General features: G+C 47.1%; 1 pseudogene; it reads right to left on the bottom strand.

Annotated features, from left to right (window-relative positions):
* Positions 1-43,448: 43,448 nt before the first annotated feature.
* LOC132578338 (ferritin, middle subunit-like) lies at positions 43,449-43,982 on the bottom strand (annotated as a pseudogene).
* Between the last annotated feature and the right edge of the window lie 28,107 nt (positions 43,983-72,089).

Raw genomic sequence — 72,089 nt, 5'->3', positions numbered from 1 at the left:
AGTGGTATCCATTTAGTCTACATTTGCAATTTCCAGGAAAGAAGGGAGGGGGGGGCGGAAATCACCACATAGATGTACAGCAAATTGACAGTGTTCTTCTGTTAATGCTTCTCAAGTGTAAGTGGGGAGGACTGGCTGAACATACAGCCAATTTCGGGGAAATTGACCATTTAGCTTAGAAGCTCCTCTTTCACAAGGCGGTTTCTTTGGCTCCCAATTAGACTGTGAGTTGTAGCGATTCTGTCACAATGGCTTATTACCATTTGAACTCCTGACTGGCTTTGTTTGGGGAGGGGATGCTTTTTGAGAAATCGCTCGGTTATTATTTTAATCCTTCATCCTTGAACTGTTTCCCCATCACTTCGAGCCTGGAAGGGAAGCTTGCGTACAATTCCACGACGGCGCTATTAATTTTTTTTTAAAACCCTTTTCAAAAATTCGTACGGGCATTAAAATTGATTTTGGTGGACGGAGTCGGAGAGCTGTTTCCAATCTGTCGAAATAGAAGGAAGGCCTTTTTTGTGACTCTCGCATTACAGATTGGAAGTAGGAAATTGTGTATTGTATATTGAAATTGAACCCAGGCAGGGCAGTAGGGTAGCCTGGAGAGAGTTCATCTGGTTCAGAGATCAAGAGGGTTTTTACGCTCCCATCGGAACTGATGAAGAATCCATTCGGCTATTTGGTTAATATAGCAGAGTTTTGCCCAGTCACAGAAGCGTGATACTGAGTGCAGTAAATAAATATCCCAGGAAGTGTATTGGAAAAATGGGCAAACTTACATATATATATTTTTTAATCCCATTACATTCAGGTTGCATTTCAAAGAAGGGAGAGAAGCTTAATCTAAAAGAGTTCTTTCCATATCACAAATGGCCAACTTGTCTAGCATCATGTGTGTTGAAATAAGGCACTGGCTTATTACGCTTAGACTCATAGAATCATAGAGTTAAAAGGGACCTCCAGGGTCATCTAGTCCAACCCCCGGCACAATGCAGGAAACTCACAAACACCTCCCCCTAAATTCACAGGATCTTCATTGCTGTCAGATGGCCATCTAGTCTGTTTAAAAACCTCCAAGGAAGGAGAGCCCACCACTTTCTGAGGAAGCCTGTTCCACTGAAGAACTGCTCCAACGGTCAGGAAGTTCTTCCTAATGTTGAGCCAGAAACTCTTTTGATTTAATTTCAACCCATTGGTTCTGGTCCTACCTTCTGGGGCCACAGAAAACAATTCCACACTATCCTCTATATGGCAGCTCTTCAAGTACTTGAAGCTGGTGATCATATCACCTCTCAGCCGCCTCGTCTCCAGGCTAAACATGCCCAGTTCCTTCAATCTTTCTTCATAGGACTTGGTCTCCAGACATTTTCCATTCCTGTGATTGCTTCATTATACCAGGAGCGGACTGGAAAGTCAAAACGGCCCTGGGGTAAGCCAGACTTTAAGCTTGACTTTGGATTCTGCTTCTGCTATACACACTATTCCCCCCCCCCCCGTGCATTTATTCTGCAGTACAACAACAAGCACAAGTTTTTTTTTTTAATTGGAAGAAAGACTTGTGACATCTGGGGGGGGGAGGGTAGCATCCAAAGGTTTGGTTTTTTTTTTAATTACACAATTGCTGTATTGCAGATGCTCAGTAGAGTCAAGTAAGAACCATCCACTTAAATCATCATGGTTCAGTTACTTGACTGAAAGTGAACGCAAAGGAACCAGGCAAAGTTTTTTTTAAAAAAATCCTGAAATTGACCAAACTAATTGTGTGTGTGCATGTGTGAGTGAGTGTATGTGCACCTGGAAGCCATGGCAACCTCTGGTGACTTCCCCTGCTGGGGACCTGGAGGATATTCAGAAGATGACTGAATGAAGCCTGCTTTGGCCTCCTGACCTGGTATTCCAATGAGGCCTCCCATCCAAGTACTTGCCAGAGTCAACCCTGCATAGCTTGCAATATCTGACCAGATCAGGCTTGTCTGGACATGGGGTGGAATTCTAGCAGGAGCTCCTTTGCATATTAGGCCACACAGCCCTGATGTAGCCAATCCTCCAAGAGCTTACAAAAAAGAGCCTTGTAAGCTTCAGGAGGATTGGCTACATCAGGGGCGTGTGGCCTAATATGCAAAGGAGCTCCTGCTAGAAGTCTACCCCTGGTCTGGACTATCCAAGTCAGGGTCATGAAATTGACCAAACCATTTTTTTGAAACTGACCAAAGCAGCTGTGAAGTTCCCTGTTCTTACTGCCAAGCCGTAGTGGATTCTCTGATGCCACGGTGAAAAATGGAAAAGAGCTACCACCATCCCACTTTTTCATTGCTACAGAATGAAAGCACCATTTTGAGTTTTTTAAAATTATTTTCCTTGTATTTTGATTATTTTTTTTAAGCAGAATGAGACTAGTGATAAAATGTTAATTTAAGTCCATCAAAGGCAAAAGAGTGCACAGTCGTGACCAGGAGTGGAATTCTAGCAGGAGCTCCTTTGCATATTAGGCCACACCCCCTTGATGTCCTCCAAGAGTTTACAAGGCTCTTTTTCGTAAGCTCCTGGAGGATTGGCTACATCAGGGGTGTGTGGCCTAATATGCAGAAGAGCTCCTGCTAGAATTCCACCCCTGCTCATGACAGATCTACATGCAGTCATGGGTAGGAGGCTGGAGAAAGAGAGGGAAGAAAATAGGAGATGGCTGGGAGGAGGAGAAGGAGAGAGAAACCCTCCAGCATGACATTCCAGTTGATTTCCAAAAAGCAACTCGGAGGCATTTCCCCCACTTGCTGGATCCAAATTCTGTAAATCTAGTTTGCTGTGAGAATGACAAGAGTGAGCTCACGGCCAAAGCTTGCTGGGTATTTTGAGATGCTCAGCCGGCTGGGTTAAAGCTTTCTTTCTGAGTTCACTTGTGAGTTGTGCAGCGGTGGCAAGGTTTGCAAAAACCTTTTGAAGGGATTTCTTTAGATGGTTTTTGCAAGCCATGTCGCTGCTTCCGCGGCGCAACTCACAAGTGAACTCAGAAGGCGAATGCCGGATTATTAAACCGGTTCGACCCAGGTCGTTAAACAAAAAGACTCCTAACCATTGTCAAGCATGCAGGTTTAATGACGAGTCGAAGCTGATACAAAGACTACGTTTATTGATAGACCGATACTTTGGCTCAAGCCATTGCTTGAGAAGAATGAAACCGATACATTGATACACAACTTTTAAGACACACTTCAAAGGGATTCCTATGGGAGGGGAAGCAGGGGAGTGTTCACACATAGAATATCAAAACTGCATACATTCCCAGGGCGTTATCAGGCATTCGGCCTTGCAATGCCCAGATGGCTCATCCTCCCGGAGGAGAATTCATGGGAAGGTGCTGATTGCTTTGTTCCCTCTAATTAACAGTCATAAAGCAAGAGAAAAGTCAGGAAAGAATAATAAACTAACAACATTTGGTTCTCTGCTTTTAGTCAGGCCCTAAAACCATTAGTTATTGATCAGAATTAGCCATGCTTGACAACCATGGCTAGTTTCTTTGTTTTATTTGGCTCCATTTCTATCCTGTCCTTCCCGCAAACAGGCGCAGGGCAGGTTACATCATTCACTTAAAACAATAAATCAAGCATTAAAAAACTATGCAACTTTAACCTTTAACAAGATGGCGTTCAAACTATGGAAGCTACTTCCGTGGTGTCTCGATGATATTCAATTAAAAGAAAAGATGGTAAGTGCTTCACTCTCGGTGGTAATAATAAGAAATAATAACAGATGGCAATAGATGGTAACAGATGGTGACAGCAGGGGCCGGATGGTATTTGACATCCGCTGCCTCACCCAAAAGCCTGGCGGAATAGCTCCGTCTTACATTTAAACCGAGTTTTTGCATTATGTTGGAGCTGAACCCTGGAAATATAGTGATAGGAGTGTGGAGGGGCGAATTGTAACAATGGCCAGGAAATGGCAAAGAGTGTGATTCATCTTGCACCTACAACGTGCCCGTTCCTTTTAAATGAAAGTATACACTTTTGAGCCCTGAACTGAATGGTCCATGCTAGTCTGAACTTACTAAATCAGGGGTGTCAAACACGCTGTTCAGGGGCCAAATCAGGCCCCTGGAGGGCTCCTATCAGGCCCCCGGACAACTGGCTGCTTCCTTCTCCCTATATTTTGCTTCTTTCTGCATAACAGCTTACTTTGCAAGGCTTGATCAGTTAACAGGAGTTACAGAACGAAACCTCTATTTTCTCCATTGGCTGAGGCTCCTCACTTGGGGAGGAATAGCTTGCTTTGCCAGGCTCTCTCAATCACACATCAGAGCTACTGAGCCAAGCCTTTCTTCCTTCTATTGACTGAGGCTCCCCCACCAAGTCCCTGGGGAAGGAAGGAAAGAGCCAGAGCTTCCTTTGCCCAGTTCCCTGGATCCCATGGGAGAAATACAAAGAAAGCACCTCTAAGACCAATGAGTGCTAATGTTTTAAGCATGTTTTTTTAAGATAATATAGTTGTGTGTTCTTTGTGAAATTTATTTCTCTGCTACCTAATCTTGAATAGGAACCAACATGGCTCGTCCCAACCAGACATGGCCTGGCCCAGCAAGGGCTCTTTTATGTCAGGTCCAGCCCTCATAACAAATGAGTTCAACACCCCTGTATTAAATCCTGGAAGTTAAGCAGGGTTGGTCCTGGTTAGTACTTGGTTGGGAGGCCACGGAGGAAATCCAGAGTTGCTACACAGACACAGGTGGTAGAGCTCATTTGCATGACTCGTTTGTATCTGCCACACACTCCTGACATCACCAGTTGTTGTTCAGTCGCACAGACAGGTCCGACTCTTTGCGACCCCATGCACCAAGTCACGCCAGACCTTCCTGTCTTCCACCATCCTTCGAAGTCTGTTCAAATTCGTGTTTGTCACATCAGTAACGCTGTCCAGCCATCTCCTCTTTTGCCATCCCCTTCTTCTTTTGCCTTCCATCTTTCCCAGCATCAGGGTCTTCTCCAGGGAGTGCTCCCTTCTCATTTGGTGGCCAAAGTATTTGAGCTTCAGCTTCAGCATCTGACCTTCCAGGGAACAGTCAGGGTTGATTTCCCTTAGGACTGACTGATCTGGTCTTCTTGCAGTCCAAGGGACTCTCAAGAGTCTTGTCCAGCACCACAGCTCAAAAGCATCTATAAGAACATAAGAGAAGCCATGTTAGATCAGGCCAATGGCCCATCCATTCCAACACTCTGTGTCACACAGTGGCCGAAAAAAAATTATATATATATATATATATATATATATATATATATATATATATATATATATATATATATATATATATATATATATATGTGTGTGTGTGTGTGTGTGTCTGTGTGTGTCTGTGTGTGTCTGTGTGTGTCTGTGTGTGTCTGTGTGTGTCTGTGTGTGTGTATACACATATATATGTATACACACACTGTGGCTAATAGCCACTGATGGACCTCTGCTCCATATTTTTATCTAAACCCCTCTTGAAGGTGGCTATGCTTGTGGCCACCACCACCTCCTGTGGCAGTGAATTCCACATGTTAATCACCCTTTGGGTGAAGTACTTCCTTTTATCCGTTTTAACCTGTCTGCTCAGCAATTTCATCGAATGCCCACGAGTTCTTGTATTGTGAGAAAGGGAGAAAAGTACTTCTTTCTCTACTTTCTCCGTCCCATGCATTATCTTGTAAACCTCTATCATGTCACCCCACAGTCGACGTTTCTCCAAGCTAAAGAGCCCCAAGTGTTTCAACCTTTCTTCATAGGGAAAGTGTTCCAGCCCATTAATCATTCTAGTTGCTCTTTTCTGGACTTTCTCCAATGCTATAATATCCTTTTTGAGGTGCTGCGACCAGAACTGCACACAGTACTCCAAATGAGACCACACCATCGATTTATACAGGGGCATTATGATACTGGCTGATTTGTTTTCAATTCCCTTCCTAATAATTCCCAGCATGGCGTTGGCCTTTTTTATTGCAAACGCACACTGTCTTGACATTTTCAGTGAGTTATCTACCACAACCCCAAGATCTCTCTCTTGGTCAGTCTCTGCCAGTTCACACCCCATCTATGCTTCTATGCTCGGCCTTCCTTATGGTCCAGCTCTCACAGCCATATATTACTATACCATCACTTTGACTACACGGACTTTTGTTGGCAGGATGATGTCTCAACTTTTTATTATACTGCCCAGTTTCACCATAGCTGTCCTCCCAAGGAGCAAATATCTTTTAATTCCATGGCTACAGTCACCATCTGCCATGATCTTGGATCCCAGAAATGTGAAGTCTGTCCCTACTTCCATGTCTTCCCCTTCTATTTGCCAAGGTGTGATGGGGCCGGATGCCATGATCTTAGTTTTTTTGATGTTGAGTTTCAAGCCTACTTTTGCACTCTCCTCTTTCACCCTCAACAAGAGGTTCTTTAGGTCCTCCTCACTTTCTGCCATTAAAGTGGTATCATCTGCATATCTGAGGTTGTTGATTATTTTTCCAGCAATCTTAATTCCGGCTTCTGCTTCATCCAGACCAGCATTCCGCATTGACATCACTAGAAGGCGTACTAAATTATATCAGCTCAGCATCTACCTTAAAATGCTACTTGAATTATAATTATCATAAGAAAACCTTAGTCCCATCATACTTTTTTAATTACTTTCTCCTATGTGGCCACATAGAGAGCCCCCGTGATGCAGAGTGGTAAAGCTGCAGTACTGCAGTTGAGCTCTCTGCTCATGATCTGAGTTTGATCCCGGCAGAAGCTGGGTTCAGGTAGCCGGCTCAAGGTTGACTCAGCCTTCCATCCTTCCAAGGTCGGTCAAATGAGTACCCAGCTTGCTGGAGGGAAAGTGTGGATGACTGGGGAAGGCAATGGAAAAATACCCCGTTAAAAAGTCTGCCATGAAAACGTGTAAGCAATGTCACCCCAAAGTCGGAAATGACTGGTTCTTGCACAGGGGACTACCTTTACTTTTACATAGCCGCAGTGGCACGATGAAGATTTACGTCTGTCTGCTTTATATGTTTTGGTTTTGTGGGGGGAAATATTAGAAAGTTTGTTAAGTGTTAGAGTTCAGCAAAATGCTCACATGGGGTTTGAACTATGGAGCCCAGAAGCACATATGGGGGGGCGGGGTTTAAGAAAGAAAGAGCACAATAAAATTTAGACGTTCCAGAGCTCTGCTCCTGTGAGCTCCTGCCCAAAACGAGGCCTGGCGATAGTGAATCTCTTCTGTACATCTCTTGCCTTTCAAACTATAATATAGTGAGTTCAAGGCAACAAAGAGGCGAGGTGGTAGTGATCATAGCTCTGCAGTATAGTATAGTATAGTATAGTATAGTATAGTATAGTATAGTATAGTATAGTATAGTATAGTATAGTATAGTATAGTATAGTATAGTATAGTATAGTATAGTATAGTATAGTATAGGGCTGCACTCTAAGACTGAAGACTGGGCCAACGGAGCCAACTTAGAAAAGGTAAAGATAGTCCCCTGTGCAAGCACCAGTGGTTTCCGACTCTGGGGTGACGACACATCACGACGTTTTCACGGCAGACTTTTTACGGGGTGATTCGCCATTGCCTTCCCCAGTCATCTACACTTTCCTCCCAGCAAGCTGGGTCCTCATTTTACCGACCTCAGAAGGATGGAAGGCTGAGTCGACCTCGAGCCGGCTACCTGAACCCAGCTTCCGCTGGGATCGAATTCAGGTTGTGAGCAGAGAGTTCGGACTGCAGTACTGCAGCTTTACCACTCTGCACCACGGGGCTCTTTTGGGCGAACTTATATACACTCAAAGTTCCTGCGCTAGCATGCCATTGGACCATCTAAGCCAGCAGGGGGCCCGTGATTGGAGCAGGACAGCAGGGATTTGGATCCTCCTGCCCATTGTTCCCGAGTCCCCAAGCTCAGTCTTGCAGGCTCCAATGAGCCAGGCAAGAACGCCATTTAATATGCACATTTCTGATCACACATACAACACAAACCCTATGGGGGGTCACCATAAGTCAGCTGGGACTGGATGGCACTTTACTCACTTGCAGGGGTGGAATTCTAGCAGGAGCTCCTTTGCATATTAGGCCACACACCCCTGATGGAGCCCATCTTCCCAGAGCTTACCAAAAAGAGCCTTGTAATCACTTGGAAGATTGAAGAAGAAGAAGAAGAAGAAGATATTGGATTTATATCCCGCTCTCCACTCCGAAGAGTCTCAGAGCGGCTCACAATCTCCTTTCCCTTCCTCCCCCACAACAGACACCCTGTGAGGTAGATGAAGATATTGGATTTATATCCCGCCCTCCACTCCGAAGAGTCTCAGAGCGGCTCACAATCTCCTTTCCCTTCCTCCCCCACAACAGACACCCTGTGAGGTAGATGAAGATATTGGATTTATATCCCGCTCTCCACTCCGAAGAGTCTCAGAGCGGCTCACAATCTCCTTTCCCTTCCTCCCCCACAACAGACACCCTGTGAGGTACATGAAGATACTGGATTTATATCCCACCCTCCACTCTGAAGAATCTCAGAGCGGCTCACAATCTCCTTTCCCTTCCTCCCCCACAACAGACACCCTGTGAGGTGGGTGGGGCTGGAGAGGGCTCTCACAGCAGCTGCCCTTTCAGGGACAACCTCTGCCAGAGCTGTGGCTGACCCAAGGCCATGCTAGCGGGTGCAAATGGAGGAGTGGGGAATCAAACCCGTTTCTCCCAGATAAGAGTCCGCACACTTAACCACTACACCAAACTGGCTACATCAGGGGTGTGTGGCCTAATATGCAAAGGAGCTCCTGCTAGAATGGCACCCGTGCTTACGGGCATATTGTTTTGAACAGGGCTGCGCCAGCTATCCTCATTAATTTCCTTAAAGGTCAAGCCATAGTCAGAGTTAAAGGTTTCGGAACAGTACAATTCCCGGTGGCCGTAATGAGCAAGGCCTTGAGTCACCCTTTCCAGCAATCTGTGTGGGCGAAAACAGCTCTCCTGGCTCTTCGAGAGATGGTTTTCTTAACACCCGATCATTATTTTTTTTTTTTAAAGAAAGAAAGCAAAATGAAGATCTGCAATATTGTCCTTGGAATTATGGGCGGCAGTGCTTAATAATGTCACCGGCAATAGACCTCCCTTGATATGTTCCAGCTGTAACTTTTCAGCAGCAGTGCAAACTTTTCAGCAAAGAAGAAAGAACAAATGGTGTTCATTTCTTCAGTGGTTAAAAACGCTCGCTTTCCCAAGGGTTCAGGAAGAACGAGCACAAATTGTTGATTATGGAAAACGATATCTTCGGAGCTGTGCGGCCAAAATGATACTGGAAAGGGTGTGTGTGTGTGTGGGTGGGGGGGAGATAATTTATTAATAGAGCGGTGCTGTTCTATTTTTCAAGCCGAAAATAGCCATCTCCGTGAGACAGAAATACCTTCTCAAAAGCACATTGATCCGACAAAGATTTGCCTGGTCTCTGTCCTGTTCAATGCCATCGCTTTTCCTGTCAGAAGGTGCCGCGGCACCATTTTGAACATATGAAGCTGCCTTCTACTGAGTCAGACCCTCGGTCCATCAAAGTCAGTATTGTCTACTCAGACTGGCAGCGGCTCTCCAGTGTCTCCAGCTGAGGTTTTTCACACCTACTTGCCTGGACCCTTTTTAGGTGGAGAGGCCGAGGATTGAACCTGGGACCTTCTGCTTCCCAAGCAGATGCTCTACCACTGAGCCACAGCCCCATTCATGGCTCTCCAGGGTCTCCAGCTGAGGTTTTTCACACCTATTTGCCTGGACTCTTTTTAGTTGGAGATGCTGGGGATTGAACCTGGGACCTTCTGCTTCCCAAGCAGATGCTCTACCGCTGAGCCACCGTCCCTCCCTGGGTTATCTTGAGGTTGTGGCTTCTTCTCAGTGGTTCCTCCATGAGCTGGAGGTTGTGTCATGATCAAGACCAGGGGTGGCCCCGCTTGCTTATTGTAAGAGCCACATAGAATGAACATCAGATGTCTGAGAGCCACGAGACGCGAACATCAGATGTTGGAGAGCTGCAACAGAGCGAGGGAGGGAAGAGAGCAGGAAAGAAGGAAAGAAGGCAAATAGATGGGGGAGAGGGAGAAGTGGAAATGAAGCAGCTTTAACTTTAAATGCCTTCTTCAAGCTGTCAGCTAGTTTGGCTTGGAAGTGATTTAAAGAGGGAAGTGCCTTCTCCAAGCTGGCAGTGTGTTTTATTTATTTATTTATTTATTTATTTATTTATTTGTAATTTATATCCCGCCCTTCCCACTAGGTGGCTCAGGGTGGCTTACAACATATAAAAACTAACATAAAATATAAAATTAAGCATAAAAAGTTAACATTTCATAATTTATATAGTTAAAATCTAGACATTTGTTATATACGTAAACATTAAAATCATACAGCGGTCTTACAGCTACACTCAATTCAAGTTCAGTGCCAGTTAGTTGTGGGCCAGCCGGAAGAGGGCTGTCTTCAGGCCCTGCGGAATTGGGCAAGGTCCCGCAGGGCCCTTACCTCTTCCGGCAGCTGGTTCCACCAGGATGGAGCCATTACGGAGAAGGCCCTGTCCCTTGTAGCTTTCAAACGGGCTTCCTTTGGCCCGGGGACAACCAGGAGGTTTTGAGTTCCCGATCTCAGTGCTCTCTGGGGAACGTGTGGGAAGAGACGGTCCCTCAGGTAGGCAGGTCCTAGGCCATATAGGGCTTTAAAGGTAATAACCAGCACCTTGTACCGAACTCGGTAAAGTATTGGCAGCCAGTGCAGAACCCAGAGTCCTGGCTGAATGTGCTCCCATCTTGGGAGCACCAATAACAACCGGGTGGCGGCATTCTGCACCAGCTGCAATTTCCGGGTTCGGCACAGGGGCAGCCCCATGTAGAGGGCATTGCAGTAGTCCAACCTCGAGGTGACCGTTGCATGGATCACCGTTGCTAGTTCGTCGCGCTCCAGGAAGGGAGCCAGGTGCCTTGCCCGCCTAAGATGGAATAATGCGGACTTGGCAGTGGCTGGTATCTGGGCTTCAAGAGCCACACAATATGTGTGAGGCTTCAAGAGCCACACAATATGTGTGAAAGAGCCACATGTGGCTCCCAAGCCACAGTTTGGCCACCCCTGATCAAGACTGTGTCTCCCATTCCATGCAGTCAATCAAATTTGTTTCAGTGGCGACATCTCAGATTGCTGTCGTATGTGAACCTGTGCTCAATAGCCGTGACTAGTCTTGTCTTAATTGGGGGGTGGGGGGGGGGAGAGCTCAAACACCAGTTGGTACAGTTCACATTGTTTATTTTTGTTAATTTCTAGTCCGCCCTATCCTGCGAGCGGGCTCAGGGCAGATCTCAACAAACAACAATAGATAATAAAATTAGAAGTAAATAAGTAAATAAAATGAAGTAAATAAAATTAAAGGTAAAGGTAATCCCCTGTGCAAGCACCAGTTGTTTCCGCCTCTGGGGTGACGTTGCTTTCACAACGTTTTCACGGCAGACTTTTTGCAGGGTGGTTTGCCTTTGCCTTCCCCAGTCATCTACGCTTTCCTCCCAGCAAGCTGGGTCCTCATTTTACCGACCTTGGAAGGTTGGAAGGCTGAGTCAACCTGGAGCCGGCTATCTGAACCCAGCTTCCACTGGGATTGAACTCAGGTTGTGAGCAGAGCTTCAGACTGCAGTACTGCAGCTTTAACACTCTGAGCCACGGGGCTCTTTTCCTTACAAAGGAAAGGAAAGGTACCCTTTGCAAGCACCAGTCGTTTCTAACTCTGGGGTGACGCTGCTTTCACAACGTTTTCACAGCAGACTTTTTACGGGGTGGTTTGCCATTGCCTTCCCCAGTCATCTACGCTTTCCCCCCAGCAAGCTGGGTCCTCATTTTACCGACCTCGGAAGGATGGAAGGCTGAGTCAGCCTGGAGCCGGCTACCTGAACCAGCTTCCGCTGGAATCGAACTCAGGTCGTGAGCAGAAGGCTCCGACTGCAGTACTGCAGCTTTACCACTCTGCAGTAAATAAACAATTAAAACAATAAAATTACTCAATTTCAGGTGGAAAACAACAAATCTCCCTCCTTGGAGGTTTTTAAACAGAGGTTAGATGGCCATCTGACAGCAATGAAGATCCTGTAAATGTAGGGGTAGGTATTTGTGAGTTTCCTGCATTGTGCAGGGGGTTGGACTAGATGACCCTGGAGGTCCCTTCCAACTCTATAATTCTATGATTCCTTTTCTGAATCCAACTTGAATATCTGGCATTTCTTGTTCCATATAAAGTAACAGTCTTTGTTGTAAGATTTTGAGCAAGTGTGTGTTTCATGTCAAAAGTTGGTCTTCCTAGGTTTGAACAGATATCAAAATCCCATGAAAGTGCTATACTAAACAGCCCCCCCATCTCTGTTACCTCTAATGATCATGCCTCCTATTTATTTTGCTTAGGGACAAAGCAAATGCACGCACTATGTAACCCCCCTCTGCTCTTTTTAAAGTTACAGGCACTTGAAAGTGAAACTGTAGTTGCAGAAATGGCTCTGTGATACTGATTCAATGTGGCGGCACTGTCCTGTTAGCATTTTATGATATATTAGTAGAGTCAATAATGTAAGACGTTTCAAATTAGATTGTAGACATTTCTCAGTTTTTCAAATATCAACTGACTGTCGCATGCAGAGCGAGACATTTGAGTGAATTGAGAGAGTTCCACATATTCTTCCCGTTGTGTTTTGATGGGCGTTTACTCTCCCTGTAAGACACATTGCATTCCTCACTGAACTTACATTCACGATAAAAAGAATCACAAACGTTCGGTAACTGCTAGTCTGCTAATGGCTATGACCAGGGAGGGAATTCTAGCAGGAGCTCCTTTGCATATTAGGCCACATATCCCCTGATGTAGCCAATCCTCCAAGAGATTACAAGGCTGTTTTTTGCAAGCTCTTGGGGGATTGGCTACATCAGGGATGTTTGGCCTAACATTCAAAGGAGCTTCTGCTACAGCAATAACAATATAATACCACTTCCAATGTGACTCAAAAGTGATGTCATCGCATCAGCAATGTTAGGGCAATGGTCTGGTATTTGGGCAAAATTGAGGGAGGGACGGTGGCTCAGTGGCAGAGCATCTGCTTGGTAAGCAGAAGGTCCCAGGTTCAATCCCCGGCATCTCCAACTAAAAGGGTCCAGGCAAATAGGTGTGAAAAACCTCAGCTTGAGACCCTGGAGAGCCATGAATGGGGCTGTGGCTCAGTGGCAGAGCATCTGCTTGGTAAGCAGAAGGTCCCAGGTTCAAACCTCGGCATCTCCAACTAAAAGGGTCCAGGCAAATAGGTGTGAAAAACCTCAGCTTGAGACCCTGGAGAGCCGCTGCCAGTCTGAGTAGACAATACTGACTTGATGGACCAAGGGTCTGATTCAGTATAAGGCAGCTTCACATGTTCATAAAATGTTTATGGTATGCTAGAAGCCAAATCTGCCATAGAGTTTTTGCCTAAATAACAAAGTGTCGCCCTAACAGCACTGTGTGATGTTCCAGGTCACGTTGGAAGTGATGTGGACACATGGCTGCAAGGTCACCCCCCCCCCCCCCCACCGACTGCCCTGAGGGCCTGGCAACCCTACCGGGAACTCTTATAGGAAGAGAATATTCGAAACATGAATTGTAGGAAAAGCAACAACCAGCTTCAAATAGAGTTGCCAAGTCCCCCACGGCCCATAGAGTTTTCCCTCCCAAATTGCTCGAGCGTCTGGGGAAATCATAGTGTTTCCCCAGAAACGGCTAGAGCGACCAGCGCATGATGTCACCGGGTGACGTCATCACGCCGGTGATGTTGGGGGAGGTTCCCCCCACTGGCCCAATGTGGGCTGGCGGATCGGGAACCTCCAGGGCGGGAGAAGTCCCGCCCAGCCCAGGGGTTTGACAGCCCTGGCTTCAAAACCCAGCCGACGACTAAGCTTGAAATAACTACTTTTAAAAAAAATTGTTTACAGTGGAGTAATTGAAGTCTCCAGAGTGCCATTATTTTAATAATTGTTTTAATAACCCTTTCCCTGGAGTAATTTCCCCAAAGGAAGATGCATTCTTTGCAGTTGGCTCGGTGGCTCAGACTTGATTCACCTATAATTAACTAGAGTACCTGCATTTAGCATTAGGGCCTCCATAGCACATTTATTGGAGCAATTCTATAGCTTTATATTTTCCGATGGATGCTCGGGGTACATTTTCAATATGTGTAAGAATGTGGTAAATGATATAGTTACATGAAGGGCCTCAAATCAACCTGCGTCAAATCCCAATAACGCTCGCCAAAAAGTGGTAGGTTGCACATGCCGGCTAATGACTTTCCCTATTTTTTCTTGTATGTCAAAGGGGGGGAAAACGTAATTTGTAGAGACAGCCTCAATCTCCTGTTTGGATTTCTGCATCGGGCTCTAATTCTCTTGTAAATTTTTCTCTCTGCCTGTCAGCCTTCAGGAAACGGTAATTCTTTCTGTATTACCAAGGTAACACTGTCTTAGGTCCGCCGGTGACCTTCAAGTATTCTTCTTGTGATATCCCGCAACGTAATGTTCTCTGACAAGGGAAGCTCGGTTTGAATATGTGCTACCAGAATGATAAGGTGACATCGGGCTTTTCTAATGGTTAGCATATGAAAGGCGACATTACTTCAGTGATAATACACACGTTGGAGTGACACAATGGAACTGCTCACATCTTCGTGACAACGGCAGGCATTTAAAACATAATTTGGGGGGTCTGAGACATGGAGAGAGAAGAAAGCTGATAGAAAACAGCAGATTTTTTCTTCATGGTTAGGGTTGTCAGGTCCAGCTTGGGAAATACCTGGAGATGATGATGAAGAAGACGACATTGGATTTACATCCCGCCCTCCACTCAGAGTCTCAGAGTGGCTCACAATCTCCTTTATCTTCCTCCCCCACAACAGACACCCTGTGAAGTGGGTGGGGCTGAGAGCCTTTCAAGGACAACCTCTGCGAGAGCTATGGCTGACCCAAGGCCATTCCAGCAGGTGCAATGGAGGAGTGGGGAATCAAACCCGGTTCTCCCAGATAAGAGTCCACCCACTTAACCACTACACCAAATTGGCTCTTGTGGGGGGGAAATAAAATCTGAGGAGGGTGGGGTTTGAGTAGGGGAGGGACTTCTGTGAGGTAGAATGCCATAGAATTCACCTTCCAAAGCAGCCATTTTCTCCAGATGAACTGATCACTGTTGCCTGGAAATGAGTTGTAATTCTAGGAGTTTTTCAGCCACTAATTGGAAGCTGACAACCCTACCCATGATAAAGAACACAGAGGTCTCTGTACCACACAGAACTCCACCGTCTCAAATACGCTATCTGAGGAGGGGAGTCAGGGGGAAGGCAGGCAAGCAGCTAGTCCTCTAAGGGTGCCCAAGGCATTCCATCCCTGCAGTGACCAGATGATGGGCAGTGGGAGACACTGAGACAAGGCCTCTGGATGTGGAGGGGAACATAAGAGAAACCATGTTGGATCAGGCCAATGGCCCCTCCAGCCCAACACTCTGTGTCACACAGTGGCCAAAAATACCCAGGTGCCATCAAAAGGTCCATAAGTGGGGCCAGGACACCAGAAGTCCTCACACTGCTGTCCCTCCCAAGCACCAAGAATACAGAGCCTCACTTGCCCCAGATGGAGAGTTCCAACAATACACTGTGGCTAATAGCCACTGATGGACCTCTGCTCCATATGCTTATCCAATCCCCTCTTGAAGCTGGCTGTGAGTCCTGTCCCTCCCAGCAGGCAATTTCTCACAAAAGGTTGTTGTTGTTGATGGGCTACTCAAGAGTGGAAGGAATAGGGTTGCCAAGTCCAATTCAAGAAATATCTGGGGACGTTGGGGGTGGAGCCAGGAGATTTTGGGGGTGGAGCCAGGAGACATTGGGGGCGGAGCCAGGAGCAAGGGTGTGACAAGCATAATTGAACTCCAAGGGAGCTCTGGCCATCACATTTAAAGGGACAGCACACCTTTTAAAATGCCTTCCTTCCATAGAAAATAATGAAGGATCGGGACACCTTCTTTTGAAGCTCATAGAATTGGACCCCCTGGTCCAATCCTTTTAAAACTTGGGAGGTATTTTGGGGAGAGGCACTAGATGCTATACTGAAAATTTGGCACCTCTACCTCAAAAAACAGCCCCCCCAGAACCCCCGGTACCCACGGATCAATTCCCCATCATTCCCTATGGGAATCGTTCATGGAGGTGCATAATGGCTGTGGGGGCAGGGCTTCCCCCGCCGGCCAGCTGGCTGGGGGAGGGGGAAAGTCTGTAAAACCAGGGGATCCCCCACTAGGACCTGGGGATTGGGAAGCCTAGGAAGGAAAGACCTTCCAGGCAGTTGGGAACCCCTAGGCCCCATATTGAGGCCTGCAGGTCAGAGCAGGCACGTTCTGCCACACCACCCATGGAACCAAGGGATATGGGGATTATTGGTGTGGCAGAATTCCAAATGAGACTGGGCCAATTCCTGTCTGGGAGCCATTTCTGTTTGGTTCTTTTTCCCATAAGGCTTTGCATGTCTCTCTCAAGCCTGGCCTGTTCTGTCAGTCCACTCTGCTCTAGAAGAATTGTTGACATCTTTTAGTTTCAGCCTCAAAGTCATAATATCTGTGCATCTCCATGGTTCCTCCATGACACAGAGAGATTACCCAGAATACCAGTGATAATATACAGATTGTTATTTGAAGAGATGGCAGGAAGGTTGGGGCTTCTTGCCCTCAGAACGAGGCAAAGTTCATGCCTTACTGTATGAAAGAGGTTGGCTTTTGTCAAAAGGTTCATCAGATGTACACCACAGATCTGACTGACAGACCAATTTCCCACTAGCTTTATACCACTCTCATAGAATCATAGAATTGGAAGGGACCTCCAGAGTCATCTCGTCCAACCCCCTGCACAATGCAGAAAACTCACAAGTACCTACCCCAAATTCACAGGATCTTCATCGCTGTCAGATGGCCATCTAGCCTCTGTTTAAAAACCTCCAAGGAAGGAGGACCGCCTCTCCCCATATGTGCCCCAGAGAGCACTGAGGTCTAGTTCTCAGAACTTACTAACAATCCCTGGGCCAAGAGAAGTTAGGTTGAAGGCTACTAGGGAGCAGGCCTTCTCGGTGATAGCCCCTCGTTGGTGGAACGACCTTCCAGAGATGGTGCGAGCCCTGCGGGACCTGAACCAATTCCGCAGGGCTTGCAAAACATTTCTTTTCCAGCTGGCTTTTGAGATAGAACCTGATTAACCCAACGAGTGGACATCTAGCCATCTTGTGTACATTATGATTACAGCATTTTAGCACCTATTTTATATATTTTACCTATTTTAAATAACTTATTTGTAATTGATATATTTAAATTGTTCATGTTGTTTTATGTGAATCATGGGACTCCCATGTCTGTTAGCCGCCCTGAGCCCGCCTGGCGGGGAGGGCGGGATATAAAAATAAAATATTATTATTATTATTATTATTATTATTATTATTATTATTATTATTATTATTATTATTATTATTATTATTATCACCTCCCGAGGAAGCCTGTTCCACTGAGGAATCGCTTTAACCGTCAGGAAGTTCTTCCTAATGTTGAGCCGAAAACTCTTTTGATTTAATTTCAACCCACTGGTTCTGGTCCAACCTTATGGGGCCACAGGAAACAATTCTACCCCATCCTCTATGTGACAGCGCTTCAAGAACTCGAAGATGGTGATCCTATCACCTCTCAGCCGCCTCCTCTCCAGACCAAACATCATGCTCCTCTTCTCTGCGGGGCTTCCGTAGATTTCACCCTACCTGCCCCGGGGCTGCAACTAGCTTCGCCTTTTTGCGCAACAAAGAGAAACCTCTAAACGCCAGTTTCTGCTTGCCATGCAAAAAAGGCAAAGCTGGTTGCAGCCCCGGGGCAGGTAGGGTGAAATCCAACGGAAGCCCCGCAGAGAAGAGGAGCGTGAGAGTGGCGTAACGCTAGTGGGAAATCGGTCACAATTACATTAGTTCATATGGATGGAAAAATGTCTGGGTTTATTCTTGTTCCTTGTTGTGCTGGGCAAACACCCTCCTTATGGGCCTTTGCAGAGCAACCAGAATATATATCTTCTATAGAATTACAGTGCACTCTAATTGGGTATTCGATTAATTGGATAGACTCTGTATGCAGCGTACTAGAATACAGGGCTTTTTTTTTGTAGCAGGAACTACTTTGCATATTAGCCTAAAATTTAGCACACCATCCACCAGGCTGTCTCTTCCTTTGAGAACGCACGCATAGCTGGTCTTGAGGACAAAAGGAGATTGAGGAAGAATCGCACTGCTACAGCACCAACCCCAAATCAGACTTTCCCCTGCAGCCGCTGTGGCCGGACCTGCCTGTCCCACATTGGTCTTGTCAGCCACCAGCGAGCCTGCAGCAAACGTGGGCTATTGCACCCTTCTTAAATCTTCGTTCGCGAAGCCAAGCCGAGAGAGAGAGAGAGATTAGCCTAAAACCCCCTGATGTAGTCAATCCTCCAAGAACTTACAGTAGACCCTGTAAGAAGAGCCCTGTAAGCTCTTGGAGGATTGGCTGCATCACAGGTGCGTGGCCTAGTATGCAAAGGAGTTCCTGCTATTAAAAAAGCCCTGCTAGAATGTCATGTTTGAGAATTTCTGCATTAAAACGACAGCTTCTAATTCTAATAAAAGTCAGTCCATTCTAATAAATAGTTTCTAAGGTGAAGTCATTGACTGGTGGTTTCTGAAAACTCTTTCCAGTCTTAAGTTGTGCAGCCAGCTTGTTGTAGTGGTTAATTGCGCGGACTCTTATCAAGGAGAACCGGGTTTGATTCCCCACTCCTCCGCTTGCACCTGCTGGAATGGCCTTGGGTCAGCCATAGCTCTCGCAGGAGCTGTCCTTGAAAGGGCAGCTTCTGAGAGAGCTCTCTCAGTCCCACCTACCTCACCAGGTGTCTGTTGTTGGGGGGGAGGAGGTAAAGGAGATTGTGACTGCTCTGAGACTCTGAGATTCAGAGTATACGGCGGGATATAAATCCAATATCATCTTCTTCTTGATCAAGGCAATTGAACATTAGTGGGGGTCCCAGAAGGTCCCCAACAACTGGCCTAACAGGGTCATCCCGAAGGCTGGGTTCATACCCTCTGAGAGCATCCCCCCCCCCACCCAGCATCTGTTAGTGGCTATGATATCTAATATTGAGGGCTTTTTATGTAGCAGGAACTCCTTTGCATATTAGGCCACACACTCCTGTAAGCTCTTGGAGGACTTTCTACATCAGGGGTGTGTGGCCTAGTATGCAAAGAAGCTCCAGGTTGACTCCGCCTTCCATCCTTCCGAGGTCGGTAAAATGAATACCCAGCTTGCTGGGGGGAAAGTGTAGATGGCTGAAGAAGGCAAACCACCTCATAAAAAGTCTGCCAAGAAAATGTCATGATGTGACATCACCCCATAGGTCGGTAACAACTCGGTGCTTGCACAAGGGACTACCTTTTCCTTTTTAATAATAATAATATATCAGGAACATGGTGGGATGTTTGGCTTCTTCTCTCAAATAATTATTAAGAAGGCAAATACCATGTGTGAGCAAGACACCCAAAGGAGAGTCAATAGAAAAGATTTGCAGTGAGCCAGAGCAGATAAAATGAGATGGAGAAGCTGCTTTTAAAAATCCGGCTACAGCTGAAGGCCAATGAGTAAATCCTAGGGGCAATTAAAAAAAAAAATAGGCCTTGCTCTCTCCAAGATCGTAATGGCAGAATTTAACACAGGTTAAGTATGAGGGGATTACATTGGTTAGAATCAACACCATCTCTATTTTCAGGTGTATCAATAGTTCTGAGAAGCAGGGGTAGAATTCTAGCAGGAGCTCCTTTGCATATTAGGCCACACACCCTGATGTAGCCAATCCTCCAAGATCTTTTTTGTAAGCTCCAGGAGCATTGGCTATATCAGGGGTGCATGGCCTAATATGCAAAAGAGCTCCTGCTAGAATTCCACCCCTGCTGGGAAGTCTAAAGAACAGCGGTGTGAGTGAGATGCAAAATTAATTTTTCTTACACTTAAAGAAAGGACTAGACGGGGCCAAGTATGTACCGGTTGCTTTTTTCTCATTACAGAAAATAAATATTTGCTTTATTCAGAAGAGTAAAGTGTTTAGGAGATGGCAACGGGGGTGGTTTGATTTGCTCCATTTATTATATCTAAAATATTCGAGGCGGTGGAAGCATTCACCTTGAGGTGTAGCCTGAAAATAAAACAACATTTACGGGGCTATTAAGAGCTTCCGCAAAGCCAAAGAAGCTGAAATATGAGCTCAAGCAAACAGTCCGTACATACTTAAAGACAGCGGCACAATGGCCAGTGATAAAAGAATAAATGGGTTTTCAAGGAGCTTGGCAAACCAAAAAGGTCATTTGTCTCTCGAAGTATAGTGGCAGAATTAAGGAAGGGATGGCTTTTATCGCTCTCCCCCTGTTGTCCCCTGCCGTGGATGAAGGAGCGAGGTGTCCCCGCGTCACTTCGACAGACGAGGGCTTCATCAACAACACAGAACAAGAATGAGGCGTAAAAAAGTGATTTTGATCAGCCTTGCCAAGCTGAATCCAAACATGCTCCTAATGGAACTGGTCTTCAGAGAGGATCATAGTTGCGTGGGAGTTCAAGATCTTTAGGCTGCAAACATATGCAACGAGGGGCCGTGTGTGGAAAAGTTTGGTCTGGAGAGCTCCCGCTCTCCTGGTCTCCTGCAAACTATGGAAAACTGAACTATTCAAGAGAAGAAGAAGAAGAAGAAAACTGCAGATTTATACTCTGCCCTTTTCTCTGAATCACTCAGAGCTGCTTACAGTCTTCCGTGTCTCCCCCCCCACACAACAGACACCCTGGGAGGTGGGTGGGGCTGAGAGGGCTCTCCCAGCAGCTGCCTTTTCAAGGACAACCTCTGCAAGAGCTATGGCTGACCCAAGGCCATTCCAGAAGCTGTAAGTGAAAGGTTCTCCCAGATAAGAGGCCGCACACTTAACCACTACACCAAATGACACCAAACTGGCTCTATGCAACAAGGGGCCTTGTTTGGAACGATTTGGTCCGGAGAGCTCCTCCTCTCCTGGCCTTCTACAAACGATGGAGAACTGAACCATTCACGAGGGCTCTTCTGCACAGCAAATCGGATTTGCACAATATGGTTTTACAAACTTGCTTGATTAAATGGTTCGGGATGGTGGTCTATACGGCTGCATATAGCTGATAGGAAGTAGAATCCCTTTTATGTAACTTCAGTACCGCTGAATGGGTCCTGTGAATACTTATGCTGTGCTTCAGTTCCGTCTGGTGGTTCCAGACTTCTAAAATCTGAATGTGTTGCTTATTGAATGTCCCATTTTGCTGATGGTACTGACCAGGGGTTGTTTTGTAGAAAAATAGGTGGTGGAGCTCATTAGCGTGACTCATTAGCATATGCCGCACCGCAAAAGCAACTTGATTCAAGAAAGGAGAGCCCCAGGCGAGCGAGGCCTGCTTGGGCTGGCTAGAGATCCAGCCAGCCCAAGCAGGGGTTGCTCACCTGGGGCTCTCCTTGGATGCCCCCCAGCACAGTCAAAAGGCCAGCAAGCCACCTGCCGCCCAAAATCACATAAGAAGTGGAGAAAGGGTAGTGCGGGTTTCTCCAGAGGTTAATGAGGGCTGCTGGGGGTGTGGCAAAGCCCCTGGTGGCTGGCTGACTGCCCACTCTCCTAATCCTGGAATTGTTATGCAGCTGCACCTACTATTCAATAGACAAGATAAGTGGGGAGGAAGAGGGGGAACCCTCAGAAAGGTTCAGGAGCTGTGCTCCTGTGAGCTCCTGCTGAATTTGAGCCAGCCCAAACAGACCTCGCTTGCTTGGGGCTCTCCTTTCTTGCATTGGGTTGCTTTTGGCTGGGGGGGAGCATATGCTAATAAGTTATGCTAATGAGCTCCACCACCTATTTTTCTACAAAATGCCCCCTGGAAGTGCTCCTCTGCCTCTCTGCTACTGCAGAAACAACACTGGGGAGGGAGAAAAAACAGTGCGGGCGGAACCAGGCATTAAAAGTGATATTTTTTTTTAAAGAAAGAGAAGACCCAACACAGACAGTGGATGAAAGGGAATCCCACTGGAGGAAACGGTGAAAGAAGGCTATGTGGGGATAAAGCTGGAGAAACGTGACTGTCAGAGTTGGTAGCTCCGCCTTCACCATGGAAATACGCGGGTATTGCCCAAACACTGTGCATCTCCAATTTTCCTCCTGCAACCCCTGCCCCACCCACTGCTGAGGAAATTGGGGCACAGAAATCGGTGTTGTGGATTGGGCTGCATCCAGGCCCGGTGCGAGGGGTGCCTGCGTCCATAGGCCGGGCTGCGATCCTCCGTCCCCCACCCCCGTTATCTTAGCATGCGCAAAGCGCGCACACCAGTGACATAACAATGCAATCACTGTCACACAACACCCCCCCCCCCGGACTTTGCCAAGGACTCCCGAGCCTTGGGAGACCCCGGCGAAGTCTGAAACGGCAGTAGGCTTCGCCCCCCCTCCAGTGGGGGAGGGCCCCCAGTGCCATTTGAAGGGAGGCTCCTCTCGAGGAGCCCTCTATGCAAATGCTCCCCCTTCAACCTTCCCGCACCTCTTTCCTCCGCCCGAGTCTTGGGTGGGGGAAAGAGCCAGCGCGGGGTGTCCTCTTTGCTCTCAGTCTGCCTTTCCTGCAGGGGAGCCAGTCCGAAAGCGAAGCCGAGCTGCCTCCTTCCTCCACCCAAATGAAGCCAAGCCGCCTCCTTCCTCCACTCCTCTTTGCTCTCCAGGTGCCTTTCCTGAAGGGGAGCCAGCCCAAGAGCCAAGCCGAGCTTTCTTTCCTCCGCCCAAATCTCGGGCGGGGAAAAGAGCTGGCGCAGGGGCTCATCCTCGCTCTCGGGCTGTCTTCCCTGCAGGAGAGGCAGCCCAGAAGCGAGGCCGAACTGCCTCTTTCTTTTGCCCAAGTTTGCACTTGCACCAGCTGGCGTGTGGGGAGGGGGCAACTTGCGCTGCCCTGTAGGCCATGCGGCGCTCAAGGCAGCCGCCAACATGGCCTATTCCCAAGCGCCGGGCCTGGCTGCATCCTCTCCAAAGGTGGCTTTTCACCTGCATATAAAATGCAGCCCTTTCAGTGCTTCTGCTGTGGACTTTGCAGTGCTATTATTTCCCTGTTTGCTTTATTCACCTGGGACCTTAAAAAAAAATCGCAGGCTGGAAGGGGCAATTTGGTCTTAAATTATTGAAGTGGAATTACTCCTATGCAAGAGCTGGGAGAAGCAGGCTGCTCAGAAGAAATTGTTTTCTGCTCCAAATGAATGCTGCTTTTAACCTTTTATGAGAACAAACAAAGGACATGTTTTGAAACAATTTAAATTAAACTCTGCGGATATATTTTTACAACGTAGTGCAGCCGATGTGAACCAGATTGTACAGAAGAACAAAACTAATTGATAAGAACATAAGAAGGGTCCTACTGGATAAGAAGCCATGTTGGATCAGGCCAATGGCCCATCCAGTCCAACACTCTGTGTCACATAAGAGAAGCCATGTTGGATCAGGCCAATGGCCCATCCAGTCCAACACTCTGTGTCACAGAAGAACATAAGAGAAGCCATGTTGGATCAGGCCAATGGCCCATCCAGTCCAACACTCTGTGTCACAGAAGAACATAAGAGAAGCCATGTTGGATCAGGCCAATGGCCCATCCAGCTCCAATACTTTGTCACACAGTGACCAAAAAACAACAACAACCAAGTACCACCCACAACCATTAAGAAACTTTTGATACTTCTAAGTAATTTATGAGTATTGTTTTTTCTTTGGGCGCAGTTGTTTTTTTCTACCTGCATAGCAACCCTGGATTTCCTTGGTGGCCTAACCAGGGCTGCCGCTGCTTAGCTTCCAATATCTGACAAGATAGGGCTAACCTGGACCATCCAGGCCACGGCCCTGGAGACTTACTGATATTCCCAAAGCAAACATGAACTTTTTGCAGAGGGGATCTAAATCAGGGGTGTCAAACGTGTGGCCCAGGGGCCAGATCAGCCCCCCCCCCCCGAGGGTTTGCATCAGGCCCATGGGAAAGTCTGCTTCCTTCTCCCTCTCTCTTGCTTCCTTCTGTGTCACAGCTTGCTTTGCCAGGTTTGCTCAATTGCACAGGAGCTACGGAGCAAAGCCTCTATTTTTTTTCCATTGGCTGAGGCTCCTCCCTTGGGGAGGAAGGGGGGGGGAGGTATAGCTTGCTTTACCAGGCTCTCTAATTTTACAGCAGAGCTACTGAGCCAAGCCTCTTTTCCTTCTACTGGCTGAGCTTCTTTTTCTCAGTTCTCTCAATCACGCGGGAGAGATACAAAATCTTTAATTGTGGTTGTCTGTGTCCTTTATAAAGTTTATATCTCTGCTACCTGGCATTACATTTTATGTCACACATGGCTCGACCCGAAAAGGTCTCATTTATGTCAGATCCGGTCCTCATAACAAATGGGTTTTGACACCCCTGATCTAAATCATTGTTAGATATAGCATGACATAATAATTCATCATCACTATGCTTCCTTTTACTAGTAGCCAGATATCAGTGGTGTGCATCGCATGCAGAATTATCTTAATTGTGCATCATGTTCCTTATCTAAAAACCTACACATGGCTCTAGCATAACGAAGAGCGGAATCATGGCACATACCGCATGCCCTGTTAAACCTCAGCTTTTGTTTGTGGATCAGATTTTAATATTCAGCAACCAGCTGCCTTATCGGTGAGAGCGAATATGGTGCTTTTGGAGAGAGATATTTGCATCGGAAGGGAGAAAGTCATAGATATTCACAGCATCTCTCCAAAATCGACGGGCCTCATTTCCTTTGGGCACAAGGGTCATCCATACAGCGCCGTGAGTCCGTCAATCCCCTCTTCTTTCTCGTGACACAATCGAGAGTTATTCTGGGCTTTGAGATGGGAATAAGAGACAAATCAATCAAGTCAGACCCTACCTCCATATTAAAGATGATCTTGTGTTACCTGAACAGCATGTTATATATTAAAATTTATACCCTGTCAAAGTCCACTGATAGGATCTCAAGGGAGGCATGTAGAACATACGAGAAAAAGAAACCTAAGTGCTGAAATGCAACCTGACTCCTTTTTTATTTAAAACCTCCTTCTGCAAAATTCTCCACATGCCAACTCGGTTATTCAGAATTCTCTAGTTCCCAATTGGGTTATTCAGGATTCTGCTCATAATCCTCGAGAGTAGGTCAGTCAAAATTTGTTGTTGTTCAGTCGCACAGTCAAGTTTGACTCTTTGTGACCCCTGGACCAAGTCACACCAGGCCCTCCTGTCTTCCACCATCCTCCGAAGCCTGCTCAAATTTATGTTAGTTACATCAGTAACGCCGTCCAGCCGTCTCATCTTTTGCTGTCCCCTTCTTTTGCCTTCTGTCTTTCCCAGCATCAGGATCTTCTCCAGGGAGTGCTCCCTTCTCATTAGTCAAAATAGAACACAGAAATAAGGCTTTGAATACATTCACCGCTTGGAAGCATCGTAGTTGCCAGGGCTTTTTTTGGAACAGGGACGCACGGGAACGCAGTTCCAGCTTGTTTGGTGTTGGGTGTGTGTGGCCTAATATGCAAATGAGTTCCTGCTGGGCTTTTTCTACAAGAAACCCTGTGTGAAACAATGGTGATGTCAGGGGTGTGTGGCCTAATATTAAAATGAGCTCCTGTTGGACTTTTTCTACACAAAAAGCCCTGGGTTAAATCCTTGAAAACTTACCATATAGTTTCCAAGAGTGACATGATGATACTTTCGTTTCTTTCCAGGAAGTGATATCATGTTGCACTTTCTTTCTTTCCAGGAAGTGACATCATGCTGATGGCCTCCCATGTCCCCACCCACATAGCTTCACAATTAGTGAATTAATTCTCCATTGTATTTTCGCTTGGGCCAAGTCGTGGCATACCTCCAGGCAGGGCTTTATTTTGAAGCAGAGGCTCCTTTGCATATTAGGCCACACCCCTGTGACTTAGCCAGTCCTCCTGGAGCTTACAGTAGGCCCTGCAATAAAAGCCCTGTAAGCTCTTGGTGGATTGGCTACATCATGGAGGTGTGGCCCAATATGCAAAGGGCTTCCTGCTACAAAAAAAGCCCTGCCTCCAGGATTATTGCCCGTCTCCTGAGGATTGAAATAATATAATGGAATACCATACTTAAATCCATCCCAACACCTTGCTTGACAATTACCTCCCTGCTCGCAATTGGAAAGTCAGCTGTGCCGCTCAAGCAGTTGGTGCTTGAGCATTTCTAGATATCACTTGGGAAATTATTGTAATGATAGATTGTGCAGAAAAGCAGTATAGAAATGTATTAAAGAAATGAACAGTCTGTGTTTTGCCATTTCCATGCCATGGAGCTCTACAGAGCTCTGGTAGGATTTTGGAGAGGACAGTCCTCTTGTTCATGATATATTTGTGATGCGCTCTCTTGAGAGCCTGGTTGTTGTAGTGGTTAAGAACGGTGGACTCTAATGCGGGGAACGAGGTTTGATTCCCCACTCCTCCCCTACAGGAAGCCTGCTGGGTGACCTTGGGGCAATCATAATTGTCTCAGAGCTCTCTCAGCCCTGCCTATCTCACAAGGTGCCTGTTCCTGGAGAGGGGACAGGAATGTAATTGTAAGTCACATTGTAAGCTGCTTTGAGACCCCTTAGAGAAAAGTGGGATATGAAAACCTCCTCCTCCTGAGACCCAGTTTGGTGTAGTGGTTAGGTGTGCGGACTCTTGAGGTAGGTGAGGCTGAGAGAGCTCTCGCAGACGCTGCCCTTTCAAGGCATATCTGTGAGGGATATGGCTGACCCAAGGCCATTCCAGCAGCTGCAAGTGGAGGAGTGGGGAATCAAACCCGGTTCTCCCATATAAGAGTCCGCACACTTAACCACTACACCAAACTGGCTCTCATGATGATGATATTGGATTTATATCCCGCCCTCCATTCTGAATCTCAGAGCAGTCACAATCTCCTTTACCTTCCCCCCCCCCACATTACAGACACCCTGTGAGGTAAAAGAAGATATTAGATTTATATCCCGCCCTCCATTCTGAATCTCAAAGTCTCAGAGCGGCTCACAATCTCCTTTACCTTCCCCCCCCCCCACACACATAACAGACACCCTTGAGCTAAAAGAAGATATTGAATTTATATCCCGCCCTCCACTCCGAATCTCAGAGCGGCTCACAATCTCCTTTACCTCCCCCCCCCACACACATAACAGACACCCTGTGAGGTAAAAGAAGATATTGGATTTATATCCCGCCCCATACTTAGAATCTCAGAGTCTCAGAACAGTCACAATCTCCTTTACCTTCCTCCCCCACAACAGACACCCTGTGAGGTGGGTGGTGCTGAGAGGACTCTCACAGCAGCTGCCCTTTCAAGGACAACCTCTGCCAGAGCTATGGCTGACCCAAGGCCATTCTAGCAGCTGCAAGTGGAGGAGTGGGGAATCAAACCCGGTACTCCCAGATAAGAGTCTGCACTCTTAACCACTACACCAAACTGGCCAAACCAAATTGGTTCATTTCTAGGCCAGAAGACAGCCAAGGGCCTTCAGTTCACATATGGTATCCGCAGGCAGGTCCTGGCAGAGCACCACGATTTTATCCACAAAATAGCAAAACAGCTTGTGGAAGCCTCACAGCTAATTGTCAAATTAGTAACATTTTTGGATTCCCTGTGAGAGCGAAGTCAATAACCGCATTACTCTAAATAACCGAGCTGAGCAAGAGCCAGTCTATATCATCCATTTCCCCCTTCCCCTTCCTCCCCCATAATCATTAACAATATTCCAACCTTGCTAACAATAATCTTAGTTAGATTAATTAATTACATCTCATTATTATTGAGTTTTGAGTTAAATTTAAACCTATCCTAAAAGTCTCGTCCTAATCAATGGGCAAGGAAATCATAATTCCCAACTAACGAATCTCATCAGTTTCCAATTGATATTATGGAGTGGGTGGAAGTTGATTAATAGTGAGATATCTTCCATGGGGAAACTCACAGTGTGTAAAAACACCCTAAACAGATTCAGTAGTCAGAACAGTGTAGATTTGATTTTGCTTTGAGCTTTGAGCAATACCAGTAGCAGTCTGGTTGTTTATTATTATTTATTTATTACTTTAAATTTATATTCCGCCTTCTCCGCAAGCGGGCTCAGGGCGGTTAACAATCAATTATGTAAAACAATTTAAAACCAATAAATTACATTTAAAACATTTTGTGGTGCTATACGTTTTGATATGGCGGGATCTTTCTTTTTCTGTTGATGATCCCGTGATAGTCATAGCTCTTCAGCAGTGAGAGGTGGTGGTTCTCTCCTGGATTCAGGTGTTGAAGACCTGTCAAAACAGTTCAGGTCCCTATAACTGGAGTGGGAACAAGGCTGATATCCGAGCCCCAGAGAATGCTTGGAGAAGACACTGAGGCCACTTGAAGTCACATGAGTCTACCCCAAAGCATCCGGGAACATTGTGTATAGATTAATAGCACACTGTCTGTTCTACTAAACCAATAATAAATGGGCTCAAAGCCCATTCGAGGTCTCCCAAGGCCAAACCCAGGTCCCCTTGATGTCAATCCTGGTTAGGGTTGCCAAGTCTCCCACGGCCTCTGGTACCATAACATTTTCCTCCCAAATTGCTAAAGTGTCCAGGTAAACCAGAGAGTTTTCCAGGATACTCCTAGAGCGGCCGGTGTGTGACATCACCAGCATGATGATGTCACTTCCAAGTGATATCATCATGCCGGCAACGTCAGGGGAGGATCCCCCCTGCTGGCCCAATGTGGGCCGGTGGGTTGAGAAAATCCAGGGTGGGAGAACCCCCACCTGGCCTGAGAACTGGGCAGCCCTAGTCCAGGTTGGGTGGCCTTGTTTGGTTGAACAGGCTTGGTTGAAACCCAGTCGGAGTCATGGCTTGATTGAAGGCCACCAGCCTAGTCAGAGCCAGATGCAAGTTTTGTCTGCAATTTGCTCATCAGCCAGCATCAATAGCAGGGACAGTCAACAGGCTGGAGACAAAACAAACCAATGCCAGCAACAGTCTCACATACAGCTCACCCCACACCAGCAACACTATAGGCAACCAAGTCAGCCAAAGTCCAGGCTGAAGTTCAGGTCTTCCATTGGTCTTTCTCATCTGTTCCTCTAGGCACCCCACTCACCCTTAGGTGCCTCAGCATCAGTGTCTGGTAAGTTTTGGGTAGCTGGGAAGGTTCACTGGACTTTCTGTTTCTAAATTTTGGTACTTGGGGATCTTGGGGGTCGAATTCAACCCCCAGTTCCAATTCAGTCCAAAGTGGCCCTAAGCTACTGAAATCATCAGTTTTAATAGCAAAATTTAATTCTACATACAAGAGCCAGCATTTAATTCTCCCACTGCAGTGCCTTTTGATTCCCCACTCCTCCACATGAAGCCTGCTGGGTGACGTTGAGCCACTCACAGTTCTTTCAGAACTCTCTCAGCTCCACCCAGGATTGCCAGGTCCCTCCGAGCAGCCGGTGGGGGAAGAGGGGTGCATTTACTGGGAGCAAGGAGGAATGCCCAGCATCTCCTCAAGGTATCTACATGACCCAGAAGTGATGTAGCATGTAGATGTTGGGCTAATTCTACCATAGAGTTTTGCGCAAAACTTTTTGCATAAGACGCTATGGTGGAATTAGAGTCTACCATAGAGTTTTTGCCCCCCAAACAAGAGTGTTGCCCCCAACATTCCTATGTCACTTCTGGATTACATCACAGAAATGATAGGCATCCCTCCTCTTTTTTTTGGGGGGGGGGGAGGTAATAGCCCCCTGCTGGTCATCTGGCCAGTGGCAGAGAGGTGGGGCCTGGCAGGAGGAAGCACCTGCCCCCAGTGGTGAGTCTGGCATCCTTAGTCCCACCTACCTCACAAGGGGCCTGTTGTGTGCAGAGGAGGGAAATGCACTTGTAAGCCACTTTGACACCCGCCTTACAGGGTGCCTGTTGTGGGGGAGGAAGATAAAAGAGCCACTCTGAGATTCGGAATGGGGGGTGGGATATAAATCCAATATCGTCTTCTGCTTCTTCCTTAAGGTAGAGAAAAGAAGGGTATGCCAACCTTCTTTTCTTCATCCACCTGGCAAGAATATCAAAACGAGGAAGATCAGCCCGGATCCAACTAGATTTCCATGCTTGTCAAAAATTCACCTCTTTCACCAGGATCCAGTTGAGCTCTCATCCCCGACTTCCATTCCTCTCTACTGTCCTTCATTAGCGTTGTCAAAAGAGACTTAAAGGAAAGCCGTGGCCGTCTCTCTGAACTCAGGTATGCATCTCATTCCCTCTCGCAGTCTTTATCTGCTGTAACTTATCCCACCCTACAGCCAATGATGTGGAATGGGAGAATGTGAAAACCTCTGACATCATTACCAGTATGAGATAAGGGTTGTTATATATTATAGCACGTGATGGAAAGGAAAGGTCCCCTGTGCAAGCACCAGTCATTTCCGACTGTGGGGTGATGTTGCTTTCACGTTTCCATGGCAGACTTTTTACGGGGTGGTTTGCCATTGCCTTCCCCAGTCATCTACACTTTCCCCCCAGCAAGCCGGGTACTCATTTTACCGACCTTGGAAGGATGGAAGGCTGAGTCAACCTCGAACTGGCTACCTGAAAAACCAGTTACTGCCGGGGATCGAACTCAGGTTGTGAGCAGAGTTTAGGACTGCAGTACTGCAGCTTTAACACTCTGCGCCACGGGGCTCCTTAGAATGTGATGGGGAGCTACACAATTAGACACGATGTCTAATTACTCAGTATTCCATCCCCAAATTTGTTCATTATATATGATCTTCTCACCCGTGGCCCTACCAAAACTGGAGCTTCCAGATGGGTGGCTCTCGATCTCTACTGTATGAAAGAAATAATGGCTTGCTTAGAGAGGAAAGGCTCTTGGATCATCTGTGCCCATCTGCAACAGACTAGAAAATAATTGGAAGACTTCTCATGAGCAGATGGGCAGTTGGACCCCATAAATTCTATGAATCGTTAACAGAAGATGAGTTATAGATACGTTCAGGAATTATTTGACAAATCCATGCCGTCTTAGTCCAGCTTCTTAAATTGCAGCAGGGGCTGTTAAATTTTTTTTGCTGACGTGTGCCGTGTAGTTAGCTTTGCCAGCTCTGAGTTGGGAGATACTTGGAGATTTGGGGAGTGATGCCCGGACAGAACAGGGACCCATCAGGGTACAGTGCCAGAGAGTCCACCTGCAAAGCAGCCATTTTCTCCAGGTGAGTTGATCTTGATAGTCTGGAGATCAGGGCTTTATTTTTTTGTAGCAGGAACTCTTTTGCATATTAGGCCACACACCCCTGATGTAGACAATCCTCCAGGAGCTTACGGTAGGCAGGCCTATAGATACAGTGGGGCCTGGGAGGGGCCAGGCCCACCCTTTCAAACAGGGCCAGTGCATGGGAGTAGGCCAAGTAGGCGGCTGCTTCGTGCACCACTTGCTCTAGGGGTGCCATGAGGCGCACCCTCTCCCCACGCCCATCACCACCTCCCTGTGCCTGCGGCCACTCCCCGCACCCATTGCCACCTCCTCACACCTGAAGATGCTCCCTGAGCCTGCCACCTCCCCATGCCCACTGCTGCCTCCTGCGCTTGCCACTCCACGCCCGAAGATACTTCCTGCGAGCACTCAGTCTGGCCCACTGCTGCTTCGAAGGAGCCGGCAAGCTCCTTTTGAAGCAGGGGAGGGCCGGGCTGATCACTCATGTGTAGCGTGCTCAGCCTGATGACGTCACTTCCAGAGACTGGGGGGGGCAGGGGAACAGACCTCACCTAGGGGTGCCAGAACCCCTAGCACCGGGCCTGCTTTCAACCCCCCCTTCCAACTATATAGCCCTTCCATTGGAGGGCCCCCAATCCGTTCATTTTGCTCATCGCCACTCTGAGCAAGTAGTAGCATCGCCGCTGGTCTTTTTACTTTTCTCTCTCCCCTTCCTTAACACACCTTGCAGAGCAAAGATGGGGGGAGGGTCAAGAGGTCTCTGTCTCTCTGAGAGAGGGGCACATAAGAAAGGGGTGTGGGGAGTAGAGCTGCTGTGACTACCCGGGCAAAGGGGGGGGGGTTAGCTTGTGGAACTCAAGGCAGCTTACAGTGCCTAGAGCCCTGGGCTGCCAAATTGGGTGCCCCCCCCTGGCTGCCACCAAACAAGAAATCCTAGCTATGGCTTTGATGATAGGCCCTGTAATAGGGTTGCCAATCCCCAGGTGGGGGCAGGGGATCCCCCGGTTTGGAGGCCCTCCCCCCGCTTCAGGGTTGTCAGAAAGCGGGGGGAGGGGAGGGAAATGTCTGCTGGGAACTCTGTTATTCCCTATGGAGATTTATTCCCATAGAAAATCATGGAGAATTGATCCGTGGGTATCTGGGGCTCTGGGGGGGGCCTGTTTTTTGAGGTAGAGGCACCAAATTTTCAATACAGCATCTAGTGCCTCTCCCCAGAATATACCCCAAGTTTCAAAACGATTGGACCAGGGAGTCCAATTCTATGAGCCCCAAAAGAAGGTGCCCCTATCCTTCATTATTTCCTATGGAAGGAAGGCATTGAAAAGGTGTGCCGTCCCTTTCAATGTGATGGACAGAACTCCCTTTAGAGTTCAATTATGCTTGTCACAGCCTTGATCTTGACTTCACCCCTAATGTCTCCTGGCTCCACCCCCAAAGTCTCCTGGCTCCACCCCCAAAGTCCCCAGATATTTCTTAAATTGGACTTGGCAACCCTACCCTGTAAGAAGAGTCTTGTAAGCTCTTGGAGGATTGGCTACAGCAGGGGTGTGTGGCCTAATACGCAACAATATGAGTTCCTGCTACAAAAAAAAAAGCTCTGCTGGAGATCAAGTGTAATAGTGGAAGATTTCCAGGTGCTACCTGAAGGTTGGAAAAACAACAAGATGAGATCAAATACGGAAAAGAGAGACAATAATAGAGAAAATACAGACAACCAAATACATTTCGTCAAATTCTTTCTCAAAGAGATTGTTACTGAGAGGCGCTGCCTGATAAAAAATGGAGTACCCCAGTGCAAATAAAGAGAGAGGGTCTCCTGCTTCTGTTAAACAAAATGGAGTCCAACACAAACAGGTCAAGAAAATACTCCATCTAAACAGGAGTGGACCCAGTAGAGAGCTTGTTGTGGTTGGCGCCTGAAGTCTGTCTCTCAGCGTAATCTCACCCATTCCCCCTCCAGCGCCTCCACCCAAACGGGATGCATAATAACATGGGAACAGCGGGTAAATACTAATCTCACTCTGATCTTCTGCTACTTGCCAATTGTCTCTTCCTTCAGCCTATCACCTCTACCTTGCTAACTCCAATCAAATGCATAATTTGATTGATCCTATCCTTAAAGGTCTTTGATCCCTTTCCGAGTGTCAGCCAAAAATCGGTAACAAATTATTCAATCGCTCTGAGCTTATCATCCTAACAAAAGGTGCGAAGTTTCCCAACATAACGATTCAAGATAGCCATCAATGGAACATCAAAGCCCCTTGGTGACTAACGACCCCCATCCGTCGAACCCCTATATAGTGTGGGTCAAAACCCCACCTCAGTGTGCATTCTGTAGGGCACCATTTGCAGTCTGTACCACCTGTTACTCCTTTAATTGGATCTATAGGGCACATTACGCTGGTGGTTCGCATTCCTCTCCACGTACTTTCCATTGAACGGACTTCTCTTCTTCTGGGTCAGGTGAATATTACCCGCTTCAATAACCCTTGAATTCCTCTATCGATAACCTCTATTTTCATAGTCTCTTGATTGCTTGTACATAGATCTGTGTGTGTGTGTGTGTGTGTGTGTAAAGCCTCTTACTACATAATCTAAGTAAACACTATAAAAATACAATTGCTTGGACTATTCTTGTCTGAAGACCCGAACTCCGTACCATTGAAAGAAAAGATCCTCGCTCCTAAATTCGCTCCACCTAGTCTCTTAGCTAATTTCCCCATCAAAATTAAGAGACTTAAAAAGCATTGCCTGTTAACAAGATTCCTGTACTCATCAAGGTTATCAGCCTACTGTTATGCTCTCCACAACCTCTTTGTTTCTTTCAAAATTATCATCCTGGTAAGTTCTAAAATAAAAATTGAAATAAGTTACTCCCATTCAACTTTGTGTTGTCTGCAAAGGAGTTCCTGCTAGTCTGTTGTGTTGTTCACCGAGAAAGTGGGATATAAATTGTAAGTAAGTAAGCAGCCTTGAGGCACAGAGTAGTAAAAGCTGCAGTACTGTAGTCGGAGCCCTCTGCTCACGACCTGAGTTTGATCCCAATGGAAGCTGGTTCAGGTAGCCGGCTCCAGGTTGACTCAGACTTCTATCCTTCCGAGGTCGGTAAAATGAGGACCCAGCTTGCTGGGGGGAAAGTGTAGATGACTGGGGAAGTCAATGGCAAACCACCCCATAAAAGGTCTGCCGTGAAAATGCTGTGAAAGCAATGTCACCCCAGAGTTGAAAATGACTGGTGCTTGCACAGGAGATTACCTTTTTTTTTTAAGTAAGTAAGTAAATATTTTGTTATAACTGTCAAGGTTTAGCTCAGGAGGATAATTTTGAAAAAAACAAAGAAGTTGCAGAGAACATTTACCAGTCAAATCCAGAAGGCTTTTCCATCTGTTTTGCTTCTAATTTGGTTTGCTCCTAATACGTACACTGAAATGTAACAGGAGGCTGATAACTTTGATGTGTACAGGAATATCATTGACAAAGAATTTGATTAAATGAGCCTAAACCGGGTATTAATTGGATGGACCTTTTTGTAATATTGTACTTCCTTCTAATGTGACAAATAGCCTTGTAAGAATTGTGATCAAAGTACTTTTGAGAAAAGTTTTACTAATATGCTAGCCAGCATATCACAGACCAATTTTGCACTCGGCTTGTTCCAGGTGGAGAGCCCTTTTGCTCCTGGCACTTATCTCTGTTTTCATGCAAACTGCCATGGAGCTGTGAGTTGGTGCGCTGCTTTCCTACGGCAAGCAAGATCCTCTTACAAGCAGTTTCTGCTTGCCACAGGAAAGCAGCGTGTCAACTCGCAGCTCCGCAGCAGCTTGTGCAAAAAATGGAGAGAAGCGCCGGGGGCAAAAGGGCTCTCCACCCAGAATAAACCCTAGTGCAAAATCGGTAACAGTGCTTGGTTGTCTGTATTTTCACTATAGAGCTTCCAGGTCCCCAGGCCAGGCGAGGATTCTCCCACCCTGGAGATTCCCAACCCACAGGACCACATTGGGCCAGCGGGGGGAACCTCTCCCAACGTGTCACCAGGAAGTGGCATCATCGCACCAGCGACATCGCTCGCTGGCCGATCTAGGTGTTTCAGGGAAAACTCTATTGTTTTCTCAGATGTGCTAGTGATTTGGGAGTAAAAACTCTATGGTAAAATAGGTACCATTAAAAAGTTCCCCACTGGAGGCCGTGAGGGACTTGGGAACCCTATTTCAGTACCTGGAGGTTGGCAACCCAAGCTGTGTTAATCTTGTCACAATCCATTGCAAAGTCTGGATCCCAAAGTCAAGAATGTACCAGACATTTCTTATTTTAGGTAAGCTGGAAGCAAGCCTGAGTATCTGCTCTTTGTGTAGGATGAAGCGTTCATTTCGGATGCCTTGGAAACTTACCTGCATGCTAATATCGACAGAATCTTTTGATGAGACATCAAAAGATCAGAAGCATTATTTGTTGTGCTTTATTAGCTCGTCTCAATAGCTGGGAAACTGAATCTATGAAATGATGAACTTTGGAAGGAGGAGGAGTGAAGTAATGGGCCTTACGTGAAAATCAAAGGAAATATGCCTTCAAAGCAGTGCGAGTTTGGACCAGGATTTAATATACGAGTAGGCTACAGAGAACAAGGAGTGCTAATGCTTCAAGGGGCTTCTTTATACTCTATTGACACCACATGGGACCAAGCAATAAGCTTTTCCTTCGTACCCAACATCTAGGGATGCCAGTCTCCAGGTGGGACCTGGAGATCCCCAGGAATTACAGCTGCAGACTTCAGAAATCAGTTCCCCTGGAGAAAACAGATACTTCAGAGGGTGGACTCTGTGTCCCACTGAGGTCTTTGTCCTCTCCAGTCACTGCTCCCAAATACCCAGGTATTTCCTCACCCAGAGCTGGCAACCCTGGGAGAGACATCAGGGCAGAACCATAAGGGCATGACCGCTCTTCTCATAGTGTTGGCAAGTCTCCCAAGGCCTCCGGCAGAAATGACATCATCATGCTGGCGATGTTGAGTGCCGGCCACTCTAGGAGCGTCTGAGAAAACTCTATGGTTTTCCCAGACACTCTAGCAATTTGGGAATGGAAACTCTATGGTACCATATGGGTTTTTTTATATGGTACCATAGAGTTTTCCTCCCAAATTGCTAGAGAGTCTGGGAAAACCACAGAGTTCTCCCAGATGCACCTAGAGCAGCTGGTGCGTGACTTCCAAGTGACATCATCACGCTGGCAACATCAGGGAAGGATCGCTCTGCCAGCCCAATGTGGGCCAGCGGGCTGGAGAACCCCTGCCTGGCCTGGGAACTTGGCAGCCCTATATCTTCGGCTGCTTACAGATGAGCGGTTTAAGCCACCCTAGGAATGGCAAACAAGCAGATCTAAAATGCATGTCCAAACACTCACATCTGCCTGCCATCCCCATTCCATACTCACCCCATCCTGGTCCAGAGGGGAGCCGCCTCAGAAAGGTATCACTTCCAAAGTTGCACCTAATTTATGAGGCGCCTCCCCCGCCATCTGGATGGCTGGGAAGCACCTGGGGAGCATCTGGGCAGTGGCAGACGGACACATGAGCTCTCTGGATGTGCTCCCCTGGAACCCCGTCCCGCCCGTTCTGGGGTGTGCCACATAAGTCTGGATGCTCCCAGTGCTCCTTTTCTGGTTAGCTCACATTCAGGGCAGCTTGATTCATGGAAATTAATGTTCATCTTTTATTTCTAAGCCTGAAATCCTAAATGCTCTTGCATGGAAATGCTTGTAGTTTCAGTAATCTGGATCCCTCCCCAACTGATGTTAAAGTTTTTTGAGTAGGTATCCCAGCCTTCAGATGACCCATGGCAATCTCCCAGAATTACAACTGGCCTCCAGATGACAGAAATCAGTCCCTGTTGTGTTTTGACTGCTGGTTTGTTATGTCTGTTAGTTGACCTTGAAGCATACTTCATTCCCCTCCAGGATCATGATGCCTGCATTCCGATCGGCTGTTCTTTTAGAACCAGCCAGTCGGGACACGAGGCAATAAGGTGGATTACTGCCCACATAAGGGGGCATGTTTAACTCAGGGCAAATGGATAGAAAGAGTGGTGTTCTTGCCTGTTGGTGCTCAGTTCTGTTCTCGTTCAATAAACGTTCTTCCTTACCTCAAGCCGGTTGAACTCACTATATAATAGCCCCCCTGGAGAAAATGGCAACTTTAGAAAATGGCAGAGGTGGCCACACTGTGGTTTGTGAACTGTGTGCGGCTCTTTTTATTTATTTATTTATTTATTTATTTATTTTAGTATATTTCTATTCCACCCATTCCCCATAGGGCTCAGGGCGGAGTACAACATATGATAAAACAATAAAAAGCAACAAAAACATTCTATAAACAGACAACTCAACAGCACTCAGATTACCCTGTCATCACATATTGCCCAGCTTAGCCGTCTCACATCGTGGCAGTTTTTATTCCATTTTCTAGCGCAGATGACAGTGCTGGCCGGGGAGGCCAACCAGATCAAGAATAGACGCCCGCAGCCTCAGCTAAAAGCCTGGTGGAACAGCTCCGTTTTTCAGGTCCTACGGAAGGCTAATAAGCCAGGTAGGGCCCGGATCTCAATAGGGAGCTGATTCCACCAGGTCGGGGCCAGGACTGAAAAAGCCCTGGTCCTAGTTGAGGTGAGGCAGGTGTCTCTTGGGCCGGGGATGGCGAACAGATGTTGGGAGGCCAAACGTAATGACCTCCAGGGCATATATGGAAGGAGACGGTCCCGCAGGTATGTTGGTCCCAGACTGCGTAAGGCTCTTCAAGGGGTCTAGTGTGGCTCGCAAAGCTGTTTACCCCGTCATGACCCCTCTCCCACTTTAGAGGATAGATGTTATGGCATCATATCCTGCTGGAGAGCCAGTTTGGTGTAGTGGTTAAGTGTGCGGACTCTTATCTGGGAGAAACAAGTTTGATTCCCCACTCCTCCACTTGCACCTGCTAGCATGGCCTTGGGTCAGCCATAGCTATGGCAGAGGTTGTCCTTGAAAGGGCAGCTGCTGTGAGAGCCCTCTCCAGCCCCACCCACCTCACAGGGTGTCTGTTGTGGGGGAGGAAGGTAAAGGAGATTGTGAGCCGCTCTGAGACTCTTCGGAGTGGAGGGCGGGATATAAATCCAATATCTTCTATCTTCTTCTTCTGCTGTCCATCCCCTCCCAAAAACTTACCCTCTCAAGCTCCACCCCCCCAGTCTCTTGGCATTTCCCCCATTAAGTTTGGAGTAAACCTGCATGAAATCAAGCTGTGGTTTTGTTGTTGTTGTTTCTAAGTAATCGCCGGTGCGGGGGGTGGGGGTGGGGCGGAAGCATCTGCAACAGCACAATTTTCAATCCTAATTAAAGGCAGATGAATTCAAACCCTGCAGATGAATTCATCCCTTTGTGGGTATTTTTTCCTTGCGCTGATCACCCTGGGTTAGTTCTTCCTAAGTACGATCTTTCTACGGCTCTGGCTTGCTTATTATCGCTGACAATCTGGTGTCCTCCAGGACCTCTTTAACGGCAGGCTGCAGAGCTTGAGCGAGGCAATCGAATGTGGGGGGAAATGGAGACTTCCTGTTTGTTTCCTTCCAGGAGCTTTTCTTCTTTTTTATTTGCATAACCGGGGGATTTGCAGCACTAAATCCCACCCCCCCCCCTTGCATACAACAGACAGCAAAATGATACCTGAGTAGTAATTGAGCAATGGCTAATGAACTCATTACCATAGAAACCGAAAGCCAGAGCAGACCTATTTGGCACTTGCAGCGGTTATAAATCACTGGTGTTTTTTAATCAGCTACTTTGGGCTCCCCCCCCCCCTTTCTTTCTTTTAATACAGTGAAAAAGGGGGGGGGAAGGCAGGGATGAGCACCCTTCTGGGACTGCCATGCATGCTGTTAGGATAGCAATGGTCAGGGTTCATTTTGTAGAAAAATAGGTGGTGGATCTCATTAGCATAACTCATTAGCATATGCCACCCCCCACCAGCTAAAAGCAACCCAGCACAAGAAAGGAGAGCCCCGGGCAAGTGAGGTCTGCTTGGGCTAGCTAGTGATCCAGCAAGCCCAAGCAGCCTGCACTCACCTGGGGCTCTCCTTGGCCATGCCCACCCCCACAGTCAAAAGGTCAACAAGCCACCCAAAATCACATAAGAAGTGGAGAAAGGGTGGTGTGGGCTTCTTCAGAGGTTAATGAGGGGTGCTGGGGGCGTGGCAAAGCTCCTGGTACCCGGCTGGCTGCCCGCTCTCCTAATCCAGGGATTGTTATGCAGCTGGACCTACTATTCAATGAACAAGGTAGGTGGGAAGGAGGAGGAGGAACCCTCATAAAGGTTCAGGAGCTGTGCTCCTGTGAGTTCCTGCTGAATTCGAGGCTTGGCAATGAATTGCATAGAGGTAGGGCTGCTGGCCTCCTGACGGCACCTGGACATTTCCCACTATCACAGTTGGGGTGGAATTCTAGCAGGAGCTGCTTTGCATATTAGACCACACCCCCTGATGTAGCTAATCTTCTAAGAGCTTACAAAAAAGAGTCTTGTAAGCTCTTGGAGGATTGGCTACATCAGGGTGTGTGGCCTAATATGGAAAGGAGCTCCTGCTAGAATTCCACCCTTGATTACAATTGATCTCCAGACAATAGAGGTCAGTTCCTAGGGTCGCGAGGTCCAAGTCAATAGATATCTGAGGGACTTTGGGGGGGGAGCCAGGAGCAAGGTTGTGACAAACATGATTGAACTCCAAAGGGAGTTCAGGCCATCATCTTTAAAGGGACCATACACCATGGGGCACTTTCTATAGAGGCCCATACAACTGGACCCCCTGGTCCAATCTTTTTGAAACTTGGAGAATAATTTGAGAACAGGCACCAGATGCAATGCAGAAAATTTGATGCCTCTACCACAAAAAAACAGCCTCCCAGAGCCCCAAATACCTGCACATCAATTCTCCATTATATCCTATGGGAATCAGTCTCCATAGGGAATAATGGAGTGCCCAGCAGACATTTCCCTCTCCCCACTTTCTAATGACCCTGAAACAGAGGGAGGGCCTCCAAACCAGGGGATCCCCTGCCCCTCACCTCAGGATTGGCAACTCTACTTGGAGAGAAATGGCTGCTTTGCAGGGTGGACTCCATGGCATTGTACCATGCTGAGATCTCTCCCCAGCCTCCACCTTTAAAATCTATAGGTATTTCCCAACTCAGAGTTAGCAACCCTGCATGCAGCAGAAGCAGAGAAGTAGTTAGAGGGTTAATTTACTTGCAAAGTTATTCAAAAGACAGAGGTAGGGGGTGATGTTGCCTAGGAACGGATCAGGGGCTAGAAGTTTCTTCTAGGAGCTGTTTTTCTTGCTCCACTTTGGGTACTTGTGTAAGTTTGTATAGTCAAAGCGATGGTATTTCCAGTAGTAATGAATGGCTGTGAGAGTTGGACCATAAGGAAGGCCGAGCACAGAAGAATAGATGCTTCGAGCTTCTGGAGAAGAATCTTGAGAGTCCCTTGGACTGCAAGATCAAACCAGTCAGTCCTAAGGGAAATCAACCTTGACTGTTCCCTGGAAGTTCAGATGCTGAAGCTGAAACTCAAATACTTTGGCCACCAAATAAGAAGGGAGCACTCCCTGGAGACGATCTTGATGCTTGGAAAGGCAGAAGGTGAAAGAAGAAGGGGATGCAAAAGATGAGACGACTGGACAGCATTACTGATGTAACTAACACAAATTTGAGCAAACTTCAGAGGATGGTGGAAGACAGGAGGGCCTGGTGTGACTTTGTGCATGGGATCGCAAAGAGTTGGACTCGACTGTGCAACTGAACAACAACAACAAAAATAACCCTGAGTCCACTAGGGGGAGCTAAAGAATGGGAGTGTTCCTTATAAGGGAGGAGGGAGGGCACCATTTTCCCCGAAGGATTGGCCGGCCTGAAGCTTCAGGTAGAAGTGCTCTCACCTCAGAAGCACTCCTTTCTATAAAGCTACATATTAATATTTTAGGGATTCCAGAAACTCCTGTAGAGAACAGATGGCATCCCAACGCACAGCAGAGTGGCAAGCTGATGCATCTTCAAGGGTCTGGCGAGACGGAAGTCAGAAAGATTGAGAACTTGGTCCGCCAAAATAGGACAGGGCTGAATTGTTATGCGCCGTTGGTGGTGGTTGCATAGGGTTGATTTTATTGTTCCAGTCTTTTGAAGTTTGTTTCTTGTTTAGGCTTCCCAACCCTCCCGCCCTGGCGGGGGACCACAGGATTTCCAGCCTCTTCCCCCGCTCCCCAAAAAACCGGAAGCGGGGGAGGGGGGAAACGGCGCCAAGGAGCACGGCGAGCCGCCCCATCTCAGAGCGGGCAACACCGCTGCGTGGCTGCCGCCTCTTCTCCACTCACCGTAGCTGCTCCTTCGAGATGGGCTCAGGCTGAGCCCATCTCGGAGGAGCAGCTAAGATGAAGCCGAGAAGAGGCGGCAGCAGCGCAGCGCCATCACCCGCTCCGCCTCTGAGGTAAAATCAGAGAAGGGGAGGGTAGAGGCAGGCCAGGAGCATGGCGAGCCGCGAATCTGGGTCCTTCTAGGACCCAGACTCGCCACGCTCCTGGCCTGCCTCCACCCTCCCCTTCTCTGATTTTACCTCAGAGGCGGAGCGGGTGATGGCGCTGCGCAGCTGCCGCCTCTTCTCGGCTTCATTTTAGCTGCTCCTCCGAGATGGGCTCAGCCTGAGCCCATCTCGGAGGAGCAGCTAAGGTGAGCGGAGAAGAGGCGGCAGCAGCGCAGCAGCCACCCGCTCTGAGATGGGGCGGCTCGCTGCGCTCCTTGGCGCCATTCCCCCCTCCCCCCTAGCTCCACCCCAGTGTCTCCTGGCTCCACCCCCAAAGTCTCCTGGCTCCACCCCCAAAGTCCCCAGATATTTCTGAAATTGGACTTGGGAACCCTATTCTTGTTATTTCCATAAATGGTGTGTCGCAAGGTGGAATCACATTGCCATCAGTGTTCCCTCTAAGCTGAGTGAGCGTGAGCTAGCTCAAAGATCTTTAGCCTCCAGCTCACACATTTTTGTCTGAGCTGAGGAAGGATGATCCCAGAGCACAATGATTTATGCGGTCGCTCACAACTTTCATTCCAGTAGCTCACAAAGCAGAATTGTTGCTCACAAGACTCTGCAGCTTAGAGGGAATATTGGCTGCCGTACACGTAAACTTTCTCAATTCTTTAATTAAAAAAAAATATTTGATATTGCTCCTTGAATTAAATAAGTTATACTTGCTGGATCTGCTGCTGGCCAGGAAAGAGATCTGCACTTGTAGCTGTGTAATCTGTTTTTATTTAATGCCAGTTACAGACTCTCCCCCCAAGATGTGCAGGGTACAAAGGCATGCCTCTGCTCTGAAAAACCAGCTTTTTAAAATTTTAAACACAGACACATGACAAATTAGAGCAACTGTCATGACTCAGAGGGGTCTTACCAAATTGCTGCCACCACTCTTGGTTAAGGGTTCCCCTTCAGAAGGCCCAGAGTACCCTCCCAAGTCCTTCAGGCCTCCCTTAGCTAGGCCAAATAATGGGCGTGAGGACCAGGCAGAGTAAACAACAACAAAAAAGTTTATTCCAGTGCAATATAAATTAACAAGGTGCATTAACCAGTAAAAGGGTGAAGGGAAAATAAACAAATGCCCTAATGCGTCTATTTTACAGTCCCTACTCTTACCAGCACTTACCCCCTTGGGTAAGGGTCTCTCCCCTGCTTCCAGCTCTCCAGGCTGCAACCTGCTTCCAGCTAAGCCTTCCAGTGAAAGAACACCCACTTCCTGAGCTTGGCCTTTATATTTTCTTCCCAGGCCCCACCCTTCTCTGGGCCTGTTTCCCTCCAAAACCCTTGCTACCCAATCAGAGGGACAGAGGGGATCCTGGGAGATGTAGGCTTTTCCCAGTAACTCCTAAATAGACTTCCCTGGGGCCTGCAGGCCTCACCAGGCCCAGGATCATGACAGCAACACAGTTGGACACGTTGGTGGGAGGACTCTTGAGGGAACCAGCAACTCTGCAGCTCAGTCACTGGACTTGCCCAAGATGAGGCTATTGAAGAGTTACTTGCCCAGGTCTCCTCGCTGGCATGCACCCGCTTCAGTTGGTCATATGATCCCCCAGCTTCATGATCAGCTTCACCTCCTCATCAAGGTAGTGAGTCTCTAGGAAGTCACAGAGATGAGGACCCACGTGGTGAGAAGCAATCTGGGGCAAATCCAGCAGGGCCTGGCTCACGCTCTTCTCCAGCTGAAAGGCGGGGGCCATGGCAGAGGCTCCATTCCCCCATTCATCCTGCTCTGGGTTTTTTAATATCCTGCAGAACGACTCTCCCTCCACGATGGTTTTGGAAGGTTAGGAGTTTCTCAGCTTGTTCGTGTTTCTCCTCAGACACATGCTGGGAAAAGGATGCAAACTTGGACAGAGCCGCATCATCCTGGGTGAAATAAAAACCCAAGGACAGATAGGCGTAGCTGGCATGGAGGAGCTGGTTGACCAAGTGGTTCACCCCAGCTTCACTCTCGGCGTGGTAGTTCTGGCAGACCTGGGAGCTCATGGCGCAGATGGAGGGAGGCTGGTTTTGCTGGTCTGGCGGAGAAATGGAAAGATGGGCCGCCGCGATCCTGCTCCATTCAAGCACTGTTGAAGCAAGAGCTGGAGGACGACAGCCAAAGGTGGGGACGATCTGTATGTCATATGTTCTGTGCAGGGATCACTTCATAGAAAAAGAGGTACCTGAGCTCATTAGCACAACTCATTTGCATATGCCACACACACCCTGACATCACCGGAAGGCACACTAAATTATATCCCCTCAGCATCTACCATAACATGCTTCTGGGATTAGAATTGTCATAATCAAACCTGACTCCCATCATACTTTTAAAATTTCTTTCCCCTGTGTGGCCACAGTGGCATGAGGAAGATTTCCATCTGTTTGCTTCATAGGTTTTGGTGATTTCCCCATTTTTTTTGTTGGGGAAAATATTAAAAAGTTTGTCAAATCTTAAGAGTTTTTCAAAATTCTCACGTGGGTTTGACCAATGGAGCCCAGAAGCAAGTATGGGGCAGGGGAGGGGGTAAGAAAGAAAGAGCACAATAAAATGTAGAGGTTCCGGAGCTCCGCTCCTGTGAGCTCCTGTCCAAAATGAGGCCTGGTTCTGTGTATCTGAAAGTTAAGGAAAGGTTTTGCTTTCAGAAAGAAACTGCAGCCTGGACTCATTATTTGCAAAACTGCAACCGCCGTCATGCACAGCACCAGAAAGCACTAGAGTCCAATTGCATTCAATGATAGATCTCTGGGTTGTGGCTCACGTGCTTTCAAGTTGCTGCCAATTTACAACAAGAGGAAGGCCCACCATGAGATGGATGTACTTCATCTAGGGAGCCCCACGCTTCAGCTTGCAGAACCTGAGCAAGGCTCAGAGGCTCAGAACAAAGAGGAAGGCCCACCATGAGATGGATGTACTTCATCTAGGGAGCCCCGCGCTTCAGCTTGCAGGACCTGAGCAAGGCTCAGAGGCTCAGAACAAAGAGGAAGGCCCACCATGAGATGGATGTACTTCATCTAGGGAGCCCCATGCTTCAGCTTGCAGGACCTGAGCAATGCTGTTGACGATAGGACATTTTGAAGGTCATTGACCTCCAAAATGTCCTGTCGACAGCCTTGCTCAGGTTCTGCAAGCTGAAGTGTGGGGTTTCCTAGATGAAGTCCATCCATCTCATGGTGGGCCTTCCTCTTTGCTCTGTTGCCTTCAACTTTTCCTAGCCTTTTCCAGTGACTCTTGTCTTCTCATGATGTGTCCAGAGTATGATAGCCTCAGTTGAGTAATTTTCTCCTTCTGGGGAGGGTTCAAGCTTAATTTGATCTAGAACCCCCACTGATTTGACATTTTGTTGGACCTTTCCTCCAATACCACATTTTTTGTAGAAAAAGCCCAACAGGAACTCCTTTGCATATTATGCCACACCCTCTGATGCCAAGCCAGCCAGAACTGTGTTCCTGTGCATTCCTGCTGTGTGAAACAATCAGGGGGTGTGGCCTAATAGGCAAATGAGTTCCTAGTTGGAACCATTTCCACGACAATATCTGTATGACATGCATGTGCCATCTATAGGGTTAGATCCACCCAGATTTTGTGCAGATGAAAAAGAAAAATGATATCTTCTTCAACTTGCCAACAAGGTTGTGCAAAGAATCAGGGGACTTGAATGTACAAAAGCCATGTGGGATGGCGTCCACAGCACAACAGGGAAAGGGTGAGACTGAGCTAACTGGGCTCCAGGGCTTTTTTTTTTTTTAGCAGGAACTCCTTTGCATATTAGGCCACACACCTCTGATGTAGCCAGTCCTCCAAGGGTTTACAGGGCTATTCTTACAGGGCCTACTGAAAGCCCTTGGAGGACTGGCTACATCAGAGGTGTGTGGCCTAATATGCAAAGGAGTTCCTGCGACAAAAAAAGCCCTGCTGGGTACAACCCATAGTCTGACCCTGGAGGAATCACACAAAAAAACAGGGAGAACAACCTTTTCCAGGGACTAACAACAGATGTAATAATCAGGGCTTTTGTTGTAGCAGGAACTCCTTTGCATATTAGGCCACACACCCCTGATGTAGCGAATCCTCCAAGAGCTTCCAGGGCTCTACTTACAGGGCCTACTGTAAGCTCTTGGAGGATTGGCTACATTGGGAGGTGGAGCCTAATATGCAAAGGAGTTCCTGCTATTAAAAAAAGCCCAGATATTCAGCTTTCATCCTGCAACTATTACTGATAATTATTTAAAAGTCCACAAATTCTAGTTTGATTGCTCAGTTCCGCTATCACAGTGTAAGCCTCTATGAGCTACCAGTTAATAAGTATTCCTTCATGCTTTCAGATGTAGCTTTCACAATTAGTGCCAATATCCACAAAACCCATGAAAAGGCATCGGGCATAAATAGCTTGCACATTTCAGTGGGCTCCGCTGAGTGTCTCTCTAATGGGAACGAATACATTTTATTGTGCTTTCTTATTGCCATTTATGATAGGCTACTATTAAAAATTCCTTAGGCATCCATTCTGATTTTTTTTAATAATAGTACAAGCTCTGTTCTCGTACCTCTGTCAAAGGAAGGTAAAACATCTCATTATACAATAAATGCCCACCAAATTGTTATGCACTGTTAATGAGTGGCTCACATTTTTATAAGAGCAGGAGTGTATTAAAATGACATCCGCTGTCATCGTGGGGCTGAAGGACTTTATGGCGAAATGAGTCCAGGTGGTCCCCTATAATTAAATCTTGATGCATTAGGAGAAGAGAGACTTTTTTGCTTGGAAGAGAAGAGCATCTCGCCGTGGGTTCCCTTGGAATGCAGATGAGGACAGACATGAAATAGGGCGAGTTTGTTTGTCCACTATCAAGAAGAAAAGAGGAGGAGCCCTTCTTATTGGAGTTTTAAATGTTGTTCTGTGTTTTCAATGCTGTTTTGTTTTTATGGTATGTTGTAACCCACCCTGAGCCTGCTGCGGAGGGGGGGGGGGGCGGGCGTGAGCTAGATATCAAACAATAAATAAATAAATAGCCAAAATGGTTCAGTCAGGAATATCGATTCCTTCCCTTTTTTCCAGTAAGAGTTTCAGGCTCTGCTTTAGAGCTGCCAAGCCCCCGGGCCAGGCCGAGTCAGGGTTCTCCCACCCTGGAGGTTCCACATTGGACCGGCGGGGGGAATTTCCCCTGACGCCGCTGGTGTGATGATGTCATTGCCAGGTGATGCCATTGCCCCGCAATGTTGTTCACGGTGTTTCCAGGGGAACTCTATGGTTTCCCCTGACGCTCTAGCAATTTGGGAGGGCAAAAGTCTAGGGTGCCTATTGTACCATAGAGTTTCTCTCCGAAATTGCTAGAGTGCCCAGGAAAACCATAGTTTTTTCCCTGCAAATGCATAGAGCGGCCGCATGCAATGTTGCCAGTATGATGACATCACTTCTGGGTGACGCATCACACCGGAGGATGCAGAGGACTTGGCAACCCTACTGTGCTTTATGTTAATTTGCCTTGGTTTTTTTTTTTTTTAATGTTACTGCGTCAACATGATCTTGCGAACACCCTTTGGAAGAGCACAGCGTCTGGACTCCTGAAAGCCAGCCCCCTGACAGCAGAAGGGAAGTAACTGGAGACAGAGCTGGCCAAAAGGACCAATTTTGTCATTACATCTGATGGGGGAAACGTTGATTGCGTTAGTCGCAACAGATTCTATTATCTATCAGCTTGTAGAAGTAATGGCCACATTTATGCTCCATTTTTTTCTGTGTGTAAAAAAAAGAACAAACCGTTTGCAGACATGCCAGCAGTCATCAAACAAAATTATGCAAAACACATCATTTGGCCAGCTGTGATGGTAGGCAGTTGGAGCCAAAATAGTAGAGTATCCAGAAATGCAATCACAGCTTGGATGGATTGGATGGTACATGACCGCTGTTTCTTACATAGTTACTTTTAAGAGCCAGTCCTTAGATTCTGGCACACAACCCATGTTTATATTTCTTCCACATCATCATTTTCCTCTGGTCTGTTTTAATTATCTTTCATCCATGGTGTAAGTGATAGCAAAAATTATGTTCTTTAGCAAGTGCTGGCAAACTGAAGCCAGATACTATTTGTTCTGGAAGGAAGTCCGATTGAATTCTAGGAGTCCTAGAAAGTGTACTTAGGTGCACAACCTTTATTTATTTTATTTACACCCCACATTTCAGCCAGAATTGGCTTCTTATTCCTACAATTACATCTTCCGTTGTTCCTCCATGAATACAAGTCAACATTGTGAAATTCCTTCTCATTATAAGCGCGTTGTTTCCAGTTTCAGAACTGGAATGGACTAGCATGTTTCTGGTGTGTTAAGAGAATGTTTTAGACCCCACTTGGGTGTCTACTCTGGAAATCCATCTGTTGTTTTGCCAAGGGGACTCTGTCATTGCCCTGTCTATATTTGGTGTTGAATATGGCCTCTATCATGGTACACCTGAGCATTGCCATGTTTTGCCTGGAGATATTCTAGGAACTTCCCTGATCTCTATAGTAAAGATCAATAAGGACTTATAGAATTTCCTAGAATGTCACTATGTATACAGGGCTTTTTTTTGTAGCAGGAACTCCTTTGCACATTAGGCCACATACCTAGGGTTGCCAATCCCCAGGTGAGGGCAGGGGATCCCCCGGTTTAAAGGCCCTCCTTCCGCTTCAGGGTCATCATAAAGCGGGGGGAGGGGAGGGAAATGTCTGCTGGGAACTCTGTTATTCCCTATGGAGATTTATTCCCATGGAAAATCATGGAGAATTGATCCGTGGGTATCTGGGGCTCTGGGGGGGCTGTTTTTTGAGGTAGAGGCACCAAATTTTCAGTACAGCATCTAGTGCCTCTCCCCAAAACATCCCCCAAGTTTCAAAACGATTGGACCAGGGGGTGCAATTCTATGAGCCCCAAAAGAAGGTGCCCCTATCCTTCATTATTTCCTATGGAAGGAAGGCAATGAAGAGGTGTCCCTTTAAATGTGATGGCCAGAACTCCCTTCGGAGTTCCATGATGCTTCCCAAAGCCTTGCTCCTGGCTCCGCCCCTAATGTCTCCTGGCTCCACCCCCAAAGTGCCCAGATATTTCTTAAATTGGTCTTGGCAACCCTACACATACCCCTGATGTAGTCAATCCTCCAGGAGCTTACAGTAGGCCCTGTACGAAGAGCCCTGTGAGATCTTGGTGGATTGGCTCAAGAGTGGGGTGTGACCTAATATGCAAAGGAGTTCCTGCTACAAAAAAACCCCTGCCTATACATAAATGTTGCCAAGTTGCAGTCAAGGCACCCCAGCAAAGAGGGCTCTCAACACAAATGAAAAGCAGAGTTGGTTTCCCATTGTCTTCCTCTGAAGGGTTTACCTTAGTGGTCTCTCATCCAAGTACTGGCCCTGCTTAGCTTCCAAGATCTGATGGGACTGGGCTATGCCATGCTACCTTCCCTCCAAATACTAAGTAGAACCCATTAGGCTTCTAGGAGAGCCAGTTTGGTGTAGTGGTTAAGTGTGCGGACTCTTATCCGGGAGAACCGGGTTTGATTCCCCACTCCTCCACTTAAACCTGCTAGCATGGCCTTGGGTCAGCCATAGCTCTGGCAGAGGTTGTCCTTGAAAGGGCAGCTGCTGTGAGAACTCCAGCCCCATCCACCTCACAGGGTGTCTGTTGTGGGGGAGGAAGGTAAAGGAGATTGTGAGCCGCTCTGAGACTCTTTGGAGTGGAGGGTGGGATATAAATCCAATATCATCATCATCATCTTCTTCTTCTTCTTGTGTCCTGGCCCCACTGATGGACCTCCTGATGGCACCTGGTTTTTTTGGGCCATTGTGTGACCCAGAGTGTTGGACTGGGTGAGCCATTGGCCTGATCCAACATGTCTTCTCTTATGTTCTTAATTTTCACAGCATTTATTTGTTTAGAAAATGTGTATGCTGCCTCTCCAGACCTGCTTGAGGTGATCACAACAGTAAAATAAAACCAAACAAACAAACAAACAACAAAGGCAATCAACTTGAAACCTGCATGGACTTGTGGGTGGGGGATTTCATTCCCCCAGGGCTTTTTTTTTGTAGGGACAAAACTAGTAGAAAAAAATCTGTTGAGCTGCTCCGTTGCATATTATCCTGACGTCACCATTGTTTCACACAGGGCTTGTTGTAGAATAAGTTTGTAGAATTAGTTGTTGCTGGGCTTTTCCCACAAAACAACCTGCACACACACACACGCACATGATAAAGCAAATAAAACAATCAAATAAAATAACAATAAAAGAGAGTTTGAATGTCATGAAGGATCTTTCTACCATATGTGGTGGACTTGCGAAAAGGCGAAACAATTTTGGCAAATGATTCAGCAAGAGATTTCAAAAGTTTTGGGATATAATATCAAGAAGGCACCACGTATCTTTTTGTTGGGATTACAAATGGAAAAATTTCAAAAGCAAGATAGAACAATAATTTGTTATATGCTTTCAGCTGCACGGACATTATATGCGCAAATATGGAAACAAGACAAAATACCAGAAATGTGGGAATGGACTTTGAAAGTCATGCATTGGAGTGAAATGGACACACTTACAAGAATCTTAAAAGAACAAGATCTAGAGAAGTTTAAAAACGAGTGGGGAAAGTTTCAAAAATATACGGAAAAACAATGGAACGTTAAAGGACATTTGGTGATCTTTGACAATGGTTAATCTTTAAAGAAACTATATATGAACATAAGAGAAGCCATGTTAGATCAGGCCAATGGCCCATCCAGTCCAACACTCTGTGTCACACAGTGGCCAAAAAAAAAAAAATTATATATATATATACAAACACACTGTGGCTAATAGCCACTGATGGACCTCTGCTCCATATTTTTATCTAAACTCCTCTTGAAGGTGGCTATGCTTGTGGCTGCCACCACCTCCTGTGGCAGTGAATTCCACATGTTAATCACCCTTTGGGTGAAGAAGTATTTTTTTTTCCTCCAGGAAAAATTTTTTTTCCTCCAGGACCTCACGACTGCATTTCCCCACATCGTTGGTGCCAACATGCACCACGACCACAGGCTCCTCCCCAGCACTGTCTATCAGCCTATCTACTACACGTGTAATGTCTGCTACCTTCGCACCAGGCAGGCAAGTCACCATATGGTCAGTACGCGGTTTCGCCACCCAGCTGTCTACTTGCCTAAAGATCGAATCACCAACTACCAACCCCCCCCCCTTTCCCCCTGAGGGCGCATTCCCCTTATCCTCAGCACGGTGCCCTGTTCCCTCTCGACCCTCACGCTCTCTGGCAGCAACGGGACTGCTACGTTCAGAGCAGGGCTCATCTAATACGCCCCCGAGAGTCTTCCCCAAGTGCCTAACTGATCGTCTCTGCTTCTCCAGGGCAGTCACCTCGGCCTCAAGGGTACGAACTCGTTCCCTGAGGACAAGGAGCTCTTTGCATCGAGCGCACACCCAAGACTTCTGCCCTTTGGGCAGATAGTCATACATGTGACACTCAGTGCAAAACACTGGAAAGCCCCCACCCCCCTGCTGGCGTTCTATCTTCATGACATATATATATATATATATATATATATATATATATATATATATATATATATATATATATATATATATATATATATATATATATATATATATATTAAAATATACAGTCCTCTTTAAATGCTGTTTGTTTAAGTGGCTCCCCTTCTGGAGGGTCAACTTACCTTATTGGGAGAACAAGGAAATTAGGGATCTGGGTTCCTGGTCCTTAGAGAGCCCCTAGGTGAAGAACCACAGGCCAAGAGCCCTTTAGATCTCGCCCTTGGGCTCGCGCCTTTAACAAGGCGCAGCTTAAAATGCAAAGAGGGTGGAGCAGAGGCACTCCTAAACAATCAGCAGCAATCACTCTCAATCACTCTCAGTCACTTTCACCTTTAGCCCACTCAACCAAACAAACAGCAGTTCCCCAGCTATCACAACTCAGAATTTTAGGCAGTCCCACAAACCTCAGAATGAAGTCTTTCAAAATTCAGTTTGATTATAGTTTTTTTTTAAAAAAAGTAGGATTAGTGGATTATAACTTTTTCGTTTGTTTGCTAATGACTAAGAAGAACTACCATGAAGATGGATTATAATTATAACCTTGGGTTTTTTTGGAGAAAGATTCTTAATTGATAGAGTTTATTACCTTATAACAAACTAAATTAAATAGTAATTTGGAGATGTCTGTTAAGGGGGTAGGCACTGCTGGGGGTCATCAAAAGGGGGTGGGGATGGGGTGGAGAAAATGTTATGTATGTGTATTAACATTTAATGACAAATGATAACATACCATTATAATATATTACATTATAACAAATTGTTTTAAAAAAATAAAATAAAAGAGACTTTGAGTGGCACAGATTGCATAAGAGCTTTTCAGTCACACAGACAACTTTTCCCGAGGCTGGATAGATGATATTTTTGGTGGTTGTGAATGGAGGCGTATTATGTGTTTCTGAGTGGCGGCCTGGTGTCAGATCTTGCTTATCACCAGAAAAGGAAATCCATATGTATGCAGAGGGACTCTGCAGGAGGCAAAGCCATGAATACTGGTTGGGTTAATTTCAATTTTGTGTGAAGAAGACCAAGCTGCTCTACCCATGTGCTCGCTTACTGCTCTCTCTGCTTACCTCTCCCTGCTCACAGGCTATCTTGTTTCCCACTCCCTGTGTGCCTAATGACCAGGACTTTTTTTCTTTTGTAGCAGGAACTCTTTTGCACATTAGGCCACACACCCAGGGCTTTTTTGTAGAAAAAGCCCAGCAGTGACGTATTTGCATATTAGGCCACACCGCTCTACTGTCACAGGTTTCCCACAGGGCTTTTTTGTGGAAAAAGCCTAGCAGGAACTCATTTGCATATTAGGCCACACACCCGACACCAAGCCAGCTGGAACTGCGTTCCTGCTCAAAAAAGCCTAATAGGGGTGTGGCCTAGGGTTGCCAATCCCCAGGTGGGGGCAGGGGATCCCCCGGTTTGGAGACCCTCCCTCCGCTTCAGGGTCATCAGACAGCGGGGGGAGGGGAGGGAAATGTCTGCTATGAACTCTATTATTCCCTATGGAGATTTATTCCCATAGAAAATCATGGAGAATTGATCTGTGGGTATCTGGGGCTCGGGGGGGGGGGCTGTTTTTTGGGGTAGGGGCACCAAATTTTCTTTATAGCATTGAATGCCTCTCCCCAAAATGCCTCTCCCCAAGTTTCAAAAAGATTGGACCAGGGGGTCCAATTCTATGAGCCCCAAAAGAAGGTGCCCCCATCCTTCATTATTTCCTATGGAAGGAAGGAATTGAAAAGGTGTGCCGTCCCTTTAAATGTGATGGCCAAAATTCCCTTTGGAGTTCAATGATGCTTGCCACAGCCTTGATCTTGGCTCCACCCCTAATGTCTCCTGGCTCCACCCCCAAAGTCTCCTGGCTCCACCCCCAAAGTCCCCAGATATTTCTTGAATTAGACTTGGCAACCCTAGTGTGGCCTAATATGCAAAGGTGTCCCTGCTACAAAAAAAAAGCTTTTCTAATGACCAAGGCTCCTGCCTGTCTAGCAGGGCCATAGCTCTGTCTCCAGATCACATCTATTCCTGATCTTTGGGCAATGCAGAGGCATGCAGGGATAGCGGAGCAATTGTATTCCCTTTCAAATTCTAAAAACCCACCGGGGTGGCATGCATATGTCTGGTATAAAAAAGAACGGAAGCACTTTTATAGTCATTTGGTAAGGAAAGCATTAGGAACGGTCTGGGAAAACATTAAGGGGCAAATGTATAACAAGATCCCTCTATGGGTCAGTCCATCTGATGCTTTCACACAACAACATTAAATTGAATATAAGTCTAGATATAGGTACAGCGACATATTAGACCAAGGAGGACAACTGAAGTCTGCATGTGAATTAAAAGCACAGGATATAGTTACAGATTGGTGGCCTATGATGCAGTTAAATTCAAGATACAGCAAAGATAAAGAACTGGGTTTTTATAAGCAGGAGTGTGAATTAGATAAACTTTTATTGGGAGCAGAAGAAAAATCAATCAGCAAAATATCCAAGTACCTCCTTCAAGTAGAAACCCAGGATGAAGAGGTGATGGATTCGATGGTCCAATGGGTCAGAAATAGAGGGCAAATCTGGAACTAGAAAAGTGGCCCCAGGTGTGGCTGTTAAATACCAAAATGACAAAATCGGTGTCCTATAAGGAAAATATTTTTAAAATGGTGTACAGATGGCATATAACACTGGAAAAAGTAGCAAAAATGTACCCAGGGTCATCAAAGATATGCTGGAAATGTGAGGAACAGGTCGGTACCTGCTACCATATGTGGTGGACCCGCAAGGTCACTAAGGGATATTGGCTTAAGGTACATGAGCTGATCCAAAAGGTACTGAAACTGTCTATACCATTTAAGCCAGAGCTATTTCTGTTCTAAATATTTCTAAATATGTTCCCAACCAAGACAGATAAAATAACAAAGTATATGACAATTCATATAATAACAGCTGCAAGAATTATGTTTGCGCAATACTGGAAGTAAAAAGGAGACGCCGACCATAGATGATCTGGTAGTAAAAATAATGGATATAGCAGAAATAGATGAACTGAATTATAAGCTTCGCACTCAAACTTGTAAGAGTAAAGTGCAGGATCCGTCAAAGTCCTATGACTGGTTATGTAAATGTAAATAAAATTGAGTATGTAAATAACACTGAATGGGAAGGGTAGAAGGCGTAATAAGAGAGGGCAAGACCAGAAGGAAAAAATAAGAAAGAGAGAATAAACCGTTGCTTATAGATAGAGGTTAAAGAGAGTAACTGCTTATCTCACCTTCATTGTATGTTATCTGCTTATTATTTTTTTTGCTTTTATTATATGGTATGTTATAGGCGATGTGGAGGAGGGCCGTAGCAGACAAGGCAGCTGTGGTGAAAGTCTGTGGGCAACGCACAGAGAATGATTAAACTGTGGAATATGCTGCCAGAGGATGTAGTAAGGGCCACAGGTATAAACAGTTTTAAAAGGAGATCAGATAGATTCATGGAGGATAAATCTATTGGTGTTTACTAGCTGGTAACTAAAGGGATCCTCCACGTTCAGAGGTGCTAAACTCAGGGCCGTCTTGCCCACTAGGTAAATTAGGCATTTGCTTAGGGCACCAGGACAGGGGCGGGGCGCCAAATTTGGCTTCCCCCTCCCAGTGGGTCCTGTCTGTCAAAGCAAGTAGGGCTTATCCTAGCAGAACTCCTCTGAGCGCGGGGGGGGGGCAGTGATGGAGTGCAGCACCACATTGCAGCACTGCAGGCGGAGAGAGGGCACTGCGGGCGGCGGCACTGGTGGCAACAAAGAGTCTGCCTGGGGTACCCCGCGCCCCAGGGCTGGTACTGAGTAAACCTGCATCCCAGTGCAAGGAGGCAACATCAGGAGAAGGCTTCAGTTTCTACGCCCTCTAGAGGAGCTTGTTGGCTACTGTGTGAGACAAGATACTGGACTACATGGACCACTGATGGGATTCAGCAGGGCTCTTCTTCTGTTCCACATTCAGAGATAGCAAAACGTTTGAATCCCAGAATAACGGGGGTGGGGGGGACATCAGGGGAAAGCCTTGGCCTCTGTGCTGTGTTGGGTCTCCAGATGAACTGATCGGCCACTGCGTGAGATCAACTTCTTGGACTAGATGGACCATTGGTCTGATCCAGTTCTTATGTTAAGATGAAGACTGGTGATGGATGGGCAAACCTCTTCGCCCACTACTGAAATAAATTGCTGCTGAAGTAACTGCTTCAGTGGGCCTAATCAGAGAACCTGGCTCTGTCCACCATTTCCAGAAATTTGTTCTCAACCCAAAATTGTCTTCAAGTTCTGGTGTTTCTTTTCATTTGCCCCTGATTAGGAAGGATCACGTGCCAGTCATTTCCCCTCACATCACTCCTTTCCAAGCCTGGAAAAGATAATCAAGTATCATTTGCAAAATGAAGCTGAAGCAATTTCAAGGAGGTGCCCTAGGATAAGGTCAAGCCAGGCAATTGGGCATGATTGGAACTGGGGAGGGGGGAATGCTATCCATCACATGAGCTGCAAGAACAACTAACACCAGCGTTGCTGATTCATCTCTGTCTCAGATAAAATTGGGCTCATGTAGAGACTGCACAGTTCCTTCCTGCAACTACAAATGCAAAAACTCCACATTGCTCTAACACACTGTTATCCTCCCCTTTGTCAATGGAGCTCAGAGCAGTTCGTGTGGTTCTGTCCTTCCTTTTACCCTCAAGACAACCCCATGAAGTCTGTCAGGTTGAGAGGGGTTGGCTAGCCCATGGTAAATCAAAGAAGAAGAGTTTCAGAGCAGCTTACCTTCTCCTTTCCCTTCCTGTGAGGTAGGTGGGACTGAGAGAGTTCTGAGAGAACCACTCATGAGAGAACAGCTCCGATGAGAACTTGTGGCAGGCCCAAAGTAACTTCAGTAGCTGCATATGAAGAAGTGGGGAATGAAACCCTGTTCTCCCAGATTAGAGACCATGTATTTAACCACTACACCAAGCTTCAAGGCATGCTGGAGATCTGATCCTGAGTCTCTCCAATCCTACACCAATACCCTCACCACAATACCACTCAATTTTGGTGTAATAATGCACTTATTTATATCTGGATTTTCTCCTTGATTGGGATTCAAAGCAACCAGCATGGCGTAGTGGTTAAGAACAGAGGACTCTGATCTGGAGAACTGGGTTTGATTCCCCTCTTCTTCTCCACATGAGGCTTGCTGGGTGACCTTTGGCCAGTCACAATTCTCTCAGAACTCTTTTGGCCCCACCTCCCTCAGAAAGTGCCCGTTGCAGGGAGAGGAAGCAAATGCTTTTGTAAGCTGCTTTGAGACTCCTTAAGGTAGGAAAAAGTGGAGTATAAGAGCCTACTGTTCTTCATCTTTGAACACCATTCTCCCTACCTCCATTATCTTGCAAAATGGCAGAGCCTGTGATGGGCTCAAGCTCCCATGGGGATTTGAACCCAGGACTCCCAGGATCCTAGTCCAACAGACAAACCACTATGCCAAATAGGCTCTCAATTCTGGTGTAACCAGGGGTGAAATTCTAGCAGGAGCTCCTTTGCATATTAGGCCATACCCTCTGATGTAGCCAATCCCCCAAGAGCTTATGAGGCTCTTTTTTGTAAGCTCTTGGAGGATTGGCTACACCAGGGGTGTGAGGCCTAATATGCAAAGAAGACATTGAAGAAGAAGATATTGGATTTATATCCCGCCCTCCACTCCGAAGAGTCTCAGAGTGGCTCACAATCTCCTTTACCTTCCTCCCCCACAACAGACACCCTGTGAGGTGGGTGGGGCTGGAGAGGGCTCTCACAGCAGCTCCCCTTTCAAGGACAACCTCTGCCAGAGCTATGGCTGACCCAAGGCCATGCTAGTAGGTGCAAGTGGAGGAGTGGGGAATCAAACCTGGTTCTCCCAGATAAGAGTCCGCACACTTAACCACTACATCAAACTGACTCTCCTGCTAGGAGCTCCTGCTAGAATTCCACCCCTGGGTGTAACCATGATAGAGATTGTACCACATGTTCTGCTCAACATCTGAATTTTCTCAAAGAATAAGGGCCCAGTTGCTTATATATGACAAATGGCTTGGGGAGGGGGGAGATGAGCTGCTATTTATGTTGTGCTAGCAAATGTGTTGCTTCTAAGGTCTCATTCTTTCGAATTAGTTTGGAACTCCTTTAGCCAGTATGCCGAACAAATGCTAGCTGTTCGCTTTTACAAACGAACCCTTTGGGCTGTCGTTCAGTGGCGAAGGTGTAAATACGGGCAGCTTCTCTGCTCACCTGAAAGAAATTTGGTGTAGGCTTCTCCGAGGTCCAAGAGGTTATCCCCCTGATACACCTTGCATCCACGCGCTGCCTTCGTGTTAATGAGATTCGGCCCAATTTGATGGAAGAAAATAACATGGAATGTACTTGGTTCGCTCCCTAGAATTTCAATAGAGACAAAGTGACACCAACCCCCTCCTCCCCCTTTTTTTTAGAAATGCAAAACTGCATTACCTCTTATTAGCAGAGCAAAAAATTCATTAAAGGGAGGCTCAGCCATTGAAGAACTCCCCGGTCCCCGTTATTAAGAAGTGTAAACTGCATAAATGGAAAAAATGTCAAGGCTCCTCTTTCTCCACTACATCCTGACCTGTTTAAATATGCCAAAGCGTGCCCTGCATTGGAGATTCAGGGCATTTGCAAATGCTTTGCCCACAAAATTGATGTTTCATGGTCTGGAGGCCCAAACAAGCTGCAGCGAGAGGTAAGCTTCAAAAGTTTGTGAGGTTTTCAAGGCCAGAGACAATCAAAGGTGGTTGCCATTGCCTTCCTCTCCATCGTGACCCTGCTATTCCTTGGGGGTCAGGAAGAAGAAGAAATTGGATTTATATCCCACCCTATACTCTGAATCTCAGAGTCTCAGAGCAGTCGCAATCTCCTCTACCTTCCCTGCACACACACAGAAACATAACAGACATCCTGGGAGGTAGGTGGGGCTGAGAGATCTTTTTACAGCAGCTGCCTTTTCAAGGAAGAAGAAGAAGATATTGGATTTATATCCCACCCTCCACTTCGAAGAGTCTCAGAGCGGCTCCCAATCTCCTTTACCTTCCTCCCCCACAACAGACACCCTGTGAGGTGGGAGGGGCTGGGAGAGGGCTCTCACAGCAGCTGCCCTTTCAAGGACAACCTCTGCCAGAGCTATGGCTGACCCAAGGCCATGCTAGCAGGTGCAAGTGGAAGAGTGGGGGAATCAAACTCGGTTCTCCCAGATAAGAGTCCACACACTTAACCACTACATCAAACTGGCTCCCCACACCAAACTGGCTCTCCTACTGGCTCTCTGGACAACTCCTACAAGAGCTACCGCTGACCCAAGGCCATTCCAGCAGCTGCAAGTGGAGGAGTGAGTAATCAAACCCGGTTCCCTCAGATAAGAGTCCGCTCACTTAACCACTACACCAAACCAGTACACCAGACTGGAGGCACAAACAAGTTTCAGTGAGAGGTAAGACCGAAACGTCTGTGAGGTTTTCAAGGCAAGAGATGTTTGCCATTGCCTTCCTCTCCATCACAACCCTGCTATTCCTTGGGGGGCTGACCCCATTTAGCATCCAAGATCTGATGAGATCAGGTTAGCCTGGACCATGTGGGTCAGGCCAGTACATTATAACAGGGCTTTTTTTTTAGCAGCAGGAACTCCTTTGCATATTAGGCCACACACCCCTGATGTCGCCAATCCCCCAAGAGCTTCCAGGGCTCTTCTTACAGGCTCCAGGAGGATTGGCTACATCACAGGGGGTGTGGCCCAAGATGCAAAGGAGTTCCTGCTACAAAAAAAAAGGCCCTGGTTATTGTGTACATGAATCAGCACACAAATACACAACGAAGACGGGCATTTGGTTAAATACGGGCAAATCATAGGACATTTTTCTCTCTGTGTTCTACTTAAGATTCTCAGAATGCTGAGCATGCTAGTTTTTTTCCGCCTGTCTCTCTCCCCTCCCCTCTTCTGCAATCCCTGTTGGGCTAATTTGTTGTTTGGAAATGTTTTTTGCATGGCTGGGCATCCAGCAAGTGGAGGGTGATTGTCCCCGGGAGCTCTGCCTCTCCTCATCTCATCACATTACATAACCGTTTTCATGTCTAGAAAAGCTACCGTCTCCATGTGCGCTTCTTGCATTTCTCCTCTTCCTCCACTCCCAGTGCCTTAGGCCACCACCTCTTCCAGTAGCAGCTGACCTCTCCCTCCCTGTGTGTCTTTCTCATACTATGTTCCTTTCCACGGAGGTGGGGCTTGTCTTAATTCTTCAAATGATCCGGTAGGGCTCGAGAGTATCCTGCGCACTCAGTTTTCCCTTGGCCTACCAATGTTGTCATCTGGCTGTATCAGCAATGGGGGCATCCTTTGGTAGAGTACTGGATCTCAGGGCCGAAACGAGTGGTTTGACGGTGATGGCTAGCGACAGCCTCCAACCTGGAAGCGACGAGATGTTCTCAGTAATATAGTCATTTGCCCTTCAAAACATCTCTGAAGCATTTCTCCCCCGTTTCCGGATTCTTTTCGTGTAATGCTCGTTCGGGTTTTATTTGGAGTGAATAAAAGTTAATTTGCAAAACACAGACATCCGTACAGATAAAAGGAACGGCACCTCCGGATTTTGAAAGAAGCTAAATATAAATTCACAAGTGGGGGATGCACTAAAATTTGTGTGGGGTATCTCATTACCCTGCCCCCACTTTTTCCTCTTTCCCTTCCTTGGAATCCTCCAATACCTCCTGCTTTCTTCTCTCCTTCCCACCCACCAGTCAACCTATGTTTATCTGCCTTGCCTTTAGTTTTCCCTTCTTCATTCCCCCTGGCAGCCTCTCCTTGGGAAAAAAAAAACTGTTAGTATGGAATAGGGTTGCTAGTCCCCAGTTGGGGGCAGGAGATCCCCTGATTTGGAGCCCCTCCTCTGTTTCCGGGCTATCAGAAGGCAGGGGGGATGCCCTCCCCGGTGCTCCTTGCAGCTGGGAATTATCTCCGTTGAACAGGCAAAAAGTCAGGAACAACGTGACAGACCTACATCACCCAGAAGTGACATAGCCACTTTGGTTATGGGTGTTTTTACACTGGTAGTTTGCGACTCTCTATCTCCGCATTGTAAACTCACCTTTTACATTACATAACTGTTTCGCATCGTTGCTTCCCAAGGCATTTACATTTGTTTCAGTGAGATGCTACAAAAAAAAGGCCCTGGTTATTGTGTACATGAATCAGCACACAAATACACAACGAAGATGGGCATTTGGTTAAATACGACGCCACAGCAAAAGCGTTTTTCTCGAGACTAGTTTTGGCCCAGTCTTTTCTCTATGGGCGTTTCAAACTTGTATTGTAAAAGTTTTCCTGTGTTTTAAAAGACTCCTCCAGAAGCCACCACAAGGTGCAGTAATTTGCATGAGAACTGACAGCACTTGAAATTTTTACATATCATTGCTTGCCTCATCTAGTAATTTAAATTTGTATTGTTTTTGCAGTGTTGACACGATTTCCAAGCAATCGTGTACATTTAACTAAGCAATGGTATTCCGGCTGCCCTCTGATCAGAGACACCCCCCCCCAAAAATTGAAACGGTTAAATGTAAAAGGAAAATAATTAAAGCGGAACAGTGGCAGGCAATTTGAAGACTCTAAAACTCTGGATCAAACTGAACGTAAAAACACTCTGGGCGTTTTCGCACTCACCTTCAGCCGGCGCGACCCCCCTCTTCACCGCGCAGGATCTGCGCGGATTTCGCACTAAACGCCGCGGAGCAGCCGGAAGAGCCGGAAACTCCCGGCGCAAAAGCCGCTCAAACTGGTATGGGGTACCTCACTATCCCCCCTACCCACAAATTTCTTCTTTCCTTCTTCCCAGCCATCCACACATCTTTACATTTCCCTGCTTCCTTCTCTCCTTCCCACCCATCCAGCAACATACCTTTTATCTCCCCCCCCCACATAGTCAGTGACATTTATGGAAGGACCTTTAGATCTTGCAGAAGGAAGGGATAGGGGTGGCTACTCGGCATGCATGACCCTCCCCCCCCCCAATTCTCCTTTTCCCTGCATGCTTGCCGAAGTGTGCGTGGGGAAGGGTAGCTAGATTGCAGAGGCAGGCTCCCCTCTTCAAGTCCTTTCTCCCCTTCCTTGCATGCTCAGCTGACGCAAGGTATGTGGGGGAAGGGAAGCTATATCGGAGAGGCAGGCTTGCCCCCCCCTCCTGATCCAGTCCTTTCTCTCTTCATGAAGGGGGCCTCCCACGCCTGAATTCCAAGCAGAATTCATGCATGCAGAGTGCAGGCCCCTAACATGATGTTATCACCTCTGCATGATGTCATCACATTGGGAGTATCCCCCCTCCTCTTCCAGGAATGCCCCCCCCCCTAAAGTCCCCCACCAGTGAGCAAGAGGGACCTGGCAACCCTTAGCCTAGGCCTCCATTGAAAGGGACTTTTGAACTGAAGCAGCGTTTCAGCCAGAATAAGATTGGGTTCCATCCCCTCGTGCGATCCTATAAATGCGAGCTGATCTCAGCTCGTTCTTCCCGAAAGCAATCAGTGCTATATTAAATTGCAAGCATGAAAATAGCATGATGGTGTGATTAATTAAGATGAATCCCCTACTAATTAAAACCAAGATACTGCACAGCAGGATCCTGTGCAAGATCCATTGGTGTCCCATTGGAAATGACCACAGGTTTGCAGCCTCAAGGTGTCTTCCAAAACGTAACTGTACCCTATCTGTATGATGAAGTGTTTTCTGAATTTAGGTAGCAGGAATCAGCAATTCTGATCCAATCAGTTTTAGGCCTTTAGTTGAGGCAGCGGGCATCCTACTCTATCGGGCATTTCTTCCATCGTCCGGCCCTATGCTGCGGTACGATCTCTGCTGTAATATTAAACTACCTCTTTACTGTGCCAGATTCTTAATCTATATAACAGGGGTGGGGAACCTCTGTCCCGAGGGCCGTTTATGGCCCTCGAGATCACTTGGTCTGGCCCTTAGGGATTGCTGGGCTGAGCCAAGCCATGTGGCGGCCTCTCTGGGGACGGCTGGCTGGTGAGGATTGTGGGGCCCAGCCATGCTGTGCAGCAGCTTCCCTGGGGCCCAGCTGGTGGGAGCTACCATAAGTTCAATTTGCACTTGATTATCCCAGATGATATGGCCTAATATGCTAATAAGTGTGTGACCTAATATGTTAATATTAGGGGATGTGGTCTAATATGCTAATGAGTTCCTGCCGGGATTTTTCTACAAAAAAGCCCTGGACCTAGGCATTTGCCTAGGGTGGCAGGTCGGGGTGTGTGTGTGTGCCAAATTAGGCTCTCCCTACATAACTCAAATAGAAAAACAATTATTTACATTAATTTTGCCACCCTGAATCATACTCCCTTGGCAGAGCACTGTTTTTTTAAGTTGATACTTTTGTATGGCCCACAAATGATGTTATAAATATACAAATGGCCCTTGGCAGAAAAAAGGTTCCCCACCCCTGCTATATAACATGCGCCCAACTGAGCCACCATCTGTGTCACAACTCAGGGGGCTTACCAATTGCTGCCACCACTCTGGGTTAAGGGTCTCCCTTGAGAAGGCCCAGAGTGCCCTCCCAAGCCCTTCCAGGCCTCCCTTAGCTTAGGCCAAATAATGGCGTGAGGACCAGGCAGAGTGAACAGGGGGGGGGGGGAAGGTTTATTTAAAGGTCAGTGCAATATAATAAACAAGGTGCATAAAACAGAAAAAGGGGTGAAGAGAAAAATAACCAAATGCCCTAACATGTCTAAACTCACTGTCCCTAAACTGCTAGTAAGACCTGGGCCTACTCACCCTACCTCACGGGGCAAGGGTCTCTTCCTGGCAGCAGCTCTTCCTCAGTTCTGCCTCCTAGGAAAAGAACACCCCCTTCCTGGGCTCGGTCCTTTTATCTTCTCCTTCCAGGCCCCACCCCTCTCTGGGCCAGTTTCCCTCCAAAACCAGGCCACCCAATCAGAGGAACAGGAGGGATCCTGGGAAACATAGGCTCTTCCCCGTAACTCCTAAGCAGGTTTCCCTGGGTCCTGCAGGCCTCACTAGGCCCAGGATCATGACAACCTGTAACTGTTTATGATCGAATTGTATTGTTTTATTGATACAATATGTTTAAAAATAAAATAAATAAAAATCAGCTATGGTTCCCTGGTTCCTCAGTGAGACACTATCGAAGCAAATGGAAGCTGTGCAGGATGAACGCTCTCAATAGTCCTTGCCAAGCTTTTTTTGGTGCAGGAACTCCTTTGCATATTAGACCACACCTCCTTGATGTAGCCAATCCTCCTGGAGTTTACAGTAGGCCCTGTACTAAGAGCCTCGTAAGCTCTTGGAGGATTGGCTACATCAGGAAGGTGTGGCCTAATATGCAAAGGAGTTCCTGCGACACAAAAAACTCCTGGCTCTTGCTAATTTTCTTGGGGTTGCTCCTGAAGAAGCTTTCTATGTCCACTGAAATAATTCTGAAACAAAAGGTAGCAGAACTGGTAGGACTAGCTGGATAGGGAAGCGCATTGTTGCAAGTATTTATCAGGGGTAGGGTTGCCAAGTCCAATCCCAGAAATATCTGGGGACTTTGGGGGTGGAGCCAGGAGACACTGGGGTGGAGCTAGGGGGAGGGGGAGAAACGGCGCCGGGGAGCGTGGCGAGCCGCTCCATCTTGGAGCGAGCGACGCCACTGCGCGGCTGCCGCCCCCCCGCCCCACCGCAGCTGCTCCTCCGAGATGGGCTCAGGCTGAGCCCATCTCGGAGGAGCAGCTGTGGTGGGGGGGGGGGCGGCAGCGGCACAGCGGCCTCGCCTGCTCCGCCTCTGGGGTGGAATCGGAGGGGGGTGGAGGCGGGCCGGAGGCGTGGCGAGCTGCGAGTCCGGGTCCTAGAAGGGCCTGGATTCGCGGCTTGCCATGCTCCTGGCCTGCCTCCGCCCTCCCCTTCTCTGGTTTTGCCTCACTGGTTTTGCCTGCACTGCTGCCGCCTCTTGGCTGCTCCTCCGAGATTGGCTCAGCCTGGGCCCATCTCAGAGAAGCAGCTGCGGTGGGCGGGGAGGGGGCGGCAGCGGCACGGTGGCCTCGCCTGCTTTGGGATGGGGCGGCTCGCCATGCTCCTTGGCGCCGTTTCCCCCCTCCCCTCGCTTCCGTTTTTTTGGGGAGTCGGGGAAGAGGCTGGAAATCTTGGGGTCCCCCGCCAGGGCGGGAGGGTTGGGAAGCCTAATCAGGGGTGGAATTCTAGCAGGAACTCCTTTGCCTATTAGGCCACACACCCCTGATGTAGCCAATCCACCAAGAGCTTACAAAAAAAAAGCCTTGTAAGCTCTTGGAGGATTGGCTACATCATGGGTGTGTGGCCTAATATGCAAAGGAGCTCCTGCTAGAATTCCACCCCTGTATTTATCATATTAAAATTATTAGTCCACCGTGCTGCATTGAAGCACACAACTTTCATCTATATATTCTTAACCCATTTAGCTTTCTAGCCTCTGGAGATTTTCCTTTTTATCAACTGTTTAACTATTCTGCCTCATTGCCAACAATATGCATCAAAGTCTCATTATGAAGAATATTCCCACTATGCTGTCCGGTGTATGAAACCTAAATTATTGCTGTTCTTCTTGCAGAGTACCTGCTGGAACTCTGCCATAACAGTCACAAAGCCTCCCCACTCCCATTTTTTTAAAATGTACTCAACTGTTCATATCGTGTTTAGAAGGAGATCCAAGATGAACAGATGCAGACTGCTAATATAGGACCTAGTCTTGTCTCATCTGGCCCCGTATGACCCTAGGGTTACCAAGTCAAATTTAAAAAATATGTGGGGACTTAGCGGGTGGAGCCAGGAGCCAGGTTGTGACAAGCGCAATTGAACTCCAAAGGGAGTTCTGGCCATCACATTTAAAGGGACCACACACCTTTTAAAAACCTCCCCCCATTGGAAATAATGGATAGGGGCACCTTCTTCTGGGGCTCATAGAATTGGACCCCCTGGTCCAATCCTTTTGAAACTTGGATGATATTTTGGGGAGAGGCACTGGATGCTGTACTGAAAATTTAGTGCCTCCACATCAAAAAAACAGCCCACCCCAGAGCCCCAGATATCTGCAGATCAATTCCCCATTATACCCTATGGCAGGAGTGTCAAACATGTGGCCCAGAGGCCGGATCAGGCCTGCAAAGGGCTCCAATCAGGCCCCCCAGCAACTGGCTGTCATCTGCTTCATTTTCCCTTGCCTGCTTTTTTCAGACGCCATTTTGGGTTTCTCCCCCGACAGGCCAGAGCAGCAAAGCAGCCTTTCCCTCTCCCCCCCTGCCTTTTTCCAAAGGGAGGAGGAGGGAGGAGCAACCTCAGCCAATGAGGGAACTTATTCCCATAGAAAATCATGGAGAATTGATCCACGGGTATCTGGGGCTCTGGGGGGGGGGGCTGTTTTTTGGGGTAGAGGCACCAAATTTTCAGTATAGCATCTAGTGCCTCTCCCCAAAATACCCCCCAAGTTTAAAAAATATTGGACCAGGGGGTCCAATTCTATGACCCCCAAAAGAAGGTGCCCCTATTCTTCATTATTTCCTATGGAAGGAAGGAATTGAAAAAGTGTGCTGTCCCTTTAAATGTGATGGCCAGAAGTCCCTTTGGAGTTCAATGATGCTTATCACAGCCTTGATCTTGGCTCCACCCCTTATGTCTCCTGGCTCCACCCACAAAGTCTCCTGGCTCCAGCCCCAAAGTCCCCAGATATTTCTTGAATTGGACTTGGCAACCCTAACAAGCACATAGCCCTCAGCCTGTGCCATGGTGCCTTCACATGTTCTTGACTAGTACTTGAAGCAACTTCTGTACAAAAGCTCGCAATGCCCAGCTGCTTCATGTTCCTCTGGGTCTTAGGCTCCAAGCATTGACCACGAGATGTCTGTAATGAATGTCAATGAATCTAAAGTAGGTTTGCAGCTTACAGATGTGCACACCTGAATAGCACATATTCAAGACTGGTACAGCACAGACATTGTCTGCAGTTTTTAATGCAATAATTCATAGCAAGAGGTGACATTGATCAGAGATTGTAAAAACAAAATATTGCAAGCGGGCTAATATTTTAAGCATGTTTTATTTTAAGCAAAAAAAAAATCTTTAATTGTGTGTCTGTGCCCTTTATAAAGTTTATGTGTTTGCTACCTGGCATTACATTTTATGATACACATGACTCGGCCCGACAAGGTCTCATTTATGTCAAGTCCGGCCCTCATAACAAATGAGTTCGACACCCCTGCCCTATGGGAATCGGTCTCCATAGGGAATCATGGAGTGCCCAGCAGACATTTCCCTCCCCGCCCTCGTGCTTTCTGATGACCCTGAAGTGGGGGGAGGGCCTCCAAACCAGGGGATCCTCTGTCCCCACTTTGGGATTGACAACCCTATATGACCCAGACTGATTTTCTGACCAGCAGATGCTCCACCCCCAGACTTCTGCTTGAGCTGGCTCAAGTGATCGATTCCCCATCAGTTGCTGCACAAGCATTTCTTGATCCACAGCTACCTCCAGGGTCTTTTCTGAACTCTTTTGCATATTAGGCCACACCTCAGTAATGTAGCCAATCCTCCTGGAGCTTACAGTAGGCTCTATACTAAGAGTCCTGTAAGCTCTTGGAGGATTGGCTACATCAGGGGGATGTGGCCTAATATGCAAAGGAGTTCTTGCTACCAAAAAAGCCCTGGCTACCTCCCATTCCCCTATTCATGACTCACAAAACAAAGCAGCTTATTTTTGGGGTGGTCCATCAGTATTGCTATTGGTGGGGGATCCTCCTCACATGCTTCAACATGCCTGGTGTGATGACAACATCCGGAAGTGACACTATCAACCAGGCACCTCACCCCAGCAAACGTGCACAGTGCAATGAGAACCAGTGAGGTGTAGTGGTTAAGTGTGCAGACTCTTCTCTGGGAGAACCGGGTTTGATTCCCCACTCCTCCACTTGCACCTGCTGGAATGGCCTCGGGTCAGCCATAGCTCTCGCAGAGGTTGTCCTTGAAAGGGCAGCTGCTGTGAGAGCCCTCTCCAGCCCCACCCACCTCACAGGGTGTCTGTTGTGGGGGAGGAAGGTAAAGGAGATTGTGAGCCGCTCTGAGACTCTGAGATTTGGAGTGGAGGGCAGGATATAAATCCAATATCTACTTCTTCTTTAATGGTGTCAGTTCCGGGTGATGTCATCACACTGGGCACAGCTACCTCCAGGGCCTTTTCTGAACTCCTTTGCATATTAGGCCACACCCCAGTAATGTAGCCAATCCTTCTGGAGCTTACAGTAGGCTCTGTACTAAGAGTCCTGTAAGCTCTTGGAGGATTGGCTACATCAGGGGGATGTGGCCTAATATGCAAAGGGCGCTTTCTAGCCCTCCTGAACCAAATAAACCAATGAACTGCAATTCACTCAGGGAATAAAAAAACATGAAATGAAATGAATCACCGAATTGGGCAAACCAATGAACCACAAAATGAATCGAACCACCATTTTCATGTTCCGTGCCCATCCCTAGTGGGGAATCAAACCTGGTTCTCCCAGATTAGGATCTTCACACTTAACCACCACACCAAACTGGCCTGGCCCAACAAGATCTCATTTATTTATTATTTATTTCATTCGATTTATATCCCGCCCTACCCCACCAAAGCGGGCTCAGGGCGGCTCACAACATAAAATTCTAACAATAAATCAAAAATTATAATACATTAATAATTTACACAGTAAAATAAAACGCAATTGTCAGCGTGCTATGCGTCAGTCTTCTTAAAATTCAGGTATTCAGATATTCCGATATTCAGATATTCTGATGTTCAGATGTTCAGATGTCAGTCAGTTGTATGCCAACCGGAAGAGGACTGTCTTACAGGCCCTGCGGAACTGCCCAAGGTTCCGCAGGGCCCTCACCTCCTCTGGCAATTGGTTCCACCAGCAAGGGGCTGTGATCGAAAAAGCCCTGTCCCTAGTTGACTTCAGACAGGCCTCCTTTGGCCTGGGGACTGTAAGGAAATTCTGAGAACCCGATCTCAGCACTCTCTGGGGAACATATGGGGAGAGATGGTCCCTAAGGTAAGCAGGTCCTAGGCCATATAGGGCTTTAAAGGTAATAACCAGCACCTTGTACCGAACTCGGTATATTATCGGCAGCCAGTGCAGTCCCCGAAGCCCCGGCTGAATGTGCTCCCATTTATGTCAGATCTGGCCCTCAAAACAAATGAGTTCGACACCTCTGCTCCAAGGGTTGCAAAATGGCTTTAAAAATACAGCACAAAGATCGTCATAGCTGTTACAATACAGAAGAACATGGTGATTATCCTCCATCTCATTCATCCCACATGCGCATAGCCTATCAAAATATAACCATTACATCACACAGCTGCTTTGAAATCAGTAAAGTAGAAAAAGAACCCCCATTTCAGTTCTGCTGTTGGGTAAGGCGAGCTGTATGACTCTTCTCTGTATTCTGTTTTTCATGGACGGCGCTATATTTTGGTCCAGATCACCAATATTTTGGGCATCTATGTTCTCTTGCTGCAGTTGCTTGGTAAACTGAATTTCTACATTCTCACATTACTTTCTAAGAATCAACAAGTTAGATTCTCTGTGCTGGGCATGAACTGATTGTGTTGCCAACAAAGCAGTAGATCAAAGATTTCAGGTTTTCACGGCTGGTAACATCATTAGGGTTTGTAGAATCTTTCGGGCTCAAGTGCCGTGTTCTACTGGAGAAAGTTGCACAGCAGCCAAGAAGGTCAGAGCGCCTGCTCCGGCTGCAACGCCACTGAGGATGTTCTCCGCAGCTGAGAACGAAACGTCTGGAAGGAAAACTTTCTCCAGTAGAACACGGCACTTGAGCCCGAAAGATTCTACAAACCCTAAAGCAGTAGATGTTTTCTCTCGCAGCTGCTTTTAAGTTCTGTATGGCCTGCCCACAATGGCCTTGACATATGAACGTAAGTGACCTCGTATGATGTAAACATGCATCTTCAATAGCTGCCCGGCCACCCTCCACACTGAAAACCACCTTCGCACGCTACGCAAGTGCTTGAAATACTGCTTTTTGTTTCACATTGCAAGCAAATCAGCAAGGGGATTACATCCGGTGCTCCCTTTATTGGAGAATGAGTATTCTGAACACCGTCAGTTTGATTATTTTGGGGAGCGCTTGTTTTGTGAACAGTCAAACACCTCTAATGAGCAGCACCTTGATGCTGTTCTGCATTAAATCCCTGCACGCTCTCATCTACCCGTGCAGAATGGAACCCTGTTGGTATTTTTAATGTACAGGTCTCCACTGCTCAGTTATCTGTGTATTTCTTAGTGAACTTTTTCAGACAATCGTCTGAACCTCCATGGGATTAGCAGGATAAAGAGGTGTGTTTTCACTCCAAATGTACAAATGGATTCCTACTTTAATCGGTATAATTTTTAACAGCCCACACTCCTCTTTATTTATCACTCTTCAGAATCTTTCTGACTGATTCCGCTTGTCTTGTAGACATATCTTTGAAAAGCTTTTTGCGAATTTCTGCATCAATTGAACTTGCTTTTTCCCCGTTTCCCCTCCTTTTATTAATAGCACAGTTTCATTTTAGTATTCTTATGCTCTACTTTCTCATAGACCAAAACTATATTTGGAATACTGTTTTCTCTCTCAAAACGTACTATTATCTTATGTTGAAGTAGCCATTTTGATCTCAAATGTGGCGGAACGGTTTTATTCTAGTACAGTGACCTAAACAACCTTCAAGAGAAAGAAATTGACCCAGCACACAAATCTAATAACATAATAAAATCAAAATGGGTGCTGAAGCAATGTTCCTTCTAATCTGCAGAGCAAAAATTCCACTTTGTGAGCTACTGGCATTAAAGTTGTGAGCTACTGCATAAATTATTGTGCTCTGCAGTGATCCTTCCTGAGCTAAGACAAAAATGTGTGGGCTGGAGGCTAAAAATCTGTGAGCTAGCTCATGCTAGCTCAGCTTAGTGGGAACACTGGTGCTGAGTTGCATTTAATTAAGTAAACGTTGACTGGCTATAGACTGGTGGTTTAAGTTGCCCCGGGGACAGAAGGTGAGTGGATCTAAAAAGCACGTCCAAACATGCACATCTGCCTGTCATCCCCATCCCATACTCACCCCATCCTGGTCCAGATGGGAGCTGACTCAGAATGGTAGCACTTCCAAGGTGCCTCCCCAGTCAACTGGACAGCCAGGAACACCCATGGAACATCCAGGGAGTAGCAGATGGGTTTATGGGTGCTCTGGACACTCCTCCAGGGCACCCGTGGCCCATCCCCATTTAGGGGCGGGCAATGCACCAACTGCATGCTCCCGGGCACTCCTTTCTCTGTCTCAAAACAGAACCAGGTTTGATTCCCCACTCCTCCACTTGCACCTGCTGGCATGGCCTTGGGTCAGCCATAGCTCTCGTAGGTGTTGTCCTTGAAAGGGCAGCTGCTGTGAGAACTCTCTCAGCCCTGCCTACCTCAGACGGTGTCTGTTGTAGGGGGGGGGGAGGTAAAGGAGATTGTGACCACTCTGGGATATAAATCCAATATCATCATCATCATCATCATCTTCTTCTTCTTTTCCGACTGACTCACTTCTGGGTCACCTTGATGCTGGCCGGAGCTCCCCATCTGTAACCAGCCGTTTAGTCACATTTCATGTGCATATTTATAGCCATAATTCTTTCTCTGGAATCTTATGGAGGGTCAGCCCCCTATGCTTGTCTGTTTTCCTCCTGCTCCAGCTTTTAAAACAAAATTGTAACCGGATGGATTTCTTTATTTTTGAAAGAAAATTTAAACATCATCTCTGAATGTTCTTGGGGGGGGGGGGAGGGATTTCAAATGCCAAAACAAGACAATGAAAGTTAAGAAGAAGGGAAGATTTTACAACATTCAGTATTTTTCTCTCTCAAAAAGTACAGGAACTCTGTCTTTCATCAAAGACGGAACCATAAAAATGGAAATAAAGAGTCCTTCTGAGATCCTTATACATCTCTGGTTTTCATGATGCTACATACCATTGGGTTACAATCTAATCATGACTATGCATAAAATTCGCACATTATTTCTACTCTTTGAGCATAATATTCCTGCATTTGAAGTTCATGTTATTCCATGTCAACAGCAGGACTAGAAATGGGTGCAAATGGGGAAAATGCAGTTCATGTTGGTTCGTAGTCAAACCATGAACCGAACCAGGAGGTTCATTCACAAACCAAACTGGTTCATGGCCCTGCAAGCCCCATTGAAAGGGTTGGGAATGCAGTTGAAAGGGCCAGCTAAACCGTAGATGATGAAGAAGAAGATATTGGATTTATATCCCGCCCTCCACTCTGAAGAGTCTCAGAGCAGCCTACAATCTCCTTTACCTTCCTCCCCCACAACAGACACCCTGTGAGGTGGGTGGGGCTGGAGAGGGCTCTCACAGCAGCTGCCTTTTCAAGGACAACCTCTGCCAGAGCTCTGGCTGACCCAAGGCCATTCCAGCAGGTGCAAGTGGAGGAGTGGGGAATCAAACCCGGTTCTCCCAGATAAGAGTCCGCACACTTCACCACTACACCAAA

Source organism: Heteronotia binoei, chromosome 10 (genome assembly GCF_032191835.1).
Source record: "Heteronotia binoei isolate CCM8104 ecotype False Entrance Well chromosome 10, APGP_CSIRO_Hbin_v1, whole genome shotgun sequence".
NCBI lineage: Eukaryota > Metazoa > Chordata > Lepidosauria > Squamata > Gekkonidae > Heteronotia > Heteronotia binoei.
The sequence above is the reverse complement of the archived record's forward strand: the minus strand, read 5'-3'. Positions and strand labels throughout refer to the sequence as shown.